The following is a 70880-nucleotide window of genomic DNA, read 5'->3' on the forward strand; positions in this document are numbered from 1 at the left end:
CCATTTTTTATCATTAAGGGCCTTGTAAACAAGTTTGGAAACATTAAAATCAATAAGCTCTTTTATTGGTAACCATTGCAGATCGACAACGTCTTTCAGTGTGGCATATCGGTTTAGGACATATCCTGCAGCAATGTTCTGTATACGTTGCAGACGATTTAATAAGTAATCGGGGATCTGTCCGAATACGACTATGGAATACGCTATTTTCGATAGCACTATAGCTTCAGCGAGTGATTTCCGAACTTTAAATAGTGTGAAACGTTGGAAATTACGAAGAGCTCGAATGGTACCATGACTGGATTTTATAATTTGTAACCCTCCAGTTCGGCAAGGCTTATTTGTTTTTCATTGTTTTGTAACCACGATTCACTAATGGTATAGATATCTAAGTTATATTTATTGACGACAATTGAGAATTCTCCAAGACTGGGTAGAAGTGATTGGGTGTTCAGGTGACCAATAGAGATGCGGTTTTTGTGATTTTGAAGAACTTCAATGTGAGGATCGATAATATCTTGCACAGGGTTTGGGTTCATTACTTTGTGTATGGGAAGTTCCCTTTCTTTGTAAAAGGGTAGTTCACTACAGAAACAATTTGAGCATATCCACGAATAAGGTTTGATAGCATTGTAATGTTTCTGCTGAGCTTTTGATATTTCGGAGCAAGTAATATGGGTCATTGAGAAGCAGATTTCACATTCGAATCGTTTACGGTTCGTTCCGACAGTTTTAGAGCATACCGTACATTTCGGTTTGTTATTGGGAGCTGTTGGTCCAGGGTTCGTTTCGATATCACCACTTAGGACAATACTAAAAGTGGCAGTTGAGTTCGAGTAGTAGTTGGTTCTCGATTTAGCATATTTAATCGTCGATGGTGGCGCTGTCACAGTAAAATAAATAGTATTAATAAATATAAATATTTTTACAAATTTTCTGGATAAAATTTTATTAAAACTAGACCACTAGATAGACATGAAATGGAATTGGAATAACTAAGACAAAGGCTAAATGTAGATTGTATCAAAATAGGGACTAGCAAAAGGATAGTGGTAATAGTAGTGGAAATATTTAGTAAGTAATAAAGTAAAAATAGATCTTCATAAAGTTAAAACTTTATTGTTGTGTTGCACGAGTATGTGCCCTAGATTTAAAAAACAATTTGGATTCTTTAATAAATTCTTTCAGGTCTTTGATTTCCCTGATATTTTTCGGGAGTTCGTTAAAAATTTGAGCTTGGTCCTGAAATGTCTTAGATAAGCCAAAATCAATTTTAATACCATCATCCTGTGAGCGAAGCTTCCGAGGCTGAGTTACTTTCACCAAAGAAAGATATGAAGGCCATTTTTTATCATTAAGGGCCTTGTAAACAAGTTTGGAAACATTAAAATCAATAAGCTCTTTTATTGGTAACCATTGCAGATCGACAACGTCTTTCAGTGTGGCATATCGGTTTAGGACATATCCTGCAGCAATGTTCTGTATACGTTGCAGACGATTTAATAAGTAATCGGGGATCTGTCCGAATACGACTATGGAATACGCTATTTTCGATAGCACTATAGCTTCAGCGAGTGATTTCCGAACTTTAAATGGTGTGAAACGTTGGAAATTACGAAGAGCTCGAATGGTACCATGACTGGATTTTATAATTTGGTTGATATGGTCGGACCAGGATAGACTTTTATCAAAATGAAGACCAAGAAGCTTGACGACATCTTTTTGTTCAATTGATTTTTTTGAACAAGAAATAAGATACGAGTAGTCACTACATAATTTGTGATATGACGCTAGACGTTTGGTTGAAAAGATGATGTATTGCAGTTTATCAGCATTGAACAAGAGATTATGATCAGCTGACCAGGTGGAAAGTGATTCGATATCAGTCTCGATTTCCCGGATGCATTGAAGTATATCACGAATTTTTGAGTGACGATAAAGCGTTGTGTCATCAGCATATTGGATACTGAGAGAGGAGATTTGGTCAGATAATTCGGTAACATATAGGTTAAATAAAACTGGACCCAAAATACTGCCTTGAGGGACACCAAAGTGAATGGGTTGAACGGGTGATCTTTTATCGTTCACTTGCACAAATTGCTGACGGTTTGTGAGATAGCTTATAATGATTTGCAATGACATGGAACTAAAGTTTAACTTTTTAAGTTTATCAATGAGGGTAAAATGGTCGATCGTATCGAATGCCTTGGAGTAGTCGATAAGAATTGATAGTGTAATTTCACTTTTATTCATAGCTTTGATTATATCATCACGTAGTTTTAAGAGTAGCGTTGTTGTGGTGTGCCCTTTCCGAAATCCAGATTGATTTGGACGGTAAAGTGAATTCCTTTCAATGAAATCGCATAATTGTGTTAAAATAACACGTTCGTAGACTTTCGATAAAACCGGTAGGATTGATATTGGTCTGTAGTCTTTTAATTTCGTTGGATGGTCAATTTTTGGGACTGGGCTGACTCGAGCAATCTTCCACTTATCTGGGAATAAATGTTATCAATTGAATTGTTAATAATGTTAACAAGAGGAGATACAAGATACTCATTGACTGGCTTCAGGTATCGTACCGGTATATTGTCATACCCGCTTGAGCAATCATTTTTCAGTTTTTTAAGTATACTCAAGACCTCTTCATAATTCGTATGCTTGATTGTAAAAACATTCTCATCATTTTCGATGGTTGGGTTACCCAGTAAATTATCATAATTTGCAGGTTTATTAGGTTTTTTTGTGAGGTTAGAAGCAAGATTACAATAGTAATTGTTCATGTCGGAAGGTTCGTGGTTTATTTTAGTGTTCTGCTTGGTTAAAATTCGGTCAATTGTTCTCCAGACTATCGATGGATTTTTCGAAGATAGAGCTTTCCGAAGAAATTCGTTTTTTAAGCTCTTTACAGTTTTTTTGTATGCTTTAAGAATCTCTTTATAGCGTGCATGATGATCATTGTTAACGTTTTTGTTCGCACGTGCATCTTCGAGTAATTGACGTTCTTGAATAATTTTTGGATCTTTCATCCACGGTGCAATCGGCCTGGTTATCCGTACTCTTTTCAATGGAGCGTGTGATTCGATACAGTCATATACAAGTTTATTGAGAATCGATATCTGATCATTGGGGTCGTCGAAGCTAAATACAAGGGATAACGGAAGTTGTTGAAAGTCGGATGTGAAAGAATTGATGTCAAAATTCTTTTCGTCTCGAATGTATTTATATCTCGGTTGAAAGCGTTCTTTTTTTATGTTAACAATAACGTATGGCATATCATGATCACTTACTTCGTCAGTGTGAATTACATCAGTATGGATGATTTTGGTTGAGATATTACTACTAATGTGATCAATTAAAGTTTTCCCATGTCTTGTAGCCTTGGTGATATGTTGCTTCAAATTCATGGAGTAAAGAATGTCTTTATATCTCCTGGTAGATTCTTTGATCTCTCCAAGCAGGTCAATGTTGGTGTCTCCTGCGATAAAGATTGGTCCGTTCCATTTAACATTCAAATCAGCCAATAACTTATCAAACTTTTCAAGCCATAATAACTTATCTTCTTCTTTGGAACTTGGCTGATACACAGTTACGATCAAATACGAATTGTTTTTATTTTTGCCTTTAGCCTCAACAATAACTACCTCAAGGTCTTTATGGTTTTTGGTAATATCTTTACGTTCGTGACGAGTAATCGTATCTTTGACATAAATGGCTACACCTCCTCCACGTTTTCCGACACGGTTTTTGTAGAAAAGTTTGTAACCCTCCAGTTCGGCAAGGCTTATTTGTTTTTCATTGTTTTGTAACCACGATTCACTAATGGTATAGATATCTAAGTTATATTTATTGACGACAATTGAGAATTCTCCAAGACTGGGTAGAAGTGATTGGGTGTTCAGGTGACCAATAGAGATGCGGTTTTTGTGATTTTGAAGAACTTCAATGTGAGGATCGATAATATCTTGCACAGGGTTTGGGTTCATTACTTTGTGTATGGGAAGTTCCCTTTCTTTGTAAAAGGGTAGTTCACTACAGAAACAATTTGAGCATATCCACGAATAAGGTTTGATAGCATTGTAATGTTTCTGCTGAGCTTTTGATATTTCGGAGCAAGTAATATGGGTCATTGAGAAGCAGATTTCACATTCGAATCGTTTACGGTTCGTTCCGACAGTTTTAGAGCATACCGTACATTTCGGTTTGTTATTGGGAGCTGTTGGTCCAGGGTTCGTTTCGATATCACCACTTAGGACAATACTAAAAGTGGCAGTTGAGTTCGAGTAGTAGTTGGTTCTCGATTTAGCATATTTAATCGTCGATGGTGGCGCTGTCACAGTAATCGTACTGATGAACGTTTCAATAGGAGTGACGCAACCCTGATGGCTTTTTGAAAACCTCGTATAGGTTATATCATCAGGGTTTTTATTATTTTGTAGTAGATATTTCGAAAATCTTAGAAAGACAAAAATTCAAAATTCAAATTCAAGTCAACAGTAGGAGCAGCCAGATTTTCATTCTACTCAAATTTTCTTGCAATTTTTGATTTTATGACAATTCTTGACAACAAGATTTTTTTTTAAATATTTTCATTGTAAGTAAGGTAATGGTTAACTCTTGACTTTATTCTTGAATGAGGTTCACCAAAAGTGAGGCAGGTTTTGCCTCCATGTTGCCATATTGCATATATACTCAAATTTATAGGCGACAATCGAAAATATGTTCCGTTCGCGTCAAAAATCTTCTTAAAATTTAGTCGGTCATTCGGTAGTAAATTTAGTCGGGTTTTTTGGAAAATGGTTTCAAAGTATAGTTTTTAATATTTATTCTCTCGCTTGATGAAAAATTGCGACAATTTTCCGACTCATCATCCGACTAGGAATTTTTGTCTGCCAAGTTGGTCGGTCGGGACCCGGACGGAACATATTTTTTACTGTCGCCATAGCAAGAATTTTCAATTCGGTTGAGGTTACAGGGGTTACAGTATGCATTCATTACACTGTTCTTGGTCATCATATCTCTTTTGAATATACTCCAGCATAAATTAGAATATTATACTCCTGTAACTTTCACTTGACAATGAGTGAAACTTTCACTTTCGAAAGTGATGACGCACGAAAAGGAGTATTTCCATATCCAGACCTTGGTTTGTGTTTTCATGAAATCTTGGTAAAAATCCTGACACACTCAGGACCCCCAAATATGCCTAGGTGTCAAGATTTTTCGGCGATACAACTTGAGGTTGGAAATTTATTTCTAAAAAATGCATGGATATGTATGTCTGGGTGACTTCCAGGCAGCATCTCATTAAAGATGCCTGAATCTAACCTGGAACAACCCAGTTGTAAATCGGGGTGTTTAAAAAAATCCATTTACATTTCCACCCAAAAGACATTAGCAGAAAAATCTGGACATCTTCGGGGGTCGGGTCGGGGGTCCTGTACTATACTCACCCATGTGATTTTAGCTTTACTAAACAGGTATAGAATAAATAAAATGAAAGATAAATTTGGTGATTTACGTGGTGGCTGCAATAAATGTGAGTGTAAGGAATACACAGCACCTGAAAAAAAGAACAAACTGAAATGTGCATTTTGTGGACACTTCCCTATTAAACATACAGTCATCAAACAACCTTGCAGCTCTATTCAACTTGATCACCCTAACCAACCTGATCCTATCCAACTCGATCACCCTATCCAACCTGATCCTATCCAACTCGATCACCCTATCCAACTTGATGATCCTATCCAGCTCAATCACCCTATCCAACCTGATCCTATCCAACTCGATCACCCTATCCAACTTGATGATCCTATCCAGCTCAATCACCCTATCCAACCTGATCCTATCCAACTCAATCACCCTATCCAACTTGATGATCCTATCCAGCTCAATCACCCTATCCAGCCCAATCATCCTATCCAGCTCAATCACCCTATCCAACCTGATCCTATCCAACTCGATCACCCTATCCAACTCGATCACCCTATCCAACTTGATGATCCTATCCAACCTGATCCTATCCAACTTGATACTATTGAATCTAAGTCTATCGACAGAAGTATGAGTGAAGAAATAAATCATGATACAGAGGCCCATTTTGTAGTTTCATTAGACTTGACTGTAGAAAAAGAGATTAATGATAAAGAGCTGGATGACTTATCAAAACTTGAAGGTGGTATCCCAAGGTATATTAGACACAAGAACAAGATAAATTGTAACATATGCAAAATTGACGTTGATTTGAAAGAGAAACACAAAGGATTATTCCACTTAAAGAGGCATATCGAAAGTGATATCCACAAGCTAAACGTTGAATTAAACAAAAACCCTGACATAACACAATCTGAAACATTGCTTGAATTAAAAGATAAATACCCTGATCTCTTAATACAGAAAAATTCTATTGAGTGTCGAGTTTGCATGACTTCTTTTAAGTTGGCATGGAAACTTCTTAGTTCAAACATAAAACAGCACATGGACTCACTGGAGCACACAAGATTGAAGCGTAAAAGGTCACATTCTACAAATACTAAAGATATTGTATCTTTTTTCACCAAAAAAAAGATGGACAAGCCACAGTCTGCAAAAGTGTGACATGGTTTTTTTGCTAAAACTGTTCGAATTAACAATATTGATATTTTCACCAATTCATTGTTTCAAGATTTAAACCAGGTATGGACAATGGCAAAACTACTTGGTTTTCAGAACCCCACTATTCTTTTGTTGATGTTAATGGTACTTCCTGTTGTGGAACATTTCGGAGTATCGATTGTAAGAAAGTCTGGACAAGTTCAAGCTTTGATGGAGAAACGTGTAGTAATTGTCTTAAAATTCCAACCTTAAAGTCATTTCGATTACGTTTATCACGCAGACATTTAAAAAATGATGAACCTAGAGACATAACAAAAATTCGAAATGAGTATCTCACTTTACCTGAGAAAGATATCAGAATAAAAACACTTCAACAAACGAAGATTGAGAAAAAGGATGCACAAATCTTTTTTGCCCTCAGGGCAAATCTACGTTTAAAAACTCGAACTTCAACTTTAAATGAAAAATTGGCAGAATTTAGCAAAAGGGGCAGTATCAAATCAATCTGCTTTCAATTAAATAAAGCAGCAGAGGAAAATAAACTTAAGGACATGACAGTTCTAAAAGGAACGCTGGAAAATTGTGCCAGCAATTTCCATCGACACAAGAATGGAAAAAGATTTAAACAGTCAGTAAAAGAGTTTTACGAAGTAATTATGTATTGGGCTGGACCACGCCTCGCAACTTTTATTGGCCTTAATCTCCTTGGACCAGAAGTGCACAGCATTTATCGATGGCGCAAGCAGTACTCCTTAAATTTAGTTGATGGACAACATGAAGAAAATTTCATTAAAATTGCCTCCATATATGAAAATGCATTGAAAAGACTTGATTTAAAGAAGGTAATTTTTCATACCATTGAATTAATAAGATCAATAATTTTAGTGTTTCTTTCAGGAAATTTTTCTTACCTTAAATTTTTTGACATGAGATCCCCATGAGATTCAATTTATTTTTACTGAAAATTTAATCACAGATAAGATAAACTCTCTTATAGTGAATGTCACTTCTAGTGTCATTTGAGTACACTAAACCATGAATTATCTTTAATACAAGCCTTGGAAAAAATCTAAATATTCGATGATTAGAAAAGTAAATAAGCAAGGAAATTATGCATTCTTTTTTTTTTTTATTTGTCCAATTATATTGTTTTCTGGTTTGAAAAAAGTTCAATTTTCCTAACCTTGTTGAATTTGTTTCTATAACTAGTAGTAATCCTTTTTGCGAGTTTCTTGTGACTGTGAACATCTTATTGGTCCTTGATTTAGGTATTTTATGTTTTGTATATAATTCTGATTTTAAAGGTACCAGTGGAATTTTCGGAAGATGAAACAGCCATAATAAAACGAATTGTTTACGATCAAGGTAAAGATACTCTGGTTGGTTTTTGTGGCGCTGAACATGATCATGAATGTCTTCAAATTTTACAGTTTGTGTTGGAAATGGAGAAGATGGATATAATCAAATTTTTAAGGCATTTGAAGAAAACAGAATTGGAAGTAATGCCAGATGCATCATGATAAATCCCATTTATCCTGGACTTCCAAAGATTTCTATCTTTACAATGGTCACATGCAATTGTTTTGACAACCAAATGGTTCGTGAGCAGTACAATTATAACAAGGAAATGTATGAGAAGCACATAGAAAATGTTTTGGGACCTGTGATTGGAATAAGCTCTGATGGAGACTCTCGTCGACGTAAACTCTTCATTGAACTTTCAACTGTATCAACTGGCTCACGCTATCTTCCAATCCCAAGAGAATATGGTTTCATTTTTAGTGCAAGGCTTGAAGGAGACAAGATAAGTGATCTATGTGACCAAGATTATATCCACAACCATAAGAAATTGATAAATCACTTAGACCACAAGGCAAGAACATTACAAGCTGGGAAGTACTTAATCCATCTAAATCAAATAAGAGAGGTATTTGAAATTCATCTTCAACACTGTTTCTATCATCCATGTTATGCAAATTATAGACATTCAAATTCTGTTAGATTCTCTTATTAAAATGCATTTTAAAATTTCAGTTTTTTCAAATTTTTCAGTTTAAATTTTTATTTTAAAAAATTCAGTTAATTTTTAAACAACTGAAACAACGTTGTTTTTCAGGTATACGAGAAGTTCCCAATCGAAATACATGGATTACGTAAAACAGATATTAATCGGGATGATCGTCAAAATTGGAGATCTGCACAAAGATTGTCATTCAAGAAAGTACAAGAGCTGCTAAAAGAAATCAAAACCGAGGCCAACAAGGCAACCCTTGTTTATTTGAAAGTTGTTTGGTACTATGTGGAAATTTTTTGCAGTGACATCTGTTCTCTGGTGGATCGAATCAAATATTGTGCAACAGTTTGCTTCTTTCTTGGTATATTTTTGTTCTTCCATACTGTCACATTTATCTTTTGGCTGACTGGCTCAGAGTCGACTAACACTTCTCGATACATTAGAATTTTTAAAGTTAAAGGGTGTGATATACTGGCATTATGTTTTTGTCCATTGTTTTGTGCGGTTTTGTGTTACTGATTACTAACAGATTTTTAATTTTGGACGTACACGGTGTTATTTTAAAAAGTAAAGATATTAGCGTTTTATTTTCTTTTACTTAGGTATCTGGAGAAATTGGGTTCGAAGAAATAAGTCGACCACTTTGGATACCAGTTTTATATCTCGCCAATCATACATTGACACAATAACTTCATGTCATTTTGCCACAACATTTGTCATCTATTGTCGTGACTTCTTTGACAACATGGAATGCCATTTGGAAGAGTCTGGTACAGACTGTTGCGAGAACTACTTTAGTTGTCTGGGACAATGGACCGGCAACAAACACAATTATACGTACGCTGATATGACCCGCAATCGCGATCATTGTACTAGACTGGAACAAATTCGCTGCAATCCGGATGGACCTAAATTCGCCAAGCCTCATCCTAAGAGTGAGTCTATATGGAAACAACAATATGAATCAGGATATACAAAATGCAATCTAAAATCGTACCCAGCAGTTGGAGAAGAGTTAAAAGCTTGGAAAAAAGGCATTGTGGAAGCGCGCAAACTAGCAATCAGTGTTGGAATGTCACCTGCGTCGAGCAACAGAATTGATTCAGTCCTTCCGTTTACGAAAGAAAACGACGATACCTGGTTTTTCAACCCATTTCATTTCAAGGGAAATACATTTCAAGATCTGTCTTCTTTTCCAACAGACGGAGCAGATCCATTAGATGTTGACTTCGAAATGTTATGTAAGAATTCATTTTTTCAACTTATCTCCCTTCTTTCTATTTAGCTTCTAATGTTATTACCAAGAAATAAAGAAAGAAAGATAAAAAGAAAAAAAGAGCATTCTTCGAATTACACGCATAAGAACCAGTAAATTTTGACTCGGGTTCGGTTGTTCTTAATTTTTCGATATTTTTAGGCTCGAATATTCTTAATCTGTTCTTAAAATTCAAACTTTTTCTTGACTTTGAAAATTTGGACGTTCCCAAATCAAAGCTTTATTCACAAGAAAAACAAAATTCTGAGTTGAATTCTGGGTTTAAAATGGTCGTGAATTTTATAGATGAGGTTAGTAAAACGGTTAAATGCAAACTTCTCTTTTTGATCCAATTTAGCGAAAGATGCTGATAGTGATGGTACAAACGAAACCGAAGACGTATCGAATCAGGAATATCTTCCAAACTCAGAGCTCTCCGTAATGTAATGTTGAGTCAAGACGCGGAAGCAGAAGTGTTGGAACCTCCACAACACCAAGAAAATCAAAATGAAGAAGTGGCTGAAGCAACTACACCGAGGTTATTATATTTCCCTTACAGTTTTCTTATAATTTCTTTTATTTCATCTGAATGCTTCTAGAACATTTATAAACGTCATATGAATGAAGGAATATTAATTGAATATTATAGCCAATATCGAGGATCAAGCTATGCATAACTTAACCATTCTGATTTCCAAATATATTAATCAACTTGATTTTATCTATTTAGAATTTCCAGTCAAGTAACAATACCTAACTCAAACGGTAAACTAATCTACAAGTCTACATTGATTCAATTGCTGAATGACGACCCAAAGTTATCTCACGATAGGTAAGAATATGAAAATTTATTTGTAAACTCGTTGTCATTTTAAAACTATTTTTATTTAAATTATTATTTTATTTCCATTGACGTAGTTCAGTTCAAAGGGGTTGAGTTGTACTCTTTTTAGTCTTGAACACGATCTATTCTGAAGATTGATATTTGTAACTAGTTTCCTACATAACTTGCACTCATTTTACCAAACTTTACATACCGTACTTTACATTTTTTACTACAGGTTGAGAAGAGTTCGCCAACGAAATGAATACAACTCAAAAGAAATTGAAAATATTAGTTCACGCTCCAATTCGTCAGTCTGCCTTTTCAACGACTATGCTGTTTTGGATCGAAATGTCAAATCATTTTTTGTTGGTCGAGTTGAACGCATGATATTTAAAAAAGAAGGCAAAAAAAGTGGAGTACAAGCAGCCCGAGCCGTTGGCTTCTGAAAAAGGTAACAATATCACAGTTTTACTATCGAGGTATCAAACCGATGGTGACAACTTCAATGAGAACACTACACTCTTGAAAATTCCTTTCAAAGATATCATTTCTGAAGTAAACCTCTTGGTAAACGAGGACAAACTTTATATTAACAGAAACTTCTCGAAAAGCTGTAACCGACTTTGTCGAAAAGTATTGTCAAAAGCAAAGAGATAAGGCTCAAAACTTCTTTAACAAATCTAAACAATCTACTAGTAAAGAAGCTTCACATTCAAATGACTCAATTGATGGTAAAGTCACATTAGTTTGTGGACCTGAGGCTAATACGTCAGGTAACCGAAGATCTACAAGAACAAGAAAAGTAATCATCAGTGATGATTAGCTTAAGGGAAGAAATTTTCGCGGAATTTAATTTCGTGGTTCAAGGCTCAAAATTCCCAAGTTTCACGGAAATTAATTTTGCGGTTGAGGGAATTATTTGTCTACGAAAAGCCCTATTTTCCCTTAAAAAGACCAATTTTAGGACTGATTTTTTTAATTGTGAGAATATGCCAAAAAACCGCGAAATAAAATTCCGCGAAAATTTCTTCCCTTAAGGTGTTTTTATCATCACAATAGGCTTTTTCATAAATTATTTTGATTGCAACGACTGCCTCGTTTTGAAATGATTGTCAGTACTTTTATGAATAGAATATTAACTTCTTTATGAACTCCTCTGGGAATCAATTAACATGGCAATATCTTGAAAATGAGGCAAAAGCGTTGCTCGTGACGTAATTTATGAAAAGGCCTTTCAGAAATTAATGATATTTTTTAATCAGAACACAATATGCTCACATTTATATTCCATTGATAGTTTAATTTACAAGTTTTCTTAGAGATATGACTATACCTGAAAAGAGGTTTTCAACCAACATTGTTTCTCGTTTATAAACACAAATAATACTGCAGTCCTGATTATCTCGCAATGAACCCAATTATAGTATGGTGTGGTAATTATCAATTTTATCAGTTTGGGCATTTTCAAAGGAAATTCTTTCACTTTTTGTTTATAAATCGTTCGAAAACACCTTTCGCAAAAAAGATATTTGAAGGTATCTTGTCATGGTAAGGAAAATTCCTCTAAAACTCGTGATGGTAAAAAATCTTTTGTTATTTGCTATTTTTTGTTTGTTAATTTTTTATATACGCCGTTCTAATTTGAAAATTATTTATTATGATTTATTATGAAAATTATTTCCTATGATTTGTATTTCATAAGGAAAATATTTTAGCGTTTTACAATGATACTATTGAAATAATTCGTTGTGTTGCTTAAAAATGTGTTATTCATTTGTTTGAAAAAACAATGAAAGAATATGCTTTAAATTATGGGAAGTCTCCTTATATTAAAGATTACTTTTTGCGTCGAGTCTCTCTAAGGGTTGGGTTTTTCTACACTGAGTCTCTCTAAGGGTCACCTTTTCACCAAAATTCAGTCTCTCTAAGGGTAAGGGTCCAGAGGTCTGGCACGCACATACCCGACACCCATTAATCCTAGTACCCCCCCCCCCCCGGGTCGGATAGCGACTAAGAGCCCGCGAAAAAAAAACAAGAAATAGAAATGTTGTCGAAGAAAAAAGAAAAAGTATACAAAAGAAGAAAACACAGGATCTAACTTGCAACAAGGTGCAAAAGTCGCCTTGGCATTTAAAACGTCATGTTTTAACAAATCACACGGAAAACATAGAACTGCACCCTGTGTGAAAAAGGCTTTGCATCAAATTCCCGAGTCACCGTTCATTTGCAGCAAGTACACCAAAAAACATCGAACCATCAGTGCAAAACCTGCAAAAAGTTCTTGTCAAACAAGTCGCGATTAAAGAAACACAAAAAAGCTTGCAAAGAAGATTAAATCTTTGCGCATTTTATAAATAAACATTCGTTATATTTTACTGGTTGATATTGCTTGATTTACTGTACACATCGAGGTACATATTCTGAGAGAATTTTGCATAACTAATTGACTATTATGGCCAAATAATGTCAAAACTAAACTTGCCTGAGCCTCCCTATGTTGCATTTGACGAAACAAATAATCATACTGAAATTTGTATTCAGAAATATAGACAACACCCAAGTGTCACTGAAATCAAGAAAACTGATACTAAATAAATTTTCTTTTATACCAACAACGAAAGAGGACGTAGGGAAATCGTTAAGGACTTAGCGCAAGGAAAATCACAGCCAAGCTCAGATATTCCAGTGAAAATCATAAAGGATAATTGTGATATGTTTTCCAAGTTTTTATGCTCAGAAATAAATGCGTCATTCGAGTCAAACTCTTTTCCAAAAGAATTAAAAACTTGCTGATATAACACCTGTGTATAAGAGAAAAGGTTCAAATAATGACAAGGGCAACTTCAGGCCGGTGAATATTCATTCTCCCAGTTCTGTCAAAAATTTATGAAAAGTCATACATACCCAAGTCTCAACCTACTTTAACAACATTTTGAACAATAGACAATTTGGATATAGAAAAGGAATGAGTACACAAACTCAATTTTTAGTCATGACTGAAATTTGGAAGAAAGCTACAGACGAAAAGAAAAAGTTTGCAGCGCTGCTCATTGACTTATCAAAAGCTTTCGACTGCATCTCGCACGAACTATCTTTCTTCTTTCCAATGAAATAGGAATGATCCTTTTAAAATTTTTGGATTTCGAGAAGTTCAGTTTCAAAGAGAGAAACTTTTTTGTGGCGCACCCGGTATAAAGTTAGAACTTTCAAATAGGGTGGTCAAGAAAAAATCTGGAAAATTTTAGAAATACTGAGGACCCATGCAAAAATATTGGGCGGTTTCGGTGCACTTAATATAATACCTTTTTGCATATTTGATTTAAATACTTGTTTTGCTCGACCTTTTTTTCACTAAGAAAATTATGTCTTATCTAGAAAGCAATGCTCTCAAAATAATACCCTTGCATTGCTTTATAAACCACAATCAGATTTCTTACGTACAGCTTCATGGTAAACAAGGGCTGCCTAGCCATCGTGAGTAGAAATTTGAGTGTGACTTTGAAAGAATCAATTGAAATGTTTGTCTTCAAAAGTTAAATTGAAGTTGATGTTAAATTTTAAGAAATTTTCCATAAGATGAAGAATTTGGTGGTGTTTTCAAAAATTTAAACAATTTAATTTTAACTCAATTACATAAAATTTAGAAAGTTTGAAACTATAAATATGTTTGACTGAATTTGTCCTTTTCAACCAGTTCAACATTGCATCATTCTTGTTTTGTTTTAGATAACAATTTGTCTTGCATATTGCAAAACTTCCAAGTGCTATTTCAAAAATCAAAAAAGAAGTCGTCAAAATCAACTTTATATGTTGAAGTTGAGGTTAGTTACCTAACTGATCCATTCTTTTGTGTTCCTCACAAATTTTTCAGAAACTCTATTCAACCTTGGAAACATTTTGATTTATCTGGGTACACAAAACAAAAAGGAGAAATATTTATTTGAACATGGCTTGGGATGTTTTCTCTACTAGTCGCAAAAAAGCTTCCCGTGTGATAAAGCCTGTGCAAAGGGATTTTATGATTTATTATTGTTCCTCATATTAAGAAGATCAAAATTTGGGAGGTGAGGCTCGGGACGACCCCCCGTTGCCATGGAAAGCGACGTCATTGGTTACCATGGCAACTGAAAAAAAAGTTCTTCAAAATTGAAGAACCTTTTTTTTTATCAGTTTTTCATCAAAAATTTTCAATTTTGACGAACTTTTATTTGGTTGCCATGGTAACCAATGACGTCACTTTCCATGGCAACGGGTGGTCGTCCCAAACCTCACCTCTCAAATTTTGATCTTCTTCATATGAGGAACAATAATCAATCATAAAACCCCTTTGCACAGGCTCCATGGAACGGGAAGACATAGTGGCCCCTAAGGTTAACGAACACTTCACTTTTCTTTACAATTTATTTGAACTGGTTAATATGGAATGTCTTGGGATGTTGCAAAAATTAATTTACTGACAAAATGCAAAAAAGTAAATTCATCACATAATTTTGGACAGATTTTTACCAGCCCTTATTTTGTATACAAAGATAAAAGCTCAACAAAAAGTGGGTTGATTACGATCGAAATTATTTCGAATTTCGGGGTTTTAACGTTACGATTTACACTAAGTTTTAATCCTGGCGTCAATTTGTATAGCTGTAACACCGCTACCTCTCACGCTACGGAAAATGACCTCAATCGGCATTTTTGATAGCAGGAAAAGTAATAATATTTGAGAATTTGAAGTTTTAAAAATTGGAACTTGCATCTATTTACAGACATTACAGTAATAAAGCTGTGGAAGGATCACGACATCACCTGAAGAATACAGTGAGATTCTTACTATATTTTTTACAAAATTATTTAGACTTGGTTTCGAGGAGATGAAAAGCTGGATAATCACTAATTAAAGATAAGTTAGAACTTCGTTGAAATCCCATTAATATAGCAGGCTGAGTTAATGTAATGTAATGTAATTTATCATTCCAGATGATTCTACCATGTTTGATGCATTGAAGACACCAAAAACTAGGAAGACAAAATGTAAGTTTTTAAGATTAATGGTAAAAAGTCACTTAAAGACTAGATTGAAAATGAGACTAAATCTATACCTGATATCTGATTCTGACTAAAAATGATTCTAATCTTTAGATTCAACAAGCAAAGCTAAAACACCAACAACACCATTTGGAAACTTAAGTCTTGTAACTCCTCCATCAACTGAGCAAGGTAAATTGATTCAATATAGATAAAGCTACTCCTCAATTCCAAAAAAAGAATGATAATTTAATTAATTCAACTCAACTTTTAGGTAACAAAAGACCTCGTCAGCTGCGTCCAAAAAATTCTGCGCAAGCTACAACTTCAACTCCTTGTGATTTAAGACAACCCTATTCTGAGTCAAATTCAAGATGATCTAACTTAGCATAAATTAAAGACTTAAATTTTATTTAATCCCATTTTTACTTTATTTGTCAGTGATTGTGCTGGTTAAATGTTTCTTTTTGCTGATTCATTTGTCTGTCTAGGAATTCCCTTTTTGTCCTGCTTCATGAAAATTTCATAATTTTTTATTTTACATTTCAGCACTAAATCCTACCAAGAAACAGAAAGAAAAACAAAGTAAGTTTGATTTCCAATATCAACAATTTTAGTACTTTATTTGTTGAAAATTTCCCTTCTGGCCAGGGGGGGGGTCATGCAGTTAGTACCAGACACAGTACTACTAATTGATTTTTTGAAAAATTCTGCCGCCCCCTTTCAGCAGTTAGTATCCAGTAAGTACTAACTGCAAAATCCTTAAAATGAAAATGACCCACCACGGTACTAACCGCCAACGTGTCTGGTATTGACTGCATGACCCCCCCCCCCCTGTTCTGGCACGAAAACACCCACAGACACCTTGAAATTTCTAAGAAGAATCATAAATCACACATTTTGAATTCAAAGTTTATATTGTTAAAATCAGTGCACCTAGCTATAGCTTTTCTGTTTTAGGATTAATATCAGTTTCAAGGAGCACTCTTAGTCAATCGAAGACTGTGGTGCTTTTAAGAGAAATGTTTCCAGATGACCCATTCATAAATGATTATGACAACTGTCGCAGTAAATTTAAATCCAACAAGACCCTTTACGGAGATGAGTTTGAAGATATTTCTGCAAAGCTCTTAGTGAAGCTCAAAGTAATGGAGATGGAACTCAGGACAAATGGCAGCATTTGAGAAGAAGGCGTTCACAGAAAACTCTTCTTTTACTGTTTTACCAAAAGATGAAAAAGATTTGCACGAATACAGAAAAATCATCCAAGATTTGAAATATGTCAAGGTTTTGCAACGTCAATGCGACGTTTCAATAGGAAAATGATGAAAATTTATGGCACCTACATTTTTACATATATATTATTATAGATCTATTAAAATTATTTGAATACCTTTCACATATTAAATTATTTATAAGTTCTCTTACACAAAATTTGTAATTTCATTAGTCTTAATTTTTATGATGGTTCCTTCTTTTTATACATTTACGATATATAATGTGGTATTTTTTAATAATCTAGAGCTTCACTACAAAATATATTTTTATTACTTTAATCGTAGAAATTTTAGCGAGACAAATTTTAGCGTATATTAGCGAGCCAGGAAAATCTTGATTTTTTTTGGATTTATTTTAGCGAATCACAATTTCAAAAAATTGTGTGTGGATAAATTTTAGCGAATACTCGTATTACATTATTGATTGAATTCATTTTCTAGCATTTCTTTGCACTGAAACCCTTCCTATTGATAAAATGTATCAGGCAATATAACCAAAGATTTTGCGTGGATAAATTTTAGCGATCTGGCGATTCGGCGTAATTTAGCGAGATTTATTTTAGCGAAAATAGGGAAAACTCGCTAAAACGTTAAAATTAGTCTCGCTAAAATTTCTACGATTAAAGGAGGCATTGTAATGATGGTTCCTCATTTTTCTTGTTCATGTGTAATTTATTGAGTTGAGATTTAAACAAGTAAAACTAAAAAAAAAATATTGTGAGAAAAGTATTTTAAAAATAACTTTTTGAACTTGCTTATTTAATCTATATTATTTATCTTTTTAATAATTTGAATTACAACGAAATACAAGTGCTAAGCACTGTTATTTAAAACAAACAACCTTCAACCTTCATTTGTGGTGCCAGCACATCAATTGATAACTGATCGATCAATTATGTATTGAATATCGATATCGATTAAATCGATACATGTTTTTTCTTTTAGAAGCATAACGTTTATAAGCATATGCAGTCTCAGTTTTTGGTACCTAAACAATGGCTCTATTCTTTGAGAACAATATAATGCTAAGCATAATGCAAGCCTGACATAGGGACAGACACTCGCTTATAAAAAAAAAACATTTAAATCGATAACGATGATCGATTTTATTGATTACGACCAGACGATCTCAATCGAACGGAATCGACGATCGAACCAGTCGAACCAAATCGAGCACAATCGACCGATTGAAATTTAATTGTCGAACGCAATTGAATCTCAATGGGCCATTCCAGAAAATTTTTGTTACCCAAATAATTTTTCTTTTCCAGTTGTGGTCGAAAATTCTGATAAAAATCTATCTACTTTTGCAAAATGCATCAGAAATTCCACTCTTTTTTGCCTTTTTTAATTCAATTGCCTTGGAAATTCATACATTTTCTTCTCTTGCCTGGGAAATTTCGAATTTTGGTGAAAACTTTTGCCCTCGATAGATACGTTCGATTGTATTCGATTACGTTCGATTCTTCGTTTACGTTTGATTGATTCAATTGTATTAGATTTTATTCGCTTTGGTATGGTACTTCAAGCACTCGGCCGCCCACACTAAAAAGCTGTAACAGAGTGATCCAATTTAATTTAATCGCAATCAAACTCATAGAACATAAACGTAATCGAACGAAATCGAAGATTAATCAAATGTAATTGACAATCAATCGAACTAATCGAACATAGTCAACTATCAATCGAACCAATCTAATCTTACTCGAACGCAATCAAACACAATCGAATATTACCCAGGAATCGGCCGTTCGATTGAGATTTGATTACGTTCGCTTGAGATTTTTGTTCGAAGTTGTTCGATTGACACCGTCTGGTAATATCGATTATCTATCGATCTCAATTACAACTGTCTGGTGTATTGGTTAAAAGCAGTGTGCTATCAATTCATCTGATCCTTTTTGATCAACTTATTGATTCCTGTGAATAAACACCTTACTGTCTTAATGTTATTTGGGGTGAATGTCACTAGTCGGACACTTTCTAGTACGACAAAAATACATTTTTACTGTCGGACTAGAAAGTGTCGGACTACTAAAAATGAAAGCCCCTTTATTCATAGTAATGTTTATCTAGTACATGATGTATATCACCAATCAATTATTCTTGCCCATACAGCCTTATGCTATGACTGAACTACTGAATTATGACTTAGTAGGGTTTCTTTGAGACAAAAAGACAAAAGGTCAAGACACACAGAATAAGGCCTCATATTGTCACTGGTTTTCTAGGGGAAATTTGCAATAAATACCAATTTTCTAAGAAAAATATGATCTACATACCTTAGGGTTAGCATCGAACCATCTTCTGTTGAGTTATTTTATGATTATCAAGTGTTCAATGATAAGATTTTCCAGGATATATCAGCATCATAAAAAAGTCTTCTCCTTTACAGATTCATCCGCCATTGTAAAAGTTGTTCATTAGTTCGTACGGGTGAAAAAAGGAAAATTCAACATTCACGCATCTGAAGTCACTACTAGGTCAAAAAACATTGATTAGGCCAATGTTCAATGCTTTTCATTGACTGTCAGCAAGTTTTATTGACTGTCAAAATCAAATTATTGAGAACAAGTACTTAACGCTGACTGTCAATCAATTTTCTTGAAAACTAAAAGAATATATTGACTGTCAATATTGACAGTCAATTTTTTGTACTGACCGTTCATTACTTACATTGACAGCTGGTAACAAAATAATTGACAGTCAATAAAAATCAACGACTGTAAGAAAGGAAATATTGATGGTCAATGTAAACAATTGACAGTCAATAAAACTTGCTGACAGTCGATGAAATACATTGAACATGGGCCTAATCAATGTTTTTTTACCTAGTAGTGAGTGGTGCTATGAATTAACAGACTTGACTCGGTGTGTAAAAACTACTCGACACCGTGGTCAAATGCCGTATCAAGAAAAAACTTCAAGAAACTTAAGTCAGTGTGACCACGATACTAAATTTTTCTTAACACCCGCTAATCATCTTACCCGCAAACATCGCACCCGAGAAACCGAAACATCCTGCCTTACGGGAGTTGAGAGATGTTCCACCTTTTCTTCCTCCTGGTCTTCCTGATGTTGTTCCTGTTGTTTCTGACGACAACCAAAATATTCAATTTCTTCTTACTTTCTTTCCTCGTTCTGATTGTCTTCGTAAATGTGTAAATGTGTTATATGTTGTGCTGATTTTGTGTTGTCTGTTTTATAACGTGTTTCGTCAATCGTAACTGTTTTTCTATGTCGTTTATTTATGTCGTTGTAATGTATTGTTCATGAATTTATATCTTTTACTGTAAATAGCATACTTTTTTAATGCATATTTTACTATATATATATACCACCATCCTTCTGAATAAACATTTGAAACTGTCAAAAAATGAGCTCTCAGTCAAAAGACTTAGTAAATTTTAGAGTGGTCGTATTTGAACCGTTCATCGTTGTTAATTACTTCAATGTTGATAACGTAAGTTTGTGAACAATTATCAATTTTTATGTTTGTTGGCATCAATTTTCTCTATCTTAATATTCATCATAATTTGCAGAAACTTTGTATGTTTAAATCTAATGCGTCATTAGAGAGTGTTTTCACCGGCTAATGGTAGGAGTAGTTTTTAGGAAAAGAAACTTTATAGCAATCAGTAGTCATTATTTCGATTTTTAAGGCTTAAACCTAGGAAAGAAAGTTCTTGATGTCATATTCCTTCATCATCTGATGAAAAATTTTGTTCTCCAACCCTCGATTACATTACAGAGGTAGATCTTTAAATGTAATCGAGAGTTGGACAACAATTTAATGTTTGAAAACTCATAAAATAAGTTTTTATGATTATATCTTGTTGCTTTTTTTAAAATTAATTGTCAAGATTTCTACTCTTTGGCGTCAAAAATGGCAGGATTTATAATTTAGAAAAAGAGAATTTATTGTAGAATAACTTTTGTTCTATATTGTAGGGTTAGAAAATATTACTATGCTTTAAACAAGTAGCAACAAAGACAATGGAAAAGTTTCAATGTTCTTTATGTGATGGGTCAGCTTTTCGGCACATGGGTTTAATGTAATGAATGTCTGTAGGACGAGCAGGCAAGAGCTTTGAAAAAAAGTGGCAATCAGAAGCCAGAAGTAAAGCCTTCAATAGTGTCATGCTAGGAGAGGAGCTCCAGAAGTTCAATGACAAATTGGCAAATTCAAAAGATGGTATGAGATAATATTATTTACACTTTAAGCTTCATTACTAGAATCACAATGATTAATTGTTTCAGTCTCCTCATAAAAGGAAGAATCTTGATGATATTTAGTCGTAATTATTGCTTTTCTCTATTTCAGACTTCCTTTTTAATGCTGCTAGAGATGAAAGAGGGATTTAATTTTATTATATTTGTGCTTTTTTTGTTTTAGTATAGTGTATTTTCCTTTGACTTTGAAGCTTACTGATTTGTGTTTTTCTTTGTATTTATTAGTTTTGTGCTTCAGTTTAAGTTTCTGTATTTACTTTATATAATGTTATTTTTCTAAGAACACAACATTAGATTACAGCGATTAAAGATAATGGGCTTTGTATTAAAGGTTCAGACCAGAGTGACGATGTTGATCCAGATTTTATTCCACCAACAGATTAGGAGGGTTCTGATGACTCTGATTGTAAAACTTCATCCAAACCCGGTAATTTGCAGAAAATATTTCCTACAAGACTTTTAGTACAATTAGAGCAAATCTTAGTTACAGTTAGGGCTACTAAATCATTACTTTTTTGAAGCAAATTTAAAGGAATGTGAATAACTACATATCCAATGTTTTATCTAATTTTTTGACATCAGCGAGTGGAATCGTGTTAGAAGGATTCTTATCCTCTTTTACAAGCTAATTTCAACTTTTTCTTACTTTATCTACTTAATGTGATGAATAGCCAATAACATGACTCTCACTTGACTTTATATAGAACCTCCTAAAAAAAAGAAAAAAGACGACGGCAACCTTGAAACATCTAAGCCAAAAGAAGATTATTCAAAGGGTTAGATTTTACTTGTTGAAGTTTTTATTTAGTTTTATTTACATGTTATTTCTGACCACTCACAAGAAATCGTTATTTTAACTAGTTAGTTAAGCTATCCAATTTTACAGGTCTTTCTAGCTGTTTTAGAGGCAATGATAAAGGGTCAATATTAAAAAATATCAATTTTATTTAAGAAATGAAGAGAAAAATTGAATCTAAAACAATCGAAAGAGGGGCAAAAACAATCGATCGCCTGGCAATGAAGCTTTTGGCATTGAAGGTAAATTTTCTATCTGATTTTTTTTGCTCATTAATTGCCGTCGATTTCAAACTTATATTTGTAGTATTTTCTTTATTCATCAGAATTTGTTATAAACTTCAACCAGGTAAAATGTATTTCCACTGTGAAATTCAGCTTATTTATCCCATTATCGTTTGCATAATGTTTTTGTAAACAGTCTGAACCAAAGGAAATAACAACATAACTAGGTCTCAACCCTAAAACTACTGTTTTGTAAAGTGTGATATCTTTTTTAATTGAATTTACTTTCAGAACGACAACAAGGAAGAACAGGTTCTTCTTTTTGAAGAGTTTGAGGTGTTAAAGATGGATTTCAGGATGTATAAAGAATCAAAACATGTTAAAAATTAGCTATTCACCTTAAAAAGGTATTCTAAAGACCAAATGTTATATCTTGATATTTCATATTACTATGCAAGCAAAATTCTTTCAACTTTCTAGGAAACATTGTTTTGATCAAATGTTCAAAAATATTATTAACAGTGATCTTATAAATGTCTGTTGCAAATCTTCATCTATCAAAAGTAATCCTTTCACTATTATAGATCAGTAGAACACAAACAATCCATGAAGATGTGCGCTATATGGCAATGAAATTGCGGGAGCGCTTACACGCTGTCCTTCAAACAAGAAATGGTATCTATTTTTCTGTTTAAAACGATTAGAAAAAGTCTTTTAGTGCTCATAAGGAGATGAAATTTGGTATATAAAGTGTAAAAGCAGGAAAAAACTTTTTTTGATACATCAAACTGTTCACCAGTTATTGGGCACTTTCGTTTTCGAGAGATCCCTCTATCCCATCCTCATCCCGGTTGAGATCCCTCTAAATCGGAATCAAGATAATTCCAGATAGGAAAGTGCTAGAGACTTGAAATTTTCACAGAATATACTTATATTTGTCCTCTAAAGGATAAAAGAAAAAGAAAGCATTTTTCCTTAGTTAATTTACTAAAATTTGGCTAAAGCAAGAAAATTTTAATCCGATTAATCCTATCAAAGATCGCCATGCCGCTTTGTGATTTCTTTGACACTCAAGGGGCTACCTGCCTAATATATTTAATTGATTCATATTGAGTCACTTTTATTTGTATTTATTTATACTTTTTTCACATTGAGTTGCTTCTTTCGTTCTGGTCGATTTCCCTGGTCAAAATTCTTGTTAAGATCTTTCAAGATCATGTATACTCGTGCAAGTTCTTGAATTATGAAAGAACTTACAAGATCTTAGTAATTTCTTACAAAGATCATGGAAGATATCACCACAGCAAACACAGTGGAAAGATCATGTAGGAAAATTTCTAAGAACTTGACAAGATATTGTAAGAACTTATATGTCCAAGAAGTGATTCATGTGATATGATCTCACAAGATCTTTGTAAGATCTTAACTAAGATCTTTCAAGTTTAATGTGATTTTGTAACTTTTTGAAAATTTCATCCAAGATCTTTCAAGTTTACTTGAAAGTGATTACTTGCATGATCTTTAAATTTCCATCTTATAGAATTTGAAAGATCTTGCAAGTTTACTTTGTTCATTATTCTATAGAAGCTGTGTAGAACTGCACAATTTTATCATAAGAATACCTAAAAAACCTTTGAAATACCTGATTCGTTTACGATAATTTATTGTAAGATCTTACATTAAATACTCTTATGTGACAAATAAACGCCCCTTGTTAATTTTTCGGAAATTTTCCAACCACCCGGACATTAGTAATTTTAAAGAATTTTTTCAGCTTCAAAAAGAAAGCTTCTAACTTTGCTCTAAATAGCTTAATTTTAGCTCACATTTACCTTTTATTTTTGGGTTTTCAGAAGGACCATTTCCAGCCCACCCATTTATTTGGACCCCCCCCCCGTAGCTCAAATTCGGAAGTTTCGCGGTTGAGAGAAATTTCTATTCATAATATGGCCTTTTTGCCCTAAAAATACCAATTTTAGGGTAATGTTTTGAAATCCTGAAACTATTCGTGTTTTGCGAATTTGCCGAAAAACCGCGAAAATTTGTTCCCTTAAGGTAGTATCCTGTTCCCAGCCTAATAGACTCCCCTTCACCATCGAATTCGGTTATAGTCTGAAGGGCTAGAGACAAGTCTCTTGGATGGGAAACGAAACCACTTATTTCGGATCCAAAACGCCCGCGTGTGGCTTTTACTCAAACGCCGGATAAAACTAAAATCTATCGCTAGATTGCAAAATATATAGTCCCCTATAAAACAAAAAAGTCACTGTCATGATTACGGTGCGTTCTGGATGGGAAATACCTTAACCCTTTAAGTGCCGATGTCGTATATATACGACATGGGCTATATAGGAGGGCGAAGCCCTCCTGTAATGCCCAGTTTGAGTTAGAAATCGTTATTTTTGGTCGAACTCGTAGGAATTAGATTGTCCTTTATGGTCAAGCAAAAAAAAATTCAAAAGTGAGTCTTTCCAGCGAAATTTTAAGCAAAAAAGTCAAAAAAATGCAAAAAATTGACAAAAATTCACTTTTTTGAGATTCTGACCGTTTTTTGACTATTTTTGGTCAACGAGTGATCCAAGAACCTCCAAATTTGGCCCTGTTTTACTTTATTCTGTCTTCTAGTGAATTGATTTGAAATTTTACCACTGGGCACCTTTTCATCAGTTCAGTCAGGTCCGCGCAGCGGGCCTGACTGCTTTAATTCCCTAACCTACCCCCCCCCCTTGGCCGCCGCCCACCACGCCCTTCCTAAATCGGGCGGCGCCGAAGGCGCCCAAAAGAAAGAAGAGACTCTAAGCTATCCAACGAGCTATATACGAGCTTCTAATTCCTTCTAGATCAGGAGATATAAGACCTTAAAGTTTGAACTAGCGATTTTTTAAAAAAAACTTAGAAAAAAGGACCCTGGCACTCAAAGGGTTAAAGAAAAATTGCAAAAATTATTTTTTTTTTAGATTTCTCAATTTTTGGCCTAAACTCACTCAAAAATGCTGAAAAACACCAAAAAATCACATTTTCAAAATTTTTTTTTCACTTTGTTTAACCCTTTAAGTGCCGATGTCGTATATATACGACATGGGCTATATAGGAGGGCGAAGCCCTCCTGTAATGCCCAGTTTGAGTTAGAAATCGTTATTTTTGGTCGAACTCGTAGGAATTAGATTGTCCTTTATGGTCAAGCAAAAAAAAATTCAAAGTGAGTCTTTCCAGCGAATTTTAAGCAAAAAAGTCAAAAAAATGCAAAAAAATTGATAAAAATTCACTTTTTTGAGATTCTGACCGTTTTTTGACTATTTTTGGTCAACGAGTGATCCAAGAACCTCCAAATTTGGCCCTGTTTTACTTTATTCTGTCTTCTAGTGAATTGATTTGAAATTTTACCACTGGGCACCTTTTCATCAGTTCAGTCAGGTCCGCGCAGCGGGCCTGACTGCTTTAATTCCCTAACCTACCCCCCCCCCCTTGGCCGCCGCCCACCACGCCCTTCCTAAATCGGGCGGCGCCGAAGGCGCCCAAAAGAAAGAAGAGACTCTAAGCTATCCAACGAGCTATATACGAGCTTCTAATTCCTTCTAGATCAGGAGATATAAGACCTTAAAGTTTGAACTAGCGATTTTTTAAAAAAAACTTAGAAAAAAGGACCCTGGCACTCAAAGGGTTAAGGGAACTTTTTTTGGTGAGTAATAATTTTGGCGCACGGTCGATGCAAAAATTTTTTTCTTATTTTGACGAATGAACGATTTTTTTTTATCTTGGTGAGAACTAATTTTAGCGAATGACTGCGTAAATATGTTCTATTTTGCCTTATTTTGAGCAATTTTGTTGAATTTCAATTTTAAGCAAAACACCAAAGGAATTAATTTTGGCGAGAACTAATTTTGGCGATCCAGGCTTTTTTCCAACTTCGGCGAGAACTTAATTTGGCAAATGACCTAAAAAATTAATTTTGGTGTGAACTAAATTTGACGAATTTCAATTTTGCTCGCCAATTTCGCCGAAATTAGTTCCACCAAAAAAAGTTCCCTTAAGGTAAGTAGCTTCAATTTCTTCCGCCTGGAAACTCACAGCTTGTTAATTTTTGGACCTTTTTAGGAAGCAATTTTCAGTTTAGTTGCCGAAAGAAGAATGTCATAATTTGCTTTTTAATTAGTCAAGTTTATTTCCTCATTTTTGGTACTGACCCCCTTCCCCGTTTTATGAACATTCTGCGTAGAAAAACAAGCTACAGATTAAATGAAATGGATGAAACGATCGATGATCTGTCACTGACAAAAATCTATAATTACGTCCCGCGGAATTATGATGTTGCGGTGCCAGACTACACATAAGCAGGGTATTTGTAAATCGGAATTCAGATGGGCTTGGCAGCTCAATTTCTTCTACTCATATAAAGTACGGGAGTACAAACTGTAAATAAAAATAGGCAAACGTAATAGCTAGAAACAAAATAAATAAAAAAGAACTAAGCTTTAAGGCTAGAAAAAGAATGATTCAGATTCTTTAGGAAATGGCTATCTGTGGAAAGATGTTTAAGAAAAACTATTAAAACTTATCTCACGCTTTTTTAAATAAGAATGTCTTCTATAAGAACATCAGGCCAAATCGCAAGAAAGGCTTGAATTTAAACTTTGAGGCAGAATTGTTATTTTAGCTCCAAATGTTCATTCATAAGTCTCAAACTCTCAAAGATCATTTCTCATATTTGTAAACTTCAAAAATATATATCAATTTAAAAATATAAACGTTTTGATGTGGAGAAAGTATTTAATGAAAAATGTGCTTATAAACGAAATAAGCTAAATTGCATGTTTTTATTTTCTCTAATTATCAGATTCTAACAAAACATTTTCATCTTACAACCAATGTCCGAACCATGGTCCGAAAAAAGCTTGGGTTTGAGATACAACGCATTAATCAGCTTTTTGCTGTGTCAAGTTTTGGATCGAATTGAAATAAATAATTCTACAAACAAAAATTTCGAAAATAAACAAAGCAAAGAACAGTTTATAAAAGAAAAAAGTTAATTCCAAGAAAATTAATTTTCAAATTTCAAAAGATTTCAATACACCAGAGAGTTTACCAAAAACAGGCTATTTTTATAAAAAATTACTTAGTCGTGTTGATATGAAAAAAGTTCCCTTGAAAGAAATCCATTAACATCATCTACGGATATAAAAATTACACGTCTCAACAGTAAGCGTGTATTAATACGATCACAATCGTTGGTTTTAGTGACGTGAAGAAAATGTTTACCAAGTTTCTTTGCATCAGCATACCTCTGAAGTTTAGCACTCATTAGACCTCCAACTCCATCATTCAAATTCAAGTTAGTTTGAATGTATCGTTGAATTAAACAGATTACCTCATTTTCGCGAAGTTCGAAGCACAAAATAATTCCAAAATGAGTTTGATGAGTGTCCTCCTTCGCATATTCTACAAAGTAGCTACAACTTTTTCCCCGACGTTTGTAGCTCAAACTATGATAAACCACACCATTTACCATACAACGAGAACAGAATTTACTATCATTGGTTACTGACACAGGCAAGACGAAATCAAAACGTGGTAACAAAGAGAAGGTTGGGCCCAAAATCGAAGTTTCATCATTGACCTTCACAGCTTTCTTCAATTTACCAGTTAGTCCAAGAACATACCTCTTCAGAGTTGGATCGTTTTGACAGGAAATTTCTTTAACATGAAAACTTAAGTTTTGCGCAGTTCGAATATTGCGAATCATTTGCGAAATTACACCCCTGGAACCATGATACTGCCTTTTGAGGGTAGCAATGAAGCCTTCAAAAACGAAGTTTGACATCAGCACGAGGGGACATCCATGAAGTTGCCTTTGCCTTGGAAGGTGTAAAAGAGCATGATTAGTATACGTAAAAAATTGCCTCCCGTATATATCATCAGTCAAGCGGTGATACTCATCGAGCATGTCATGAGCTTCTACAATATCATTCAAATTACAGTAATCTTGGTTAAGTGTTTGAATTGCTGTCACGAACAACCCAATGTGAGCGAATACATCATCGTCTAGATAGCCCTTTAAGATTGGTAAAATTACATGAAATAAAAGAATTTGCTGCTCTGTAGCTTTGGCTCTCTTGAGACTTTTCAAACTTATCTCGGGGGCTTTCTTGTGAAAGTCGTGAGGAAACTTAACAAGGGAGACAGATTCATTTATTGCTTTTATTTCAGTGACATCCAATACTTTGTTGCTTGTATTAAAGAGTGTTAACATTTTTCGTTTCCAGTCTCCTTCAAGCACAAGGTGCATGTAATCTAAAGGCAGTTCGTTCGGTATCTCCATAATATCTAAAACAACTGACCTCCCCTTAAAACCAAAATGTCTTTCACCGTCAGATTCAGCATCATTAGCATAGGTCAAAACCTCTTGATGTGTTCGAATAGCATACTCCACATTATACGGGTAGATCCAGGAATTAGAATCTTCGTTGTGCTCCCCAGGATGATAGCACACACTACAACCGTAAAGTCCATTAAATTGGGTCTTCATTAGTGAAGCTGCTTTGGCTGGAAGGTCAGCAAGTTCAGCCTGCAAACGAATGTAGAAAACCTCACCATTCACAGAAAAACCGTTTCGCATGAGGTGACCAGCTTGTTGAGTAAATGATATTTGGAACAGTTCATAGTCTGGTTTATCAGGGCCATACCAGAGACCACACAATACAATATTGGGAAAACAGTATCGAAGGCGTATACCAAGTTCAACAATAAATGCTGATAATACCCATATTTCTAGGCGTTTTGATTTAACAGTGGGTGCTCCATCAAGATGCCAAACTAATGTGACATATTTTTTATCCTTGTCATGTTTTAAATCATAAATTTCTCCGTCTTTAACATCACAATAATACGGTCGGTTGTTATTTGAGCTGTAATTGGATATAACTTCACGGTGTTCTATAAAAAAATATAGCTGTCATTATGGATTGTTCACAAGATCCATTCACTAGTCTAATCAATAAACTGTCTCCCTACCACCTGCTCCCACAGCAAATGTGCTTTCTAATTGAAACTAATCAAGAAGTTTATTTCAATATAAGCCAATTTTTAATAAAGGCGTATTAAAAAATTGGCTTATATTTGAAATAAACTTTAGTCTCAATTGGCGACCTTTTACAGTCAGACTAAAGACCATAGTTCGCACCCCCCCCCTTTATAAAGGGGGGGGGGGTAGCGATGTTCAGAAAATCTCAGAAAGGGGGGGGGGTAAGAGAATTTTTTCTAGAAAGGGGGAAGTTTTCAGAAAGGGGGGGTTCATCTAGAAAGGGGGGGGGTAAGATGTCAGTGGTATGTTTTTTTTGTGTTTTCCCAAATTAGAAGTTTTATTTTTAATTTACAATGCAACGTCTTCTTTATTAATTGTTTAGTATGTTTGAAACATTCGATTCAAAATGATTCTACCGGGTGACCCACGAAAAAGTTCACACGTTTCCCGACGTCTTGAGGCCGAAAAAATGCCCCAAAGTGCTTGGAGTTTTGATATTTAGAAAGTAGATATCCTAACTTAAAATTTTAGCTATCACTTTTTAAATTTGACCAACTTGTTCTATGCTTATGAGCTTTTAAAGTCAAAATTCACTTTGCGGAAAGTGTAAAAAACACGTAAAAAAGGGGTATCAAATTTGGTATTTTTAGACGTTTTTGATATACATTTTTTGAAAAAAATCTAGGAAAGCGCCAATTTTTATAAAAACTAGTCTTGTTTTAAACAAAAACTACTTTCAAAGGTGTTAATTACGTATTAAGTAATTAATTAGTAATTAAGTAATTAATTAAGTATTAATTACTAATGTCATAAAACTCGTTAAATAAGTCAATTTGTAAGTGATTTTCTAATTGATTGCAAGAATTTAATACCTCTTTTTTACGTGTTTTTTACACTTTTCGAAAAGTGAATTTTGACTTTAAAAGCTCATAAGTAGAGCACAAGTAGGTCAAATTTAAAAAGTGATGGCTCAAATTTTAAGTTAGGATATCTACTTTCTAAATATCAAAACTCCAAGCACTTTGGGACATTTGTTCGGCCTCAAAACGTCGGGAAACGTCTGAACTTTTTCGTGGGTCACCCGGTATTTTTTTCGCAATGCAGTGTGTTCTATTTTCTTTTGTTTAGAATTTGGGGGGGGGGTAGCATCAAATTTTAAAAGGGGGAAGAACCTAGGGTAGGGGGGGTAGCTCTAGGGTAGGGGGTGTAGTGACCCCCTTCCGAACTATGAAAGACCCAGTTGAAAAAGTTTTTTTCAGAGGGAATTTAATTTAGCAAATGGTTTAGAAAAATCAAATTTGACAAAAATTTAATTTGCAGACCAAGAATATTTTTGCCCATCCTTTAAGGCCTGAAATATTGGCAGGAATTTAATTTGAAAGAAAAAATTAAATTATATTATTTTGGTGGTTTTTGCTAAATTTGCCAAAATTTGACCCAATGGAAATTTGAAAAAATATCACTCATTGTAAACATTTTTAAAATTCAATTCCAAAAAATGTCAAGACCAGTTTTAAAATATTTTAAATATCATCAAAGAAGCACTAATAATACGTACTTCACATCCAAAAGGTATGGTTTGGCAGTAAAATGGCATAAATGATGAAAAATTTCAAAGTTATGCAGATTTGGTTGTCATTAAAAGCTAAGTCCTTGTGAGATCTTCAAATTTTGCAAAAACGTTAAACCGCAAAATTTTATCTAATTTAACTATTCATTCATTTACCTTGTATGATCCTTTTAAGTGATTCTTCAACATTATTGACATAATAGGAAAGTTGGTCCTTTGCTTTCAACACCCGTCCAAATTGATCACAAATGTCATTTGAACAAACACAGTTCACAACGTTTGTATGGCATGATTTGCATAGCTGATGGTGAGTCATTTCCGGAGAAATTTGTTTTTTCAACTTATCCAACAAATAAAGTGATGTAGTGCAATTGTTTGGAGTGGGAAGTACCAACTGAAAAAGTGTAAGAAGATCTTTCTGTGCCGAGTCTGAAAGACAGTGCTTGGCAGAATAAACGATGAATAGATGGTTGAATGATTTTAACGTCATGGAAGACCCTTCTAATATAGGAGATTCATTGGTGTCAGCATTGTCTATGTCAATGTCGTCTTCATCAGAAGTTGAATCTAGAAATAAAAAAGAAAAGTTGAGCCATAGAGTCACCATTTCTAGCTAATATTGTAAACTTTTATCTATTTAACCATATTCATACTAGGAAGGGATGTTTCTGTTTGGAGTTTGTTTCTGTTTCTGCCCTAGCCCCCTTCTCGTTCAAATTAATGATAATAGCTCCCGAAAATATAAAGCTTTTACCATTAAATTTTTTAGCTTCAAAATAAAAAAAAAACCTTAAAAATTTTCACACTATGACATTTTTACAGTAAAGTGTCACAAAATTGACACTTTTCCAATTCCATTTTTTTAAGTCAAATAAACTGTCCACTCCTTTTCGGAATATTAAGGATAAAATAAGCATTTTAAACTCAGACAACATGGTAAACTCAGACAACATTTTTCTAGAGCCTTTGTTAGAATGTGATAGATATTTATAAGAAGGAAGGAATTTTTGGTTTTTGCTCATTTTGGGCATGATGAGATACGTCATCAAAAAAACTTTTTGTTAAAAGTTACTTTTGACAAGGATCTTGTGTGCCATATTCCATTCAAAAATTCCAAGTGGCTTTGAACACTCTCTTTGGAAAACAAAAAATCAATACCAATTAGAAGTTACCTTCACTCTCTGAGATATCAGAATTGTATTCACTTTCTGAACTGCTGCCTTCGTCTTGCTCAACAACAACACTAAAGAATAAGGTTTTTTTAATTAGCACCTATCCTCTAATAATGCAGTGGACTATAGACTTTTTTCAAAATTAGCAGCTCCAAATTTTTTGGTCCGTTGGGGCCCATATATCACAAATCTGAAATATTTTTTGATTTTTTAATTTTAGGCGATCTCCGGCCATTTTTGTGCCCGGCCGAAATAGGTCAATTTTGGGCATTTTTGCCAGGAAAAAAAACTTGAAAATTGGTTGGAGAACCGCCAAAAATTGAAAAAAAATCAAAAAATATTTTAGATTTGCAATATTTGGGCCCCAACGGACCAAAAAAAGCTGCTAATTTTGAAAAAAATCTTCATAGTCCACTGCTACTAATAAGCACCGCAGCACTTGTCAAACCAAGGCGAACCCAAAAAGTTTTATGTTTCCGGTCCACCAGCCGGGTGAAAATTTATTTCTTCATCACCTGGCCAAATTTTTTTTTTCGTACATCATCGTTCCATCAGCAATTATCTTCTTGAGTTGGAAACTTTTGAAATTTAGCTAAAAATATATTTTGCCGGCCGGGTGAATGTATTTTTCGTTACCCGATGGACCGGAAACAAAAAATGTTTCAGGTTTGCCCAATCTAACAATCAAACTGATTTAACTCATCGCACGGTTAAGTTCAAGTAAACAAATAATCAAACTCTAACATTTTTCAAAAATTGATAAAATTTTAGGTCCCAGTATAAGGCGAGGCCAAATTAATTTGTTGTTTTACGGGCCAAGCTACCCAAAAAATTAAGGGAGGCATCCAAATTCAGACTTGCCAAGAAAAATGTTGATTTGACGTTTTGCCCAGACGGTTGTAATTGATAAAATTGATGATTACGATCGATAGATATCCAGACGATCTCAACCGATCGGAACCGACGATCGAACCAGTCGAATTAAATCGAACGCAATCGAATGATTGAAATTCGATTGTTGAACGCAATCGAATCTCAATCGAATATTACCGCAATTTTCAGATTCAATTGATATTCGATTGTGTTGCGATTAATGTTCGATTGCGTTCGATTAGGATTTGATTGCGCTCGATTAGGATTCGATTAGGATTCAATTGCGTTCGACAATCGTGTTTCAATCGGTTGATTGCGTTCGATTTGGTTCGACTGGTTCGATCGTCGATTCCGTTCGATTGAGATCGTCTGGATATCTATCGATCGTAATCATCAATTTTATCAATTACAACCGTCTGGGCAAAACGTCAAATCAACATTTTTCTTGGCAAGTCTGAATTTGGATGCCTCCCTTAAAAGAATTTAATTAAGCTTTTGTCGCACTGTTTTTCCAAAAATATACTGTGCAGCCAAGAAAGTTCCTGCCCAGAATGAAAGTAGAAAAATGAAACTTACATTCTAGGTTGTTTTCTTGGTTCAATTTCGGTAGTATCATCACTATCTTCGTCAGTTTCCGGAAGTACTTGTTCCAAATGTTCATTTCGAAGAGTATCGTCTAATTCATTTTCACGACTATGATGGAAGTTAACAATGTCTCTTTTTTTGTTTCTTCTGTGTGGGTTTTCCTTTGCTACCCTTTCATAACTGTATTGACTTCTTTCAGTTCTGAGATATGAAGAAGTTTTTTCTTCACAATCTTCATCATAATCTGTACAGGATGACGAAGATGACGAAAGATATCTTTTCCTCCTTGAACAACATCTCGAGCTATCCGCCATTTTGAATTCTAAGTTTGTGTTCCATTGAGCGGGAAGAAAGGGTAGATTTAAGCCGTGACCTTCAGGTTTCCAGCAAAGGTACATATATTGTAAAACTGAAGAGTTGTTTTTATCCTCAATTCAGAAGAATTCAAATTTATTTTTCATTAAATGCGATTGAAATAGTTTTCATGGTGTCAAAAAAACCAAAATTAGCGTGTTTGAATGTAAATCATTCAAAATAAAGAAACGCTCTCAGTCATGATAATCTTCTTTGGTCTTTGTCGAATTGCATTATGGGAGCGTCTGCCTAAAAGTCAGACTTCGAAATCGAACATGTCTTTTCAAACTTTTTCGTTGTGCAGATTGGTCAGGACGGAGAAATCACAGCAAAAGGTTAGTGCACGTTTTTTTATAAGAAAAGTGTTTATTTGCTTAAGTAGGAATATTTTTACACAATATGCCCGAAATTAGGGTGAAATATTTTGAGCATATTCTTGTTAAAACAAACTGGTTAAAATATCTTACTTATTTCTTCTGAAATAAAATCTCAAAACTACTATTGTACGAATAAAAAAAATTGTGAAAATAGGAGGAAGACAAATTTGTATACCTTTTTGAAAACAGTTGAATAGACATTGATGCGTTTAAACTTTGCTTTTTTTCTAGAATCATTATGGCTGATGCTCGACCCAAGCGATCTACCAAGTCAAGCAAATTTAGTATGTTTTTTACTTAAAGACCGCAGCAGTCAGTCAGGGATATCCCTCAATTGCGGTATACCACAATTGCGGTAGCTTTTTTTCGTGGTTAGCCTAGAAAGCCTTACAACGGATACATATAGCGCTGGTCGACAAAGATTTAAACAATCATTGACTGTAAAAAATTATACGAAAAGAAATTTTGTCTTTATTTAAAGAATCTGATCTACGGAAAAAATATTTTGTCTATGCTTTAAAAAGATATGGTCAATTATGTACAAAAATAGTCTATTTTCTCCTTCAATCTCGTATTTTATATTTTGAATAATCTGCAATTGCGGTATATAAAAATGTAAAAGTGACGTTTTTACCGCAATTGCAGTATACCGCAATTGAGGGATATCCCTGACTGGCAGTGGTGTTGTGGCAGGGGGCTATGGCCGAAGGGGGTGCCGAAAGAACCAGGGGCGCCAAAATCAATAAATAAGACTAGGACAAAATTTGATGTGATTTCTTTCTTCAAAACCTTTGCGTGTCGCCTTAGGCCAATAGACAGTTGGGTGTTTAAGCTATAAACTGTAAATATTGTTCTTGCCGAGTCAGCAAAAAATACCGTCCTTGCAAGGGCAAAGATGTCTGAAGTGTTTGAAAATTGTAAAATTGCATCGGTTAAAGAATTTTTCCAATTTTCAAAAGTCAAGTGAGGATGTCAAATATCACGTGTACAATAATAAAATAAATTTGATTTCTAAAAACGACAATAATTTTCGAAAACAACATTTTTCATTTATTTACTTTTTTACTTTTCTGCTGACTTGGCCAGTGTCGATTTCCGATGTCGAAAAGTATTCTTTGATTGCACTGGACATTATGTCCGATGTGAGATATATGGTCAATTTACACAGCGTCCGGCGTTGTCAATTTGTTTCCGTCTCTTTGTATCATGTTTTTTTCTCCATATGTTTTTGACAGCTAAACTGACTTTTTATGGAAAACTCTAGTTTGAGTTGACCATGTGAAGTCAAAATATTTAAAAGTGTTGCATGAGTTCCACGGTGTAACGTAACTAAGTCTTAATCCTGGCAAAAAGAGAATTTTATTTTCATTTTATTTGCGCAAATATGACCTTGTACAAGTGCGTTCGCGTATTGTCCGGTGTTGAAAAATATTCAATCTTAATACCGGACAACTTAAGTGTCCGGTGTATCGGCAGGGTCGTACGGTAACCTGCCCGCATGTAAAAAAGCAAGCACCAAGTTTTCCTTATTTACTATATTTTCGAAAATTTGGCATTCATCATTTTTTCATTTTGGAGCTTCATCAAATATCCGTCTAACAACGAACCCTACAGCCCTACCATCCCTATAAAAGTGCGCTTCACTGATTTTTATAATTATGGAGATAATTTTTCTGTGCACAACTTATTGTGAATTGTCTTCTCATTTGAGATTTTTAAATTGACTGCTGGCAAAATTTCTTCCAATGAGGTAGCTTAAAACCTTGGCTATTTAATGTATATTGCTTCTTTATTTTAGATGGGAAACGTATTGTAGTTTACTTTCCTGAGACGTCAAGCTATAGCATCCTATCAGAAGCATCTTCCATCAGACGACTAGAGGCAGGGGCCCGATTAGGTGACAACATCACGGTCAAAGACAAGGGTGTACCTCACTCTTGCGTGATTAAATTTATTGATAAGACACTGTTATTCTCTCAATTTGTCAAATGCATTTGAATCTAAGTTTTTCAATTAATATTGTTTCAGGAAGTCAATTTTTCATGCAGGGTCAGAGAACGTTAACAGAATAATTTTGTGAATTGCCAAAGTGATAAGTTGAATAACAAACTGCCTTTTCCAGATTTTTACCCCTCCGTCGCACAGGAAAATCAGCAGAAAATATGTGATGTTGGCTAGTGACGTTTAAAAAACGATTATTTGATGACCGCCTTAGTGAAATTTGAATTTGAAATCCAAAATAATACAACATTATATTTGTATACTGTTGTTTTCTCCAGACCCAGTCAATTGAACTTGTCTAATCCAATAAATTAAAGGTCAATTAGAAAAATAATCGGACTAAAGAATTTTTAGAATTGTGATTTTAAGTCTGATATGATTTGAGCTGTGTGCGTTTCCAACTCTGCAGTCTTGAGAGCACTTAGTCTAAGCAGAAACTTACCAATTAAAAATATTATTTACATTAGGTTCATTTGACGAGTGTGAATCAAGGTGTTATGAAATGGAAAAAGAAATTCGCCGTGAAAATAATGAATCAACAATTGATAGTGAGTTTTATGATAATTTGCCATTAAAATTCCAGGTCCTCGTTTTTTTTTCAAATTTTAGGGGACCTCTCTTTTTTTTGCTTACCAGCAAAAAATTAATGCAAATTTTGCCACGATTTGCAATATTTTACTCTGCAATTCTGTCATTCGCAGTGATATATTTAGCATTTTCGTTGATTCTGCCACTTTCTTCCATTTGACCATTTCGTTAATTTATTTCATGGGGGAATTTGGATTATTTTGGTTATCATCCACTTAATGATTTATTCTTATTTCTTTCATTGCAGCTGCTTCTGTACGAGATTCACCCAGTTCACCTACCTGTAAGTTACTAAGTTTTATTTGTCAGTAGTGCCTTATTTTTATTTCCCCCTAATTAAGTAAGTAGACAATTGAAATTTTATATTTGGCGGTTATGACAGTATTCTTATACATACCCCTTACATTGACAAGTAATATTTTTTTCTCCAGTTGAAGATCCATTGCCACAACACAACACAACACGAACATTTGCGCCACCGCCATTACCAACTTTGCCAGGTGGTCATGCGTCCAGTCCAATTGGTCTAATGGGTGAATTGACCAGGCAATCCTCCAATAGAATGAATAGAAGGAAGACTTCTGATTCTGATTTGTCAGTAAGTAACACAGTGGTCTGCATCAATTCAAGGTCTCTTTTGTTTTGCTATCAGAAGGTAGTAATTATTTGATATCTTGCTTGTAAGGTTGCTTAAAAACTTTCAAATTTAAAATGGTTGAAAAGCACATTTTTGCATTTTTCAATAATTTTTCAATTTTGAATGGGCAGTAGAGGCATTTTTGGAAGATTTTCAAGGCTTTCTTTTAAAGCTGTGTCAAAAATATTCTTTATTGTTGGGGAAAAAAGTTGCTAATTTGGATTTGAGGCCTCAGAGTTGCTAAGCAAGCTGTTTAATATTTGGGCCATTTTGAGGCCTGAGCCCTTGGCAACTTGGTTGCTTATAAAAAAATGTGTATACAAGAAACATTTTTGGTAGTCTTTGTTACCAATCCCTTTGCAAACTAATACCATAATACTATTTTAGGTGAAACTTTTGGAAGATGTCCTTAAGGAGGCCCAAAAAACAAATTCACTTCTGGAGAAGACCAACTCCTTGCTAGAGAAATTTTCGGTAAGCTTTTTATGTAACAAACCTGATTTATTGTCTACAGAGTTAAGAAAAAAATTCTTAAAATCTAGGATTTGAAGAATGAGATTTTAAATTTATTCCTTTATTGATTCATATTATAAAAAAATTGGTTTAAATCTTGAAGTGTGTATTCCCCTTTCAGAACTCGCAAAGTGATACCGCATCTGGCCCTTCTGAACCAACATTAAACCGTGAAGAATTTGTAAGTATTCCTATGGTTTTAAATATTCTTGATAATAAGTTGAATCACATAGTGTGGTAGAGTCTTCCAAAAATCATCAAATGGGAGGGGTAGTGAAAAAAATGATTTTTAATGGGAGGGGTAGGCAGGCAACTTTGAGAAGTTATAATCACTTCATGGTGCAGGTTATTTTTCAAATTACATATAATTTCTTACATAATCAGCAGTTTTTGCAAGTAATGTAATCTTTTCTTTCACACATGATACCTGACCATGATGCATCATTCTATCACTTTTTCTGATCTAGCTGCCTGTGAGTGATACCCAAAATCCTGGGGGTTGATAGGTTTCACAAAAAGGGGGATACCCATCAAGGGAGGGGTAGAGACCCCTCTGCACACTATAAATCAAGTTTTGTTTTTCATCTTAGTAATTTCAATTTACAAATAACGCCACCCTCCAAGTTTGCAATGAAATTTACTTTCATTACCGTGTAACCATTTTTTTACAGATGCATAACAATGAATGCCTATTGGATGTTGCACGTGAATCTAAGCCGACAAAATACGCATTGAAATTGGCCAGAATACTTTGGAGTGAAGATGAACGTCAAAATGGGATAATCGAACCAGGGAAGTCGACGTATACTGGGAATCAGCTCAACGGTCAACGCCTGGATTTGTTAAAACGTAAGTTTTCATGACTTAAAATTAATCATGGCTTATTGGAACTGAAGCTTATTTATCACCAATACAATGTTTGATCTAAATGTGGTCAAACATTGAATAAGATTTGAAAATTTTTTAATATTTTGAATTTAATTTTTGGAAATTTAAGTTTTGCCATACTTAATTCTCATCTTCACAGGACTTCTTGCTCATCACTATCCCCGCAACAAAGAAAAAACCTGGCGTCAATGTAGAGAGTCGATCAACCAGGCAGGGCGCACGGCTAAAAAAGTGAGTTTCTCAGAGTTTGGAGAATTCAGGATAATCGATGGAAAGCGGAGTTAAACGGCGTTTTACGGACATAGAGTTTCCTAATTTCGGTAAACTCCGTCAAAATAATCGTAAATTTTCATCGTAATTTTCCTCAGTTTGCATGCGTGTCTAAAAGTTGGTTTTATGCAAGTGCGTGTCGTGAAACTTCGGAAAACCAATTTTCGATTTTCATAACATCGGGAGATGAAAAAAATAGTTTTACGGAGTTTTCCTGATCAAAGTTTATCCGATCGGGATATTGGAATAAAGACTGATTTTAGTTCCCATTCTTCTGAAAACGCGGTTCATTCATTGAATATTGTTTGGCGCCAGAGTTCATTCAATATGGTGTTTTCAAGAGGGGAAGTTACAAAAAGTCTACGAAACCAACAACCAGGTAAATTTTCTTGTTAATTTCTAATTGTGAAATAAAGGAAATTTTCTATTCTTTTAATTGACCAATTTGCTTTTTCAATTGAAAAGTCTTTTAAGTTATAATTTTAACTAGGAAATGTTCAAGACTGACAAAGTTTTCTCTATCTTAGATCTTAGCTCGCAGATTATTTCTTTGGACTTTCCTCGCCACTGAGAACGTATCAACTTCAAAAGCATACATCAAAAACCAAATGGACAATAAAGATAAGTATTTTCGTTAGCATATTTATTTTGATCGATAATTTCACTTTGGGTTAGTGTAATAACCAGAAAAAAGTTTTTTATTAGTACGTTGTAATCCAGTCATACATATTTAGCATCAACAAATTTATAGCACACTTGTTTGATTTGACGTTTTAAGACGGGCGAAATCTTCTAAAGAACTACCCTTTTGGAGGGTCGGTTCGGTGCTAGTATCTTTCTGTCTTTTTGAAAATGAGAGTTTTTTATTGGCAAGTTTTAATCCAGTCATACATATTTTGTATTAAAAATATATGTAAGCACACTTGTTTGATTTGACGTTTTAAGACGGGCGAAATCTTCTAAAGAACTACCCTTTTGGAGGGTCGGTTCGGTGCTAGTATTTTTCTCTCCTTTGGAAAATGAGTTTTTTATTGGCAAGTTTTAATCCAGTCATACATATTTTGTATTAAAAAATATATGTAAGCACACTTGTTTGATTTGACGTTTTAAGACGGACGAAATCTTAAGTACTATACTACTCTTTAGGATATGAGACTTCTTCTACATATTTGAAAGTTCTGTTGCGTAGACTGAATTTATATCTGATTTTCTTTCAGATTGATGACATCACTTTACATCAAAGCACGTAATTGACTTATTTGTTGACAAATCAAAAACAATTCATCACATTTCACGCCTTCATGTCCCAAAGGTAAACAATATAAAATTAAATATAAAAACCAAGTAATTGTTTTAATTGAATCAAGTAATTGCGAAAAAAAGAATTATTTAATATCATATTTTTTTAAAGTTTAATTTTTACGTCTAAGTAAAAGTCGATCATCTATGCATAAATCTGTTTGCTTAAAACAATACACAAATCCCTTAAAAATACAGGCGATTCATTTCAGTTCTTTATCAACATTTTGCCACGCAAACTTTCGGGTTGTTAAAATCTAATTTATAAGAGAAACTAAACAATCAAGTGACGTAACACGGGTTCTTTTGCTTTGATGATTGGTCTGAATAACTGCAATGTTTTTGCAAGCTCTAGCATTTCGAAGCAGCGATTCAGACCTCGATAACAATGAAATAATGTCAATCTGGTTTTACAAATAAAATTTCAATCCCCATTTTTACCATTGAAAATACGTAAAGTGCAAGTAAACTTTTTCAGGTCTTTACGAAAATTCGGTTTATAATTACACCCCTGTCTCAGTGACTCGTTAAGATTTTGTGACCGGTGGGGATCAGTCTTCTTGTTCTAGTAATTTCCTTACTTTAACTAACAATATCCTTTAAAATTTATCTTATTTATGAACAATATTAATTTTTGTGACTAAATGATGTAATTAACAATTTTATATTTAGTATTTATTATATACAATTAATTGACTAAATTAAAACTATTTAGTATATTCACAATATTCATGTACCAAACATTTATTTATTTTTTCAACTAATAAGATTAATGACATTTTAGAATAAGAGAAAATTTAAAAATCTATTTCATTTATCTACATTTTCATTTCTCAATCCAGTTCCCAAATGCAATCATTTAGATTGAAACATCCTTTGAATTAAACTTGCAATAGTATCAACCGTTTCTGAAAGATACAAAGTCCATAGTTTTTACAAACGCATCCTATTTTCGGTTGTCTGGTTTTTCACATGACTGCAAACCTCGTTAAACCTTGTCACTTTTTACACACATCGTAAAACTCTGTGTAACTCTGTCGGTTTTACGTACGTTGCTAAACTATGTTACCTAAGTATACCGCAGTCCGGAAAACTGTGTATAACCTCTTTTTAACGCTTAATACAAGGCAACGTTTGCAAAGTTTTCCTATGTCCGTAAAACTAGGTATTGTTTTACGCACTCCGTAAAACTCAGGATGGACGGGTTCATGGAACTCAGGACAACTCCGTGGTTCGCTTCCTGAAATAGAACGATGTCAGGTAAAACTACGTCAAACGGTGTCTTATAACTCCGGAAAACTGTATTTTTACGGAGTTGTCCTGAATCGTAAAACTGTCTTTTTCTGCCGTGACGTTCACTTATCTGGCAGCGCAATTTGTTTGTCTGGGATAGAAATATTTCTTTCGTTCGACAGGGTCGTCTTCGATCAGGTTCAGTAACCAAATACATATAGTTTGATAAAATTTGATAGTTCAATTACGAAAATTTGGATCAATTGAATTCAATTGACATCGCCTGGAAATAAACAGAAGGTTCGTTAATGGTGGTATGCAAAGTTTTTTCCAATTTCTGATAATAATTATCCAAAAGTAACAGTAAAGTAACTGATGCCTGATTATACAACAAGGATACAAAGCAAAAAGAAATTCTTTAAAATAATTTTCAATCATACATCCTATCTGAAACATTACTTTTGATAAAATAGTATTATACTTACTATCAAAGTTGCAGAACAGTATGGGATTCTACCTTCTACTTTCTGAAACGAACTGGTCCCAAGTTGCTTCGTTGCTTTTTGTTGTTGTATTCCAAGCTATGACTTTGGAGCGCTAAAGACGCTAAATGTCTGTTCACCCGGTGTTGTTGTTTTCCAAGCTATGACTTTGGAGCGCCAAAAACGCAAAATATCTGTCCGCGCGGTCGAGCTAGCTTAAAAGCTCACCACACGGCAATCTTTTAGATGTGGTCACTAGGTTACATCGTCCCTTTTTCTTGAACAATTTTTCGCCAGCTCGATCCCCACCACCGCCTCGTGAAGCAACATAGGCTCCCTTGTGGAGCAATAATTACAACATTCCAGAAGCAGCCACCGGGGCAAAAAGGTGAAATAGCTGTTCCGATTTGCCAGCCAGAAGAATATTACTAAAAAGTTGACATATTTAGCTTCTTCAGAACAGCTCTAAATTTCCAGCTGGAAAAGTAAATTTTGTCTAGAAAAAGTCCCACATTGCCAGGAACAACTCTGCAAAAGAAGTTTTTGCTTTGTTTCTTAAAGTAGCTGTTCCGATTTGCCAGGAGCAACTTTGTAATTCCACAGGAACAGCTCTCTATTTCCAGCTGGAGATAAAAAGGAAAGTATCTGTGCTAACGCCAGTGAGCAATCTTTTTTATTTCAAGGGGACAGCTCTCTATTTCCAGCTGGAGATAAAAAGGCAAAAAATTGAGCTGTTCCTACTCCAGTAGGGCACTTTTCCAGGAGCGTCTTGTTTTAAACTGGCTAAGGAGCAGCTCCGAAAAATCGACCCGAAACAGCTCTAAATTTCCAGCTGGCTAATTCAAGGAACAGCTCAATCTTTGTCCAGAATAAAAAACTTAATTTCGACCGGAACAGCTCCAGATTTCCTGGAACGCATGTGAATTTCCAGCAGGAGAGCTGATATAAAACTTTTAGGATTTTTCCAGGGAACAGCTATGTATTTCCAGGAGCAAATTTTTTGAAAATTTTTAGGAACACCTAGGCCATTTCCAGCTGAGGGGGGTCTCCGGAACAGCTTTTTCGTCTTTTGCCCTCCGTGGCTGCTTTCGACATTCTCATACGAAGTATGCCAATTGAAGAACAATGATCTATTTCAACTTTTAATTCAAGCTCTCTTCTTACACAAATGTAAAAACTCTAGGTATTTAAAATTTACCTTGACAAAATGAATATAAACTTACTCGGTCATTATCTTTCGAAATGGTATACAATGCTTTTAAGAAGGACGTCTCTGAGCTTCCCGGCATGTATTTGCGGAATTTATCTCACAAGCGAAAGACTTTTTCCGATATGAAATAATTCACACTGTTTGGACTGCCCGGCCAATAACCAGATTTTAAAAGGATTCGAAGCGTGAAAGGGTCTACTTCTCCTGAACAATCTTTACAAAGAACTGTGTACCTTTGAAGATCAAATCTACCTAAGAAATAATTTAATACAGCGAAATAAAAAGACAGAAAAAAGCACGAAGATGAATATAGGTATGACAAAACCTAAAGTTTAAGCATCAGTTTGATAGGAAAGCGCCTTATTTTCATTTTGAGTGAAGGCATAGGTTTAGAAAATGATTTACCTTCCAAAGTAATGAGAACAACAAACTCGTACCCAACTTTCTTCACTGTTTCGCTACTTTCACACACTGTACACCTGAAACAATTTAGTTTCGGAAAGCGATCTAAAACATAATGAAGAAACGCAACTATTTAAAATGATCATATTGAATTTTATATTGAGTTCTCCTCTTTAAACTATTGCGGACTCTACTAAGGAAGTTACTGAGTACAGTTAGCTTTTTCAAAGATATCAGAGGATATTCAAAATTAGAGGAGTAACTAAAGGATAAAACTTCAATCGAAATCAAGCTTTAATCAAATCTGGTATAGCTACAAAGAAAATTCTAGCAGCTTGCTACTTATTTCCTTCATCCATGATGTCAAGAGGAAGAAGTTTCTTTCCTTGGAAAGTCTTGTCATAACAGGGCTCGGTTGTGTGGACAACATCACATACGAATCACAAAGAATTTAGTACACAATCTTGGCATTGTATCTTTGTCGGTCTTTCTTAGCACACGTCACAAATTTCATCAAGCTTTTGATTGGTGAGCATAACTGTCACAATCACGTCACATACGAAGCACAAAGAATTTATTACACAATCTTGGCATTGTATCTTTGCCGGTCTTTCTTAGCACACGCTACAAATTTCATCAAGCTCTTGATTGGCGAGCATAACTGTCCAGATACTATTTCTTTTTCTGCTCCACTCTTCTTGAGTTGCCTCTGAACAAAAAAATGATGGCACGAAATTTGCAGTTGATGACTTTTGCCTTATTTTGCATTGGCAAAATTACACTGCCCTCTAACTCGAAATGGTTATTGCAGTAATCATTTGTTTTTGGTTTACATAGTTTGAAAAAATGTCCATTTCTTGCTTGAATAATATATTTAGCTTTTTATTCTTATACTTATTACTCTTACTTTTACTTTATCAGTTTGGAAGATTTCTGTAACAGAAATACGATACTGCGGCACTTAGTTTCAAATATAAGGGATACATTTTGTAGCAAGATTTTGAATATTTTTGTATGGGAAGGGTATTCAAAAATGAAAGCCATTCACACGTCAAATTAGCCACCACACAGGAAAATCTAACAGAGTGCCCACTTGCGGACCTTGAACGTATCCATCCTAGACATTTTTCTATTCCTAGATAGAACCCTCTTAATCGGAGTTTTGAGGCAAACTGACTATCATAAGCGATCGAGAAAAGAGGGATAGAAGTAAAACAAAAATTACAGTACCTTATAAGTCAAAATAACATTAACATTGAACTGTAGATCTTAATAAGGCTTATGTTGTCTTTTTTGCGCATTTCGCCGTTCCTGGTCTTGACGGATTCCGTGGTATTATTTTTCCTGAGTGAAAAATTAGTAAGATCAACTAAATATCAGGTATGATAACAATAAAGTTCTATTTCCAACAAGTACGATAAATCTTGATTTCCTATATCTATCAATTTATCATACTTACGGAAAAAAATCCACAGCTATAAAGGAAAGATTTACATTAACTTTTCGACACTGCATGATTTTTCAAATATAATTGCCATCAGAGCTTTCGTTTAAAAAGTACAGTGTACGTAAAGGCCTATGTCACGACGAGAAAACAAAACAAAAAAAACTACCGCTATCAATGTACAGATTGGCGTCACAAAAGTAGAAATTGATTTCAGGGTAAAGCTAACTCTATAAAAGCGTAAAACTCCAAGATAAGCTTTTTCTTTAAAGGGGACGTCTGCTTTGGTAGATCATTTCAGTCAAAATTCTATGCCAGATAGCTAAATTAGTAAAAAAAAGTTTACAGAAAAAACGAACTCAAAATCTTTAGTTTTGACTGACATAATATTCAGATTTTAGTGTTTTACAATTTCCTCTCTTTTACCTGATTTTTGACGTAACCTTTGTTCGTAATTTATAAGAACAGAAGTCTTGTCTGTAGTCTAAAGTACTGTATTCAAACAACTTTTGATAAGAACATTTAAATTCAAACTTCTAATTTCGATGATTTTTCCAGTCCACAACTATATAAATATTTCAGTTTTGTACGAAGATGTTGGAGTAAGCTTTCATTGACAAAATGTTGGGGAAAAGATGTTTTAACGACTTTAAATGCTCTTGCACATCTCTGACTTACTTAAAATTTTCTTATAAAAATGCCAGCTGCACAGAAAGAGGAGTTAATCTTGTTTACTTGAAAGAACATAGAAAACATATAACATAAGAGGGATTTTTTAAATGGCCATAGAAAGTGATTGAAAAAAAATCTCTTGAAGTGCGAGATAGCTCATTTTAATCTCCCTGGAATAATTTTTCCAAAAATTCCGAAAAAACAATACCTAAAATGAGACCAGACGTCCCCTTTAACTTAAAAATAAAAAACTAAATATCACCTACCTTCTTTAGCCTGGATCCATCCATCAGATATTCTGATTTGTTGGGTCCAAGCAAACCAGAGATCTGAATGGTGGCACGCGCATAAGAAATTATGCGAGTCGACTTGAAGTGGTCGCTTAAGTATTTACACGCGTACGCTGCTTTGCAAATCTCCCTGATTTTTCTTTTTCGAAGCAAATAACAATAGAATGGCTAATTTATCTCCCTTGAGTGTCTGACCACGCATTCAAATAAAAATAACAATAATGGTAGGGGAAGAAGTGGGAAGATCGAAACATGCGAATTTTTAGATGTTATGGTTGTTTTCTTTTCATACTTGCTTATTAGATATTCTTGTTTTAATCTTTTTAAAGACTTGGCTGCATTCATTCTGTAAAGAACTAAAGGTATATCTTTATTTTGCTTCCATTCTTCTTCTCTGTTTGCCAATTTCGTAGTGCTGTTTTGGGTTGGAAATTTTTTTTCTCCAAAATTCATTTTGAACTTTCTGTCTACTTTCTGACTTTCCACCACACTGTCTATATTTTATGGTCAAGGCTGCCATTCTAATTGATTTATCACTGTTGGGATATCATCTTGAAATTATGCATGTCATTATGTGCATATATTTATTTGCAGCTATGGGATTCATGCAGGAAAATCTGTCAACAGGGGTTCACCTGATTTCTAGGTGAACCAAGCTCTATAATTTTAGAACTTTGTCTGGCTGAGGTAAAACTTATTTTTCCTAAAATTCAAAAAATTTTGAGCTTTGATATCCAGGCTAAAGGTGGCAAACCTTCTTCTCTGAGATCATATTGTGCAATCATTATATCTTTACCAGTTAAGTTAAAATAAATAAATTGAATACATCAACACAATTTTGTAAAATAGCAAGCTCCAGATCGCCTTCCACATGACTGAAGGCTCAAAATGATTGGAAAGAACTGCTTCCTGATTAGCCATCCAAAAGGGATGGGTTGTAATTAAAGAATTATCAGCAAACCTGTTTAGGGACATCGCCTTTTTTCAAGCACTGATTCACTCTTTTTCTTGGATTTGCTTTTGGAATGATTGGAGTGATTATGATAGATTTCTGCCATTAGGTTTACTGGAAAGGAGATATAAAAGGAAAGATTATAGATTACCTTATTACATTTATTCATGATATGCACCATTGCAATGTCTTCTTACATTACATCATGGTCTCGATAGCTGATTGGTTCTAAGTGACGTAAAATAAGTCAATACGTCACTTTCAACCAATCAGCTGTTGGGTCCGTGGAAGACATTGCAATGGTGCATATCATGAATATAACTACTCGTGTTATCAATGACAATTGGTTAACCTCGCGTTAATTATAACCGTTTAACAAAATTTGAGCTAAGGTAATTTTGGAAAACCCTGCCTTTCAGGTTAATTGATTGTCGCACTCATTTTTCCCACTTTAAAAATACTTGATTAGTTATATAAGCGTAATAAGGTAGGCTATGCAGAAAAAATTCATTACCACCTAAGCGTAATGCAATGAGCAATACTTGTGCTTTACAACATTCAAAACGGTACCGCATTCAAAACAGATTTCATTCATGACTATATAATTTCATCTATGATTTTAGTCCACTCCCCTTAAAGCTTCTTAAAATTTACCCCCGGTTTTAAAGATCAATTGAGAGATATCACGATGATTAACATCGAGAGGAGATAGAGGACCAGACTTTTGTATACAAATTTAGCAAAACACACAAAAACTTTCTACTCATAGATGTGGTTCCACTCGATACTTTTTTACGAACACCCTTTACCTGTATATAAATTTATTAATAATAATAATAATATTAATTATTAATATTTTTTTCAGACAGGGAAAAACACCATACATTTACAATATCTTTCGCTCATTTCTTAGAGCATTATCTAGTCTAAAAGTAGAAAAAATTAACAGATTAGTCAAATAAATCAAGAAAATCAAAAAATAACAAACTAGTAATTCACTATGCCCTCTTCCACAAAAACATCACTTAAACTAGTACAAAGTTACAGATTTTTTCTGCACGTTAATAATGTCAGGTCTGTCTTTAGAAAATAATGTCAGGTCTGTCTTTAGAAATTAATGACTCTTTGAGTCTCAAAAGAAGTCTCAAAAATTATTAATATTAATATTAATAATATAATTACGAACACCCTGTACCTGTATATAAAAAACAAACTAGAGCTGTACAAAAAAAATTCAAAAAAAAGCTCAATCTAAAATTATTGTCAGTTTTGTCATTAATAAAGGGGCTAAAATGCTATTTACAAAAGAGATTTTTTATATTGAAGATAGGTGGGTTTTTCTGCAACAGTTCGAATTTGAGTTCAAAACTTTTTATCGTGAATTCTTTGAGTATATAAAAAGGATAATCAAATGGTTTGACATTTTTAGCCCATAGATTCCTTGTAAGGAACTGAGGAAAATTTCTTTTAACCTAGGTTTTAAATTTTTGAACTTCAGCAAAAAAAACAACAGAATTTCAACACAGCCCTGTTAGAGCCCAATTTTAGAAATTTTGACTTATATATATTTTATTAGGTTTTCATGGATTTTATTTCATCCTTTAGTTCTACTGGGAAATATTTTAATGAGATCTAAGTACCTGGATGTCTATAACAGTGGCGTCACTAGGGTGTCGCTCCTGAAGACTCAGCGACACCCTTTTTGACAAACAAAAGTTTTTGAAAGACAAGAAATAAAAAGCGCTGGTAAGAGGACGACGCGCGGCGACTAGCGCTCGCACGGACACGCGTGGCGTGCGGCTTTTTTTGAAAATCACGTCGCCTTCAATGGGCGGTTTTCAATTGGTGGCGATGTTTTAAATTGGCGGAGATATTTAGATTTTAATAAATTTACGGCACCGAATCAAAATTCAGTATTGCGATTCCTTAGCTTAGTAGAGCTCGGTAGAAATGAAGACAGCTCCGGGACCGTAAAATAAGAAATTTTTCTTCACTTTGGCCTTCATCGTCTGCACAAAAACAATGACACGGCTACCGACTTTAATATTTATTGTTATCCTCTTTGTTAAATTATTAGCAGAACAAAAGAGGTCTCGTCGGTGACCGTAAATTATAATTATTTTACTAGCCATAATTGTCATTAAAATGCCACCGCAATAGCAGATTAAAAAAATGATTTTAATGCATTTTTAAACTTCAAGCAGCTTAGTGCTAATTTATTACCCAGTCATGTTAATAATTGAGTTGGAGACAAATTAAAAACAGTGTGTGGACGTAAATTTGAACTTATTTACAAGAGACTTTTTCTAACTTTCATTGGAATTTGACCAATTAAAAGGCTTGGCATCACAACATATTTACAATTTACATTACAACATCTTGTGCTGGGATTTTATAAATGATCGAAATAATAGTTTCAGTCTTTTCATTTGCGTTTAAGAATGCAGTTAAAATATTCGGTAAAATTTTTTCTTATTGACGCGCACCCGCATGCTTATGTCTTATATTGATACAAAATTCTAAGGAGTGAGTGCTGTGTTTCAAAAGACTGAGTGAGAAAATAATAGAATATTATCTTTAAATTCCAATTTATCGAATTTTTAATTTTATTTTGTTACTCTAATTATTTCAAGTGCTTTTTTAAAAAGAGTATCAAAATTAACCCTTTCGCAGCGAGGGGGTCCATATGTGGCCCCCCTCAGCTTTAGCATCATATTTTCGATTCAGATAAGATTTAGCACTCAATTTTTTGCACAATTGTTACCAACATTATAAGTACCTTTTCTGCCAAGTTTTTTGAAAAACAAACGAAGTGCTAAACTTTTATGGCATTTTTATGAATTCATGAAATTTTCTGCAAAGGAAATCTTAGGCCAAAAATTTTTGCTAAAATTTGTCTATTTTAGGTTATTTTTTTTCAAAAAATACTCAGAATGACAGTTTTTCTTGTTGAATCGTGAGGTACTATGTCCTACTTTATTTTTAGGAGATTTCAGACGTTCTTTGTGGTTTTTCAAAATTTTAGACCCCCTCAAAGGCAAAATTTTTAAAAATTTTAAAAAAATCCTAAAATTTTCAAAAAATTTTACATTTATTTTTGAAATATCACCAAATGCTATATAGATGATTTATATACCAAAAGAAAGCTTATTTCATATGCTTTCCAAAAATGTATAACAACCCTATCTTTAAATAAACACAAGCAGCATAAAATTCGAAGCAAACGGTAAAGGTTGAGATTTCTAAAAAAGTGCTAAAATATATTCGCTGCGAAAGGGTTAAATCGCAAGCTGTGAAAAGTAAAGTTCACCCAAATGAAAATGAAAAGACTATAAATACAATAGTGCAGATTTTTTTAAAGAATTATAAGCGGAGGAACGCTTGTTCAGATAATAGAAAGATTCACTGTAGAAATTAATATTTAGTTGGCTGGCATTTTTAAATACGTCTAATGTTCATTTCAAACCAGTTCAAACAAGAAAGTTTAATCATAAAAAGAAAGATTTCTAACACAACTTTCATTTTTCATCACAAAAACAACTACAACGAAACAAATAATCTACACAAACTACAAATTTTGCCAATCAATTTTTTAAAACAACGATAAAAAAGTATAAAATGCATTTCAATGCTTGCAAGCTTCTGTCTTTGCCACTATTTGTTTTGAGTTCAAATGAACATCTATGTCACACATTTGTAACAGTTTTTGTTTCAATTTTGTATCATCCATGATTTCGAAGAGAGCTTTTAAAGTGTCTTTGAAAAATGTTGCTTGCAGTGTTATGTCTTGAGAATTTTTAAATTCGATGGTTGCAACAACGTTTTTGAATTCGTCGCTTGAGTTCATTTGGTTTGTATCGAAAATCCTTCCACAAACACAGTCGGCCATGCCAGTACCACTGTTAATTTGAAGTCTTCGTTTACAATTTTTGCAACATTGGTAGGTTTCAAATTTCTTTATGCACACCACGCATTTTACACACTCAATAGAATTTTTAGGAACAATTAAATCCTGTTCGTAATTTTCAAACCCACATGTAAGTTCTTCTGTTAAAAAACATATGGCAGAATTGGGATCAGTAGTGAGTTTAATTTCATTAGAGATTGTTTTTGAGTTAATGTTAGTTAACTGAATTAATTTATCCTCTACTATATAGTCGAGAAAATCTGCCCAAAACGTAATCAAAAGGCAGGTGGATCCATCGGAGATAACACATTCCCGCATCTTGTCCGTTCTTGCCTTGCCACCCCTAGTGGTATAGGGCTTCACTTGAACAGGGCCACGGAACCTGAGTTTACCAACTATGGACTCAGTGATTGAATTTGATTCGATCTCGTTTAATGGTGTAGCATCCGCATCATTTAAGTTAAAAGTTAACTGCCTTTCACAAGGTTGTACAAAGGAATATGCATTGAAAAAGTTTCTACCATTCAAGGGCAAGCATGACTTGATTGTGACGGGCTCCTTGTTGTGAAAATAATCGAGAAAGTTTTGACGTATTGCGGAAAATTGTTTGTTTGTGCTTGACACTGTGACTTTTGCAAATGAAGTTGGTTTGGTTTTGATGAACACATTAAAGTGCTCCTTCTTCGATTGATAGGATAACCGTACGGGTGACACACATGCAATGAAGCCAGCAAAATCTTGAATAAGGAAAAAAGAAATTGGTCAATTTGTTTAAACAAAAAAACAGAAATTTCTACATTCACCAAACCAGATTGCTCAGTTTCTAGAGGGGTCAAAACTTAATTTGGCAGAACAAATTTTGCTGTTGACATACACTTTTTGCTGAAATTCTGAAATTCTTTCATTTTCCTAGGGGTTTTTATAGATTTCAATTAAAAACTGCGCGGTAGACACCCAAAATCACAATATTTAGTTACCACAAAAATTAGTTCTATAAAAATTAGTACCAACTTAATGATACCATAAGTCTAGATTAGGTTCTTTCAGAAATTTGGTGAGGGCGTCAAAATATTTGTTCAAATTTTCTAGTTAACATTTTGACAGCCAGAAATTTAAAAATTAGTATAATTCTTAACCAAAAACAATACCTATCGCATTTGCAGGAGCTTTGGGTTGGTATGCTGTTCCCGAGCAAAACAATTTGGCTTTCTTTGGTGAACCAGTCGGTGCACTGCTAGCTTTTCTTTTTGTTTGTTCTTTTTTGCTTTCATCATCTGTACCAGCTCTTTCACTATTCTTTACTTCACATGGCATCTCAAAACTCTCATCTTTACCACAAAACGGTTTAGAATCTAAGGTAAAATAAGTGCATGATATTTACTGTCATCTAAAAATGTTTAAATTAGCATTGCATTTTTATTTCCCATATTCTTTAGCCCCCAACTCAAAAATAAACTGAAATAAATAAATTCCACAGGGGCATTCAAAAATTCAACTCCAGAGGCATTTTTGTCTATGTATTGTTTAAAAAACGTCATTTGAAAAAAATGCGCATACATACTATATCCCCCTAACCACACAAATTTCAAACTTTTTAGACTCAAAATAGTGTAAAATGAATTTGGGCAAAGAAAAAATTTCGAAAAAAGCAATTCAGCCTTTCTATAATCCACATTTGTTTGCATATAGTAGGGGGCTAAGCCTGGGATCCCATGACATCTTTTAGGGCACAGCCATTATTAGTCCTTTCAAAAGAACAGTATATTATTTTTAAGATTACGAGACGGGATGAAGAGGATTAGGCCCGGGAAAACTTTACGATTAAAATAGTGACGCTATAGACGGGTTTCGTGAAACGTCATTTGTTTAGCTTTCGCTTTTCAGGGTTGTAATGAGCTATTCGCTTTTCATGGTCATAATTTGCTTTTATTTTCACAGAATGCGAGTCGTAAATTTTTTTATTTTCTTCCTTTCGTTTCAAAATTTTAACCTTTTGGTTGATTTTCTCAAATAAATCATCAAATTTACTTTTTTTGTTGCTTGTACTGCAAAGACCTTCATAGTTTATTGGATTTCTCTTTCGATTAGGATATGTTTTTTTGATCTCATTTTCTTCATTATTGATAGACAATTCTGTGTTAAGAGGGTTAGTAGTATCTATAACAAAGTCAATTTTTCAGAATCAGATTTTCTATAAAAGGCAAAAAACCAACCTCCTTTGTTTTCAGAAAACATTTCATTAATGTTTTGAAAACAAATTTTTTCAGGATTTAAATCATCAATGTAAATCCATTTATTCTCAATAAATATACCACATGCAAAATGGGCACCACAATTCCTTACAATGGCATGTAATGTGTAGCTATTTTCTTTTACTATAATCTCCTCAAAAAATCTACAATTGTTTATACATACTGTTGTACAGAGTTCTATAAGAAGAAAAATAGGCAAATTGACAACTTGAATCTGTGCTGGTATGTTGACAGAGCAAGAATCACAATTAATTTCTGAGCTTGGATTAAGAGAATTTGATACACAGTTTGGCCACAAACTTGCATCAACTAAAATCTCTGGATATAAAAAATGCGAAAGAAGACTGACAATGCTACCCGTTTCTCTTTGTTCCTTCTCACTACCACAACTATTACAAGTACCCTGAATTACAAAACTTGTTTCAAAAACATGTCTCTCTTCTTCTGATAATTCTTTGAAAATATTACTTCCAAAAATCTCTTGAAACTCTGCGTCGCTATTTCTTCTCACAAAGGTACCACAATTTTCAATAATCTTAGACCATACCGGTTCCCTAATTTCATCCAGCAGTCGAAAAGCATTACTTTTCATATCGTAATCTTCAAGTGAAATTTCCATTGATCCACTTAATTGAAGCAGCTTAAAAAAATCACTTGATTTTTCATATGATACTTTAGCTTTCATTTCTGGAAGAAGCAAGCGGTAACATATTTCAAGAAAGCAATCAACAGCGCAAGAATAGGTACGACTGCCAGTTGTCCTGCTTGAATTTCGGAAATGTGCAACATTCAATGCAGTGTCTAGATTAATCGCAAAGTCTTCCTCTGCCATACTGTGAAAAATCTTCAAATTATTTTAGGAGCAAAAAGCAAAAAATGTAATTACAGTTGACACTGTCTAATTTGACGTTCTACTATTTGATAAGCCCGTTTTGGATAAAAATTTGAAGTCACTTTAAAGGTTTTGAAAAACCACTCTCTTATTTGATTTCTAGTAACAAAAAAATGCCAGATATTTTGAAATTCAAATGTTCGATTTTGTTGCGTTCAAATTAGAAACTCAAAATTTGACTCCTCAAATATTGCAAATATCAAAGATTTCTTCCAAAAAACTTATATAAATTTTCAGCAAGATCTTCGGTTATTGTACTGATTCGACGTTCAAAAACCAATCGCAATAATCAACCTTCGCTTCGCCTTCTTCTTCCCGTGTTACTCTATAATTCAATATTTACTTTAGGGATTTGGGAGACTTTCTCAATATTCAATATGCTGTGGTATTCGATGAGAATCCCTTGAAATTTGAATTAGAGAGTGTCAACTACTGTATATATAGATTTTTGCAAAATGCAAACTTTCCTTTATGGAATTTCCCTTTTATAGGGCGCCTTGTTTTATACTTTAGTTCAGTTTCAAAAATTCTTTTAATTGTCAGCTGTGTGCTGTTCTGTATCAATAGTGTTAGAACGATGATGGAAAAAACTATATAAATAACTGTCAGACTGTTGTTCTGTCAGTCTGTGTTCTGTTTCGCTGGAAAATATAAATCAATCTCAATGTCTAAAAAGGATTCAAATTGTTTAGTTTTCCTTTCAGCAAACTCACACTGGATTGTTGGGTTTATAGAAAAGTAGTGCGATTGGACTACTGGACTGTGCTAATAACTGGAATAAAACAGATTTAAAGAAACAGGGAGAAATTCAAGATGTCTGCCACCATCACATCAGGTCCACCAACTTTCCTTTTTTATCGCTGACATTACCTTATACCTAAAGCCAGAGCCATCGGCTGATCGTTTGAAACATAGTCAATAGAAGAAATACCAGATAATTCAATTGACATTGTTTGAAAGCTCCGACACGATAGGAAGAAACAAACGTCCGCCGTGCAAGCTAAAAAAGAGCTATCCTGTAAAACACGGCTTATCGCTCTTCATTCCGGGAAATCAAATAACCGTTAATTGATAATGTTCCGCTAAGCGGAACTAAAATACTGAAACGCGCGCGCAAAATTATGAGATGTTTTCCCAACTTTCCCTCACGAGTGAAGCTATGAATGCCATCCTCGGAAGCTTTAGGCTTCCTGCGGTGGCAATCAGAAAACGAGTAGAAGAGGAGGTAGGCTGCAGAGGAGGGGACTCATTGAATGCAAGATCTTTCTTCGATTATATTATGATGTGAGACTATTACCATGAGAGAGCCGAGAGATATATTTGGAATACTGTATCAGAAAAAGTTTTCAAGACCTGATAGTGCTTCTCTTGTTTTTGGGAAGAATTGTACTGATGAAGAAAAAAGAATGCTATTCGTCGTAAAGACAGCAAAAGTTGCTTGTTTCCAGAATGGCAAATAATAAAGTAAAGATTTGTGATTGAACATTGACTATCGTATGTGGCAATATATAAGAGAGAGTACTTGTACAGATCCTATGCTGTAGTTCTGTATTCTGATTGGATTGCATGACATGATATTGTATTATACTGTAATGGATAGATGATAGACAGTTATTGGTTTTTGACTGGTTGTGGTTTCTTGTTGTTTTATGAATTTGAGACTTTACAGACAATGACATCTTTCGTTTTCGAAGAACATAAAATTGTCGGTGCTTATTTTCAGTGACAGCTATACGAGATCAAGACTCAAGAAAATGTTTTTTTTGGGGGGGATTGATAAGTTTTGTATACGGTATTTTAGCCTGCTAGTCTAAAGTAATTTTTATTTATTTTGTTGAAGGTTATTTTTATGATGAGCTTTGTAAAAATCATACAAAATACTTTTATGTCAAATCACAAAATTATCACTCAAGAAACGAATTTCTCTCTTGTTGACTTTTCTATATAACACGAACATAACATAACTTTTTGAAAAAAATGAACAAATTTTTCCTTCACTCTCCATCGGCACACTTTACAATAGAATTTCATTTTATATTTTACAAAAGGAGCGCATAAACTGTAAGACGGAGAGTTTGTTTATCCGGGAATTTCCCTAGGACAAAAGGAATTTCCCAAAGGGCAATATCATTCTTTCAGAAACCACAAGCTATTATTACGAACGAGACACTCACTCTTTGTATATTTTCGATCCAATGTGTGGCTCTGCCACCCATGCAACAAATGGTAAACTCGTCTAATGGTGAGTTGCCGGTTAACCACGTGCAACGTGGCCTGTGTTTGGGGTTCACAGGTATTGGGATCTGCAGCCCATAACGTCCCCCGGTTGTTTGGAAGTATTTGGGCGTTATATTTTAACACCGCCCTAATGAAATTAACAACCGCCCTCTAACCGCCCATTTGAAAATTGAAATTTGCGACACCCCTTGAAAATCCTGGCTACGCCACTGTATAAATTAACTTGTACTTTGTCTGTTATTTAGTTTTTTGATTTTTGTATTAGATATGCCCGAAATATGTCCGATTCCGATTTTGACGAAATTTTTTACGGCTGAAAATGACGAATAATTTTTTCAATGTTCGAACACGTTCAAACTTATTCTTAAAAAAAATTTCTGTTTAGAATGAAAATTCTTGAGTTTTACTCTCTGACATCAACTGAAAGAAGTCATGTTTCATTTTTAGAAACATTGGAAAGCATCTTAAGAGGAAGATTGACGGCTGGAGCCCATACATTTATTTCAAAGTCTCCTTTTAAAGCATTCATCCGGGCTCAAATTCACTTAATGAAAAACACCGCTTTCAAACATGCAAAGCGAAAGCCATACAAAAGTGAGCTTCTCGAAATGGTGAAAGCCGTTATTATCAAGTTTCCTGCCCTAAAGAAACACAACGAACACGATCCAGCCCTAAAGAAACACAACGAACAAGATGACAAATGCATCCCAGATGAACTTAAATATGTAAGTCTATTTTAATTTTTTCCTAAGGCAAACTTCCCTTTATTGTTGGTTGACCCCTACAGATTTGAAAAAATTCTGGTTGCACCCCTTTAAACCCCCTCCCTAGATTTTGAAAAACTTTTTTGCACCCCCCCCCCTTTTTCAAAAAATTTTCGAAGCCCCAAAGTCCCCAATTTCGTGCGTTTTTGACTAAACATTAGCCTGGAGGCCACTTAGAGATTTTAAATGACTGGATGACGCTGATAAGTGGCCTGGAAGTATAAGGCAACATTCTGATTTTTATTCTGCCCACGCCTGACCTCAAAGTGGTCTTAAGGATTTCAGTTGTTTTTGGAAGGTATAAACAAAGATGGAGTAGTGTTATTTTTTCATAATATGGCATTGTAAATCTTTAGGTTATGTTTGTTTTTCCCTCTAAACCTCATTTTTCAACCCTAAGTAGTTTTTTGTTATTTGGTAATTTTGGTCAAAATGGCGATTTTGCCAATAGCTCCTAGTCTACTCCACTGAACTCAGCGTTATCAAAATTTATCAGAAAGCAAAGTTCAGCCAGGGAGTAGACTCTATTCTAACTTAACATTGATATTTTGGAGTTATTTCTCTGAAAAAGGCATGTGCTTTACACTTTTTTTCCTATAAAATGCATAAAATATGCAAAATAATTTACTGCTTAAAAGCCTGAAAGTCTTTTCCACCTTCTGCAGTTTTTTTCAGGGCTGGAAATTCAAATTTGTGCAAATGCTGGCCTGTTCTTTGTGATGGATTGTATTTTTCTAAATTTCAGGGATGGTTGTACAAGAAATTGAAAACAAGATTGAAAAACGACAATCACGCCTCAAGAAAGCAGCCGAAAGCAAATTCAATTGAAAATTCAACACACAAGAAGAAAGATTTGACCAAAAGTAAAAGGAAGTCAACACCTCAAAAGAAAGGCGTAGACCAAAACGAAAGTGAACTGACATGCAACAAGGAGGAAATGGACCAAAATGATGGTGAGCTGGTGCGCAATAAGGAAGTCAACAAGAAAGATGTGGAAAAAAACAAATGTGACAAGGAAAGAGTGGACAAATGCAAAAAAAATGAAAATGTCACCACAGAAGGTGAAAATTAATTTAATTACATTTATTACCTTAAATTAAGCATGTATCTGGTTTTTTGACAAAAATGCAATTTTTAGCAGGAATTTGCTTTGGCAAAAAGGGGATTTTAGGCACTTAAAATAAAAATGACTTTTTAATTTGGAATTGTTTTGCTGATTTCTCAAATAAAAGCCTCATTATTTTGCTGAAAATGAGTCTCTTAATTGATCACAAAGAAAAGCAACTCAATCCAATTTTGTTTTTACTCACATCAAAAAAACTGTCAATGCTTGAATTGTACTTCTGAATTCGCAAGCTACATAGGGTTATCTTTTGGAACCAGACATCTTCATTCTTTGAAAATTAAGTCTTTATTTCTTGTAGCCATCCAGTCCAAATTGATGGAACGCATCGCTGGAGAGTCGAAAAAGCGGAATCCGAACTTTGAAACACTTAAAGTCTACTTGGACGAAAATTTTCAATATCGCCAAAACTATATTAAGGAGTTGTCAAAGGACAAGGAGATGCACATCAAGCTTTTAAACACTTACCCATGCTTCAAGCATGATCAATTGGTAAGATATTTTAAATTGTGTGATTGAAAATTCGTAATTATTCGTGACCATGATTCGTAATTATAGACCAATCACGACCACCAGTTCCACTCACTCTAGAAATGTCAAATATAGCTTTAAAGAAGCACAGTTTCATGTAGATTAGTGTGATAGCCGTTGGAAAAATTTAAATCGAGGCTATGAGGAATTATATTGCCAAAAACTTGTTTTGTGACGTCATAAACATTACGTAACATTACGACCTAAAAATTAAGATTTGAATGTCTCAAGAAATAAAGTTTCAATTACCTTAAGGGAACTAAATTTTAAAGATTTGGCCTGAAACCGGAAAATTTAGTTCCCGTAAAATTTCTCAAACCAGAAAAATAATGGTTAAACAATTTATAGAACTGCTCAAACAATCCGCAAAATTAAATTCCACAAAAATCTCAAATCAGCACACCACCTCAGGTAAGTTATGGCATGTCTCAAAAACCTGAAAATTACCATAATTTTTGAAGGCCATTAGCCGGCAGAAAATGAGGAAACCAATGATTTGCAACGAAGGATACCATGATGAAGTTTCGTTGTAGGGGTGTTACCTAATTGTTTACGCCCTTATTTTCGCGAAAAACCGCAAAAACCAAAAAGTGCTGACGTCAGCAAAATTTGTTTTTTAAATATCTCCAGTTTGGCTAATGTTAGAAACATGAAATTTGGACCAACGTTGAATATCATTAAAAGGATCATTTTGCAAAAAAAAATTTTTCGAAATTTTGCTGTCGTCAGCAGAAATCAGCAAAATACGAAATTTTGCAATAAAGTGCTGATGTCAGCAAAATTTCAAAAATTTTTTTTTGAAAAATGATCCTTTAAATGATGTCTAACTTCAGTCCAAATTTCATGTTTCTATCTTTGGCCAAACTGGAGTTATTCAAAAAACAAGTTTTGCTGACGTCAGCACTTTTTGGTTTTTGCGGTTTTTCGCGAAAATAAGGGCGTAAACAATTAGGTAACACCCCTACAACGAAACTTCATCATGGTATCCTTCGTTGCAAATCATTGGTTTCCTCATTTTCTGCCGGCTAATGGCCTTCAAAAATTATGGTAATTTTCAGGTTTTTGAGACATGCCATAACTTACCTGAGACAAAATTTATTTCCCGCTAAAAATTTGTTCCTTTAAGGTAACATGAAATTTTGACCAACGATAGCTGATATGCATTAAAAGGAAGAAAAACTTTTCTTTGAAAAAATGATGGCGTCAATTTAATTGAAACTTTAGTTCTTAATACATTCAAATTTAGTTTTAAAATTACGTGATGTTAGGTAGTGTATATGACGTCACAAATAAGTTTTGTCAAAATTGGTCATTAGGTGCATATTCTGGAATTGTCTAAAAAGACCAAAACCATTAGATTAGAATCAAGTTCCATTACTTTGTCATGGATATTGAAATGTTTTTTTTGCCACATAGAATAGAAATTACTCTCGTAATTTTCAATTTTGACTTTTAACATTTTCAAGGTGCTGCATGAAGTCGTATTGTTATTGAGAAACAAATCATCATCTTCACCAGACTAACCTGATAACAGCTGTTCATAATTTTCTTACGTGCACAGTAAACCTCTGAAGGCACTTGAAAATTATACATCTGAGGAAAATAGTCCTCCCGCGGAAAATTTTACAACAACACAATCACGCAACTTTGTTGTCATCCCCAGTCCTGTTAGACGAACGCTGTCCTTACGATTTTGAGATACCATATTCGTCAGATTGTATGTTTTCACCCATCCCTTTAGAGCTTCAGCGTGGTGGGCAGAAAACGATCACAATCTGATCTCAGGTTACACCAGACCGGTTCGAAAAAGAGCTGGACAATATGATTTATTATGGAGTGGCTAATTGCTCGTTAATGCCTCTCAACAATGACACAGGTTTGTCCAAATTTTTACAGGAAAGCACAAAAAGCATTTTCATCCTTATCTCTTCTTGTTAGGAAACCTCTCTTCTGTGCCCAATGTCAGCCTTATTTTTCAATGTTATGGCTTTCTTTGAGCTACTTCTAATGTACGAAATTCTTTCATTTTTTATGGAACTTTATGTGAGAATACTTTCATTAATTTTATTTTTAGATACGCGTCGCGTGTTGAATTTATATTCAACAATTTTCCAGCCATTGTCCAACCAAAAAAGAAAGTATGTGGGAAAGTTCATCCAGTGATCTTCACTAAAGAGGTGAGACTCATTTTACATAAGACTGACTGATGTTTAATTTTTTGCTCTGGGAGCAGATAGCCCTAGAGATTAAATGTATCGAATATTTCGAAATTTATCGAGATTATTGTTTACTGACTCAGCATTTTTTCAACTTTATTGATAAGTTCAAAACAAAATATCTTGTGATCTAGATGTCAGTACATAATGAACTATACCTCTATTTGACACTATGGGGTCAAGATTTCTTGAAAATCTTTGCATTAAAATGCTATTGTCAGCAAAAACAAACTTTCAGTCTGAAGAAAAGCTATACCGGGTGCACCAAAAAAAGTATACAACTTTGTCGAGATATTGTGAGCTTCATGATTTAATTTGTTCGTTCTTTTTTTATTGTATAGAGGATGCTCTAACTTGAATTTTGAGCTATTATACATTAAATTTGAAAACGAAGTTCGAAAATTATTTCAAAAAAACTGACTTTTTTTTAATGTCGAAATTTCAAAAAACCGTCAAAAACGGCGAGCAAACTTTTCTCTTGACACTTACCTTGTTTACACATAAAAATACCAAAAAATGCAACTGTGTTCATCAAAACTCGTCACGGAATTTAAGAATATGGTAAAACAAGCTATTCCCATGTAAATAATATTTTTGGAAAAGCTGAAATTTTTCTTTGGAAATCTCCAAGGTTTTGATGTTATGCTATGTGAGAAAATTTTTGAAAAAATAGATCACCATTCCTCGACTAGTTGTTCAAAGAACTTAGGTCTGCATTGAGTTTGATGGTGTTGGAAATGTTCATGACGTGCAAATAAGATGGGCAAACTGTTGGATATGTTGCAAAATATAAGATAAGAGAAAAAAAAATAAAAGAAACAATGAAATTGTTTTTTTGTCATTTTGTCTTATTTATAGCGTGATTGCTGTTTTTAATGATTTTTTGAAATTTCGACATGGAAAAAAAGTTAGTTTTTTGGAAATAACTTTCGAACTGCTTTTTCAAATTTAATGTATAATAGCTCAAAATTCAAGTAAGAGCATCCTCTATACAATAAAAAAAGAATGAACAAAAAATTTAAATCCTGAAGCTCACAATATCTCGACAAACCTGTATACTTTTTTTTTGGGCACCCGGTATATTACCACCAAATAAACATAGCAATTTTTACATCACCACATCTTTTGTACAATTCTCCCAAAATGACAAGGGGATCGGTCTCTTAACCTAAAATCAGAATGGGAAACCCCTTTATTTTCATACTGCAGGATTAGCCTGAAACCATCATGAGTTCTGAAATATAAATATATCGGAACTTAAGTACCCTTTTCACTTGCAAGATGAAGAGAAAAAAGGTGGAATTCAATTTGATGTATATATGCTATGAACACTAAGCAGTAATTAAGTGAATTTAGTTTCTCCTTTTGTTCTACAAGCCGGCAAAGTTGGATATGGATGGTTTGTCAAAGCTCAACCAAATTATCATCGTCAAAGATGATCAATCCATTAGTTTGTTTCTTTCGGGCACAAGGCTTTGTAAAATGCCTTTGGATGCAGGCCTTGCCTACACTGCAAAAGTCATGTTGGCATTCTACTACCTATTAGATTTGGACAATCCCAAATTCTATGAGCTAAGTTTTAGCATATTTCAATGTTATTATTTTAGAGACACGAGTGTTTCTATTGAAATAACGAAAGATCTCGATGCATTCATGGCGAACTTTACCGACTTTAAAATTCAACGTCAGAAATCAACTGCGTGAGAAGACTATAATATTTTGATATTACGATTTAAGTTGCTCTGTGTACATAACATCATGTCTTTTTCTTAAGATAGTTTGTGGGTGGATAAACCATTCGTCACTGTAGCATTCTTACTTTTCCCCCATCGTCTCAGACATGGATGTGGGACGTTCTTTTGAAATTCGTGTACATTAAAGATTTCCTAGTTTTGATTAAAACTAGCTTTTTAACACGAAACTGGCCTTTCTGTCGAACTAACGGTCTTGAAGTTTTGAACCTGTGGTTTTGGAGAAATGGAGTACGCCAATTGCGATAGTTATCTATATTGTCAAAATCTCCTGATTTTTAACTGCATTTTTCTTCTCTAATAACACTTTTACTTGTATATAGCATCATATAGCATATCTTTTGAAAGACATTTTGTACGTTTACTCTATAAAATCTTTACTTATATCTTATAAGTATTGTCTTAGTTATATCACTTCAAATGTATAATACAAATAAATAAAATAATGCATCAATTCCCTACGTACCATTCATGTATGAGGAGTAGGGAATCGACGCATTATTTTATTTATTTGTATCAACACATATTTGATGACACGTTGAAACAAAACCAATTGCATTTGTATATTTATTTCCCTAATATTATGGCGCGAAATTTTTTTGTCTACCACATTGTTTATTAATGATAATGTCTATTTTTAAGGCAAAATAGACTTAAAAAAAGAAGCTATAATATTCTAAATTCAAAACAAATTTTCTTATTATTCGGAGAAGTATAAAAATGTTCATCTTAAGAAAAGTTTGGCTCAATTTCAATTTTTTTTTCTTGTTTTAAAATTGAAGAATTTGCTGTGCAGTACTCTATTATATGACTACTCCCTCCTTCTTTCTCCTTGATTTTTTCTCTTTCTTTGTATCTGTACATCTATTGTTTAAGTTTAAAAACAAAAGTAATGCAAACTTAAAATAGAAAATGATGTGATGGAGATGTTTCATTACAGTAGCCATATATAAATGTAATTCATTTGAGCTCAGGACATTGCTATTTCTTCAATTTTCTCAGAAAACCTGCTAAAAATGAATAACAAAAGAATTAAGAACAAAGGGTATCGGGAAAATCAACAAGACGACTAGGTAGTCGAAAATTTCGCCTATGCTAGTTAATTTGTAAATTTAAGTAATTTTAAATGAAAGTAATATATCTTTGCGATTTCAATTTTTATATCGCCAGGTTAGCAGCACTCACGGTCGACAATGAATATCAACAAAATCTTGACAAGAAGAAACTTGAATATGACCAACTACAGCGAGAGGCAAAGATCGCAAAGTCTCGAGCTCGACTCCAAGCCTATGAATCTGGGCTAGAATCTGATGACCAAGGTGGTATGGACGAAGCTCTCAAAAATCTACCAAAGCAGAACCAATTCTCGTTCATTAGAACGTACGTCAATTAAATACCACAAGACAGCCCAATCCCAAAAGAAGATGATCCTCCGATCCTGCCAAGTACCACCGGCCCTCAAACCAGCAATAATTCACCATTGCCCTTCATACCAACGACAGGTATAATGTCTTCAATCTATCACAACCAAGACTTTGCTTACCAAACGGTCCGACTTATCCGATACCGTCAAACTCTGGAGTGTTGTCGTCCACTCAACCACCAGCACATCAAATGGTTTACAGTTCTACACTACCTAAAGCTACATTACAATCATCTCATCCAAACACATACGGTTGGGATCCAGCAACATTAGTGACATCAACTGTCCATAACATCAGGCAAGTGCATCCCTCGCCATCCGAACAAAAGACCTCGTTCACCATACCGAATCTCACTGAAGTGAAGTCATCAACCTCATCACAAGATCTTGCATCAATCGTCAATGAGATGCGGGCTCCTAATGTCGTCATTGAAATATTCAGTGAAAACGCCACGGATTTTCCATTTTTCATCACATCATTTGAGGAGGCTGTCGAAAAGAAAGTTCCTGATGGGAAGACCAGACTACAACACTTGATGAGTCATGTTAATGGAGCCGCCAAGGAGCTTGTCGAATCCTGCATATACCTCCCATCACGTGCTAAGGACTTACTGACTGAAAGATATGGTAATCCCTACATTGTCAATGCTGAATACAGAAGACAACTGACATCTTGGAAGAAGTTGAAACCCAATGATGTCGCATCCTTCATCAGTTTTGAAAACTTCCTCATCAAGTACCAGTCATCCATGCGTGCAGTTAGACGAGAATCAGATGGAAGTATCGAACTGCTCCAATTATTGCAATCCAAGCTTCCATCATACCTTCAAGACAGATGGGGTCGTAAAGCATATCAAATTCGCAAAGAAAAGAAGAGGGAAGCAACCATCACAGACTTCATCAAACGATTCCATGAAGAAACCGAAATCATCAGCGACCCTCTTTTCTCCAGAGATGCAATCACTGAGGCATACAAGGACAACAACCGAGATCCACCAAGGCGTAATCCGAGGGCAAGATCATTTGGTACCGGAACCAAAGAAGTTGTTTGCGTCTGCTGTGGAAAGAAAAATCACGTCCTCGAGAAGTGCTTCAAATTCAACAAGCTTAATCCTTCAGAGAAAAAGAACCTCGTATTCAAGAGTCGTTTGTGCTTCCGTTGTCTCGAACCAGTTACCGATTCTCACTTGGGCAAGACCTGCAAGAAGCCAAAGAGATGCACTGTATGCAACCAACCACATCCAACATGCCTTCATCAAGACAAGCCATCTGCAAATGACGATCAACAAACCCCTGAAGTCAGACCACGACCAGAAGTTAGACAACGACCAGACCAGACCATCACCTCCTGTGATATCTGCATTTGTCAACCAATCAAACGATGTTGGTCTCTGTATTGTTATGGTGAAAGTCAATCACCCCGACGTACCAAATAAATTAGTTACAACGCTTGCTCTTCTGGACAATGGGTCACAAGGGACATTTGTCAGTGATGAACTCATCAAAGAGCTTGGCATCAAAGGATCAAACACGTGCTTGGAAATCCAAACAGTCAACGGCAAATCCTATCAAGCTTGCAAATCAATCACTGGTCTGAAAGTTTCACCAATTGAAAGCAACAATGTCATTATTCACTTGCCAAAGTCATACAGTCGTTCTGCTATACCAGTCGAGCCTGATGATGTGCCAACAGCTTCAAAGTTGGCATCCTGGAAGTACCTACATCCAATCCTTCAGCATCTACCACCTGATAGAAGAAATTCGAACGTTGGTATTCTCATTGGATCAAATTGTCCTCGTGCATTGGAACCCTTGTGCGTCATTCGAAGTCAAGATGGTGGTCCTTATGCAACCAAAACAAAACTGGGTTGGTGCGTCACTGGCCCAATGGGAAGTCAAACCTATCAACGCCAGATCAGTTGCAATCGGGTAAACGTGAAGTCCGACGATTCAAGTCATTACTTCAACTTCAAGGGGACCATCAAAGATGTATTCATCAGAGAAGGTATGCTCGCTATGTACAATCTTGATTTTCATGAAATAGCCAACCGAATGGGTTTATCCATCGACGATGAAAGGCAAGCATATCAACAACAGATCCCACTTGCCTCTTCCATTACGTAATCCAGACAAGATCGTCCCAAACAACCGCTCACAGGTCCTACAACGAGCCTACTGGTTCAAGAAAAAGATGATCAACAATCCAACCAACTTCATGAAATCACTCATTGACAGAGGACATGTCAAAATTTCAGATAAGGCTCCAACACCAAACCGAACCTGGTACATTCCTCACTTTGCTGTGTACCACCCTAAAAAGCCGGACAAAGTCAGAATCGTCTTTGACTGCAGTGCAGAATGTCACAATTACTGTCTCAACAAAGAGTTACTTCAAGGACCAGACATGACGAACCAGCTGATTGGTGTTTTGACAAGATTTCGCCAAGGACCACTTGCAGGGATGGCAGACATAGAGACAATGTTTCACCAAGTACGTGTCGAAGAGGAATATCACGACTATCTTCGTTTTGTTGGCTGGTCAGATTGTGACTTATCAAACGAACTTGTCGATTATCAAATGTGTGTCCATCTTCAAGGAGCAACATCTTCACCCAGCTGTGCCAATTATGCACTACGAGAAACTGCCAAGTTGTACAGAGATCAATTTGGCGAAGACGCTTCTAACACCCTGATTCATAATTTCTATGTTGACGACATGTTAAAGTCATTTCCAAGCACCCAAGAAGCTATTGTCACAATTCCAAACATTGTCAACATGTCAAATGCTGGTGGATTTAGATTAACGAAATTCCATTCAAATGATCGAAATGTCCTAGCAACCATCCCAGAGGAAGAGAAGTCAAAACGCCTGAAGAATTTGGATATGTCATCAAATCCCATCCCAGAGGAACGTGCACTTGGAATGAACTGGGATCCAGAATCTGACCAATTTTTCTTCAAAATCGAACTAAAGGAAAGACCAGCAACTAGAAGAGGAGTCCTGTCAACCATTAGCTCCATTTAGGATCCACTTGGTATCGTTTCACCCTATCTACTTGAAGGAAAGAAGCTTCTCCAGCAGATCTGCGTGGAGAAGGGTTGGGATGATCCACTGTCGCCAATGCAAAGTCAACAGTGGGAACAGTGGAAGAAGGAAAAAGTTATCATCGACCGATGCTTCCCTCCAAGTGGATTTGGCCAGATTATCGATTCATCGCTACACCATTTCTCAGATGCGTCTTGTGATGCATATGGCCAAGCATCATACATCAGACTTATCGACACTGCTGGAAACATATCCATCAAGTTGGTGATGTCCAAATCAAGAGTCGCCCCTCCAAAACGACCAACCATCCCACGATTAGAATTAACAGATGCAGTATTATCAGTAAAGATTGCCAACTCACTCCATAATGAGCTTGATATCCTCATCACAAACGAATACTTTTGGACAGATTCACAAGTTGTTTTGGCATACATCAGCAATGAGGTTAAACGTTTTCATTTATTTGTTTCAAATCGCATCAAGTTCATCCGAGAAAATAGTGCACTTGATACGTACCATCCAAGGAAAATCCTTCAGACGACACCACAAGAGGATTGAAGTTCAACAACACAGCAAAAGACAAACGTTGGATCCATGGACCAGAGTTCCTCTACAAGCCAATTGAAGAATGGCCAGTACAACCAACCAAATTGAAAATTGAAAACGATGACAAGGAAGTCAAAAGAATTAAATGCAATGCTGTGATGACCATAACAGAGCACATCCTATCAACCTTGGAACAACATACATCAAAGTGGCACAAGATGAAACGAATCGTTGCAACCATGCTCAACTGGCGTTACAAGTTGAAGTCACCCAAATTAATCATCATGGTAGAAGACCTTGAACGAGCAGAACGTGTCATAATTCGACTTGCTCAGTGCAGAGCATACCAAGAAGAAATTGCAACATTGGAATCCAATCAAATGAATTCCCTGAAGAAGAGCAGCCAATTGATTAATTTGTCACCATTTCTTGACAGCAACAATCTTCTTCGAGTTGGTGGACGTATCCGCAATGCTGATATACCATTTGAAAGCAAGCATCCAATTATTCTCCCAAGGAAATGTATAACTACCAACCTCATCATCGAGCATCTACATCAGAACTTACATCATGCTGGACGCACCTCAACTCTTCATGAAGCACGAAGGTGTGGTTTTTGGATTATCAATGGGAACTCCCTCGTTCGATACATCCTTATGAAATGTGTTCGTGAAATGTCGTATCCTTCGAGGAAAAAGCTCAACACCAAAGATGGTTGATCTTCCAAAGGATCGATTGGAACCTTCACCTCCATTCACGTATTGTGGTCTTGATATGTTTGGACCATTTATAATTCGTGAACGTCGTTCAGACCTCAAGCGTTATGGCATCATTTTCACATGTCTCAACAGCAGAGCTGTTCACTTCGAAAGCGTATGTTCCATGGATACTGATTCTTTCCTCCTCTGCCTGAGACGTTTCATTTGTCGTCGTGGTTCAGTTCGTACCATCCGCTGTGATAATGGCACAAACTTTGTTGGTGCTAACAACGAATTGCAGAAAGCCCTCCAAGAAATGATAAAATCAAAGACAACCTCCTTCGTTAAGGGACAGATTTCGTCATCAATTGGATCAATAACCCGCCATATGGAAGTAACTTTGGCGGAGTGTGGGAACGTCTCATTCGGTCAGCACGAGCAATTTTGAATGGTTTAATGTTAAACCATGGTCATTCGTTGAATGACGAGTCATTTCGTACATTCTTAGTTGAAGTTGAGGGAATCATCAATTCTCGACCCCTCACAACTGATGGACTTGCTGACCCAGAATGTCCCAACATTTTGTCACCTATCAACCTGTTAACCATGAAATCCAATGTTATTTCACCGCCACCTGGAGTATTCCAACGTGCAGACATCCACTGTCGCCGACGCTGGCGACGAGTCCAGCATCTTTTTAACGAATTCTGGTCGAAATGGAGAAAGGAGTTCCTTAGTCATCTTCAAAGTCGTTCCAAGTGGACCAACTCGAAACGAAACATGAAAGAAGGTGATGTTGTCCTTCTTAAAGATGATTCCTATCGAAACGAATGGAAACGAGCTGTCGTTACGAGAGCACATGAAAGTGATGTTGGTGTTACTATTAGACTTAATAAAACTGAATATATTCGCCCAGTGAAAAAACTTGTGGTATTGGTTGAATGTGATTAATGGTTTGATTGATTGTTGTATTCCCAGCCGAGGGAGCCATGATATTTTTAGTATATTTTAAAAAACAAATAAAATATTTGAGTCTTTCAGTGTAGACTTTTGTGGGATTTTTTCTTTGTTTTTTTTTTGACAGTTTTTTTTTGTTTTTATTTTTCAAGATGTTTTCAGCACATCTTGAGGGGAGCCAGATGTTACAGCTGAGGCACAGTTTTGTTGATTTTGGCTCCTTTCAGGATATTTCTTTGTTTTTAGGTATTTTGTGTGAGTTCTGTGTTTTACACTTTTTGTCATTTCTCTTGTCTGTCTGGGGTCTTAAGTTATAGCTTATAGTATAAATTCAGCCTTATTTATTTGATGTGTCATGCCTCTAGTGTATAGACATGCACACTTCTTTATAGTTTATTTTGTCTATTGTTTACATATAATTGGTTTATAATTGGTTTATAATTAGGAATAGGAATGAGAGATGTATAAAAGAGCTTTGATGTTACATGATCAGTTGTGTTACAAAAGTTGTCAAGTAAAGACATCAAGTAGTGAATAGTGAATTCACAAGTTCAAAGTTGGTTAAAATTATGTTTTGATTTTTTGATTTTATGGTAACACACCTTGATACATGCTGGCTTCCTAGCATATATTTACACATCTTGCTTACTGTTGCAGCAGCAAACTTATAGTCAGATATTCAATGATTTGGAATACTTCGTGCAATGTTGTTAATTGACAAACCGAAATAATAAGAATTTGATTTGTTGAGTAGAGTTGGCACGTCAAAAAGATCGTGTACATATATGGTATTTTTACGTAGAGTAGAGTGTCATGATTTGTGAGAAGGGAATTGTTTTTCAGAACTTTTTCTCTATTTGAAAGGGTAAAATTTTTCATCAAATTGTTACATCATATAGAATTGTTTTTATTGTCTAATCACCAATGGACTTATGTTGAATAAAAATGTAGATTGAACAATTTTCGGTTTTAACTTTTCTGGGAGAACATATCTTAGGCTTATTTATTATTTTGGCTTACAATTCTTATATTTTCTGCATTGGGCTATTCCAGAAAGAGAATTGTATGTGGGGGGGGGAGGATATAACAATTTTCAGTGATTTACCCACCGGACAAAGTGACTTTTGAACCCTAGGACAGAGAAAAATTACCCCTCCCCCCGGACAAAACAAATTTTGAAAAATCTTTACTACCCCCTGGACAATATATCCTCCACCCGGGTTGTACGAAACATTTTCTGGAAGAGCCCATTGACTGTTTTAATTCGAGAAAGCCTGTGTATAGTATTTATATATTGATATAAAATTTAATGAAGTGATGAAATATCTCAAAAATGACATAAAAATTTTACTACGCTTTAGGAATGCATTCTGGAACTAGTAAATTTAGACTCAGGCTGGGCTGTTCTTAATTTTTGAATTTTTCAGACCTTAATTTTCTTAATACGCTTAGTTTATTAACTTTA

General features: G+C 34.6%; 8 protein-coding genes and 1 long non-coding RNA gene across 9 annotated transcripts; 7 read left to right on the forward strand and 2 right to left on the reverse strand.

Annotated features, from left to right (window-relative positions):
- Positions 1-305: 305 nt before the first annotated feature.
- Positions 306-3986, reverse strand: LOC136818285 (uncharacterized). Its single transcript, XM_067074667.1, has 3 exons — positions 2981-3986; positions 1281-2495; positions 306-883 (listed from the first exon to the last, which is right to left on the reverse strand). Exons 1-3 carry the CDS (start codon positions 3984-3986, stop codon positions 306-308), a joined length of 2799 nt encoding a protein of 932 aa, XP_066930768.1.
- Positions 3987-8044: 4058 nt separating this feature from the next.
- On the forward strand, positions 8045-10313 carry LOC136818286 (uncharacterized). The gene is made up of 4 exons (XM_067074668.1): positions 8045-8524; positions 8714-8972; positions 9214-9852; positions 10225-10313. Exons 1-4 carry the CDS (start codon positions 8114-8116, stop codon positions 10311-10313), a joined length of 1398 nt encoding a protein of 465 aa, XP_066930769.1. The 5' UTR covers positions 8045-8113.
- Positions 10309-11263, forward strand: LOC136818250 (uncharacterized). Its single transcript, XM_067074626.1, has 3 exons — positions 10309-10404; positions 10597-10698; positions 10928-11263. Exons 1-3 carry the CDS (start codon positions 10313-10315, stop codon positions 11136-11138), a joined length of 405 nt encoding a protein of 134 aa, XP_066930727.1. The 5' UTR covers positions 10309-10312; the 3' UTR covers positions 11139-11263.
- A 23165-nt stretch (positions 11264-34428) lies between these two features.
- LOC136818287 (uncharacterized) lies at positions 34429-37936 on the forward strand. The gene is made up of 7 exons (XM_067074669.1): positions 34429-34474; positions 35989-36114; positions 36659-36739; positions 37027-37062; positions 37211-37377; positions 37804-37890; positions 37931-37936. The coding sequence occupies exons 1-7, from the start codon at positions 34429-34431 to the stop codon at positions 37934-37936; spliced, it is 549 nt and encodes a 182-aa protein (XP_066930770.1).
- A 113-nt stretch (positions 37937-38049) lies between these two features.
- Positions 38050-39026, forward strand: LOC136818159 (uncharacterized). Its single transcript, XR_010848208.1, has 3 exons — positions 38050-38110; positions 38601-38778; positions 38957-39026. It is a non-coding gene; the product is annotated as an uncharacterized lncRNA (long non-coding RNA).
- Positions 39027-50574: 11548 nt separating this feature from the next.
- LOC136818160 (uncharacterized) lies at positions 50575-54087 on the reverse strand. Its single transcript, XM_067074519.1, has 3 exons — positions 53192-54087; positions 52127-52330; positions 50575-51715 (listed from the first exon to the last, which is right to left on the reverse strand). Exons 1-3 carry the CDS (start codon positions 54060-54062, stop codon positions 50697-50699), a joined length of 2094 nt encoding a protein of 697 aa, XP_066930620.1. The 5' UTR covers positions 54063-54087; the 3' UTR covers positions 50575-50696.
- A 12272-nt stretch (positions 54088-66359) lies between these two features.
- On the forward strand, positions 66360-67193 carry LOC136818288 (uncharacterized). Its single transcript, XM_067074670.1, has one exon. It carries the CDS (start codon positions 66360-66362, stop codon positions 67191-67193), a length of 834 nt encoding a protein of 277 aa, XP_066930771.1.
- Positions 67194-67289: 96 nt separating this feature from the next.
- Positions 67290-67772, forward strand: LOC136818289 (uncharacterized). The gene has a single exon (XM_067074671.1). The coding sequence runs from the start codon at positions 67290-67292 to the stop codon at positions 67770-67772; it is 483 nt and encodes a 160-aa protein (XP_066930772.1).
- A 206-nt stretch (positions 67773-67978) lies between these two features.
- LOC136818290 (uncharacterized) lies at positions 67979-69409 on the forward strand. The gene is made up of 2 exons (XM_067074672.1): positions 67979-68474; positions 68808-69409. Exons 1-2 carry the CDS (start codon positions 67979-67981, stop codon positions 69407-69409), a joined length of 1098 nt encoding a protein of 365 aa, XP_066930773.1.
- The last annotated feature ends 1471 nt before the right edge of the window (positions 69410-70880 follow it).

Source organism: Clytia hemisphaerica, unplaced genomic scaffold (genome assembly GCF_902728285.1).
Source record: "Clytia hemisphaerica strain Z4C2 unplaced genomic scaffold, Clytia hemisphaerica genome assembly, whole genome shotgun sequence".
In the NCBI taxonomy this organism is placed as follows: Eukaryota; Metazoa; Cnidaria; class Hydrozoa; order Leptothecata; family Clytiidae; genus Clytia; species Clytia hemisphaerica.

What these genes read in the sequence shown, in the direction of transcription:
- LOC136818160 (XM_067074519.1), bottom strand. Translation starts at nt 54,062, where the DNA reads ATGGCAGAGGAAGACTTTGCGATTAATCTAGACACTGCATTGAATGTT. An exon ending in GTTTTCTGAAAACAAAGGAG is followed by an intron (nt 52,331 to 53,191) that starts GTTGGTTTTTTG and finishes ATTTTACCTTAG; the next exon opens with ATTCTAAACCGTTTTGTGGT. An exon ending in AGCTCCTGCAAATGCGATAG is followed by an intron (nt 51,716 to 52,126) that starts GTATTGTTTTTG and finishes TCCTTATTCAAG; the next exon opens with ATTTTGCTGGCTTCATTGCA.
- LOC136818289 (XM_067074671.1), top strand. Translation starts at nt 67,290, where the DNA reads ATGCAAAGTCAACAGTGGGAACAGTGGAAGAAGGAAAAAGTTATCATC.
- LOC136818288 (XM_067074670.1), top strand. Translation starts at nt 66,360, where the DNA reads ATGATCAACAATCCAACCAACTTCATGAAATCACTCATTGACAGAGGA.
- LOC136818286 (XM_067074668.1), top strand. Translation starts at nt 8,114, where the DNA reads ATGATAAATCCCATTTATCCTGGACTTCCAAAGATTTCTATCTTTACA. An exon ending in AACAGTTTGCTTCTTTCTTG is followed by an intron (nt 8,973 to 9,213) that starts GTATATTTTTGT and finishes TCTTTTACTTAG; the next exon opens with GTATCTGGAGAAATTGGGTT. An exon ending in TGTTGACTTCGAAATGTTAT is followed by an intron (nt 9,853 to 10,224) that starts GTAAGAATTCAT and finishes GATCCAATTTAG; the next exon opens with CGAAAGATGCTGATAGTGAT.
- LOC136818285 (XM_067074667.1), bottom strand. Translation starts at nt 3,986, where the DNA reads ATGAACCCAAACCCTGTGCAAGATATTATCGATCCTCACATTGAAGTT. An exon ending in TCAATTACTCGAAGATGCAC is followed by an intron (nt 2,496 to 2,980) that starts GTGCGAACAAAA and finishes ATTTATTCCCAG; the next exon opens with ATAAGTGGAAGATTGCTCGA. An exon ending in GCTTCGCTCACAGGATGATG is followed by an intron (nt 884 to 1,280) that starts GTATTAAAATTG and finishes TTACTGTGACAG; the next exon opens with CGCCACCATCGACGATTAAA.
- LOC136818290 (XM_067074672.1), top strand. Translation starts at nt 67,979, where the DNA reads ATGAAACGAATCGTTGCAACCATGCTCAACTGGCGTTACAAGTTGAAG. An exon ending in AAAGCTCAACACCAAAGATG is followed by an intron (nt 68,475 to 68,807) that starts GTTGATCTTCCA and finishes TCCTTCGTTAAG; the next exon opens with GGACAGATTTCGTCATCAAT.
- LOC136818287 (XM_067074669.1), top strand. Translation starts at nt 34,429, where the DNA reads ATGGCTGATGCTCGACCCAAGCGATCTACCAAGTCAAGCAAATTTA. An exon ending in TACCAAGTCAAGCAAATTTA is followed by an intron (nt 34,475 to 35,988) that starts GTATGTTTTTTA and finishes TCTTTATTTTAG; the next exon opens with ATGGGAAACGTATTGTAGTT. An exon ending in TAATGAATCAACAATTGATA is followed by an intron (nt 36,740 to 37,026) that starts GTGAGTTTTATG and finishes CTTTCATTGCAG; the next exon opens with CTGCTTCTGTACGAGATTCA.
- LOC136818250 (XM_067074626.1), top strand. Translation starts at nt 10,313, where the DNA reads ATGTTGAGTCAAGACGCGGAAGCAGAAGTGTTGGAACCTCCACAACAC. An exon ending in GCTGAAGCAACTACACCGAG is followed by an intron (nt 10,405 to 10,596) that starts GTTATTATATTT and finishes TTATCTATTTAG; the next exon opens with AATTTCCAGTCAAGTAACAA. An exon ending in CCAAAGTTATCTCACGATAG is followed by an intron (nt 10,699 to 10,927) that starts GTAAGAATATGA and finishes TTTTTACTACAG; the next exon opens with GTTGAGAAGAGTTCGCCAAC.